Genomic DNA, 72,089 nt, shown 5'->3' with positions numbered 1-72,089 from the left:
GATTTTTCCAAGATTGCCAAGCCTTTGAGTAATCCTGCATGACCTAAAAAGCTTCGTACTCCTTTGACATTTATTGGAGGTGGTAGCTTTGAAATTACCTCCACCTTGGCTTGGTCTACTTCAAGTCCTCTTGAAGATACTTTGTGTCCGAGTACAATTCCTTCTGTTACCATAAAATGACACTTCTCCCAATTAAGTATCAAATTGGTCTCAATACACCTTTCAAGTGCCACGTCCAGATTGTTCAAGCATGTATCAAACGTCTTTCCGAACACTGAAAAGTCATCCATGAATACCTCAATACTCTTTTCAATAAGGTCCGAAAATATGGCTTGCATGCATCGTTGAAAGGTTGCTGGGGCATTGCATAGTCCAAATGGCATCCTCCTATATGCAAAGATTCCAAATGGACATGTAAATGCTGTCTTCTCATGATCCTCTGGGTTGACTACGATTTGATTGTATCCGGAATATCCATCCAGAAAGCAATAGTAATTCTGCCCCGATAATCTCTCAAGCATTTGATCCATGAATGGTAATGGAAAGTGGTCTTTTCTCGTTGCTTTGTTGAGTCTCCGGTAATCTATGCACATGCGCCACCCGGTCACAGTTCTAGTTGGTATGAGTTCATTCTTGTCATTCCGGATTACCGTCATGCCTCCCTTCTTTGGAACAACTTGTACTGGACTTACCCATGCACTATCAGAAATTGGGTAAATCATTCCTGCTTCTAGGAGTTTGATCACCTCTTTCCTTACTACCTCTTTCATTGTTGGATTTAGCCTTCTTTGTGGTTGGGCCACTGGTTTGAAGTCTTCTTCTAACATAATCTTGTGCATGCAATATGCAGGGCTGATACCTTTCAAATCTGCCAATACCCATCCGATTGCTGCTTTATTCTTTTGAAGGATTTGTATAAGTCTTGCCTCTTCTGTAACATTTAACTTTGAGCTAATAATGACCGGCTTACTTCCCTCTTCATCTAAAAATACATATTTCAAATGAGTTGGGAGCAATTTTAATTCTAGCTTTGATTCTTTGACTTCTTTTTTTAGCTCCAAATCCTCCACTTTGTCTTCTTTGTTGGATATGTTGCCACCTTTCTCTAATTCTTTTAGAAACAACTCAATTTCTTTTTCTTCTTCTTGAGTGAGTACATTAACTGAATCAACAAGAGACCTCTCTAAAGGGTTAGAGAGATGAATTTGGCTCGCCACTCCTTCGACACTTGCTTCAGTTACATCCATGCGAAAACAATCATTCTTGTCTTTGGGTTGTTTCATAGCATCAAAAAGGTTAAAACATACCTCTTCATCTTGGACTCTCAGCTTCATTATACCGTCGTCGATGTCAATCATCATCCGGGCTGTTTTCATGAATGGTCTTCCAAGAATGATAGGTGAATCTTTATCTTCTTCCATATCAATCACCACAAAATCTACCGGAAACAAAAATTTGTCAACTTTTACTAACATGTCTTGTGCAATTCCATATGGGAGAGTGGTAGACTTGTCTGCTAGTTGCAAAGTCATTCTTGTTGCTTTCATCTCAATATTTCCCAGCCGCTTTACTATTGATAAAGGAATTAAATTTATGCTTGATCCGAGATCAATCAATCCATTCCCAATATTTTGATTTCCTATTGTGACCGGTAAAGTAACTCTTCCAGGATCTCTCGCCTTTTGAGGGAGGCGTGATATGATAGCACTACATTGTGCATCAAGTATAACAACCTCTTCTTCTTCCGGTCTTTTCTTCTTTGTCAAGATATCTTTCATAAATTTCGCGTATTTTGACATTTGGGCAATAGCTTCAGAGAATGGAATATTAATTTGTAGCTGCTTAAAAATTTCCATAAACCTGGCATATTGTCTAGCGTTGTCTTTCTTTGAAGGAGCATGAGGATATGGCAGATGTTGACTTGGAATCGTGTTGTTCGCCATCTTATCTTTAGCACTCCTTCTTTTTAATTTCTCCTTCTTGACTTCTCTACTCATATCTTCCTCTTCAGCCCCCTTGTTAATAATTTCGTATTCTTCATCTTCTCCATCATGTTTTTCATCTTCCTTTTCTTTATCGTCTTCGACCTCATTAGTTTCCGTCTCATCCTTGCCACCTTTTTGTCCAGACCTTGTTACCACTGCTTTGCAATGTTCCCTTGGGTTCTCTTGAGTGTTGGCCGAAAAAGTTGCATTTGATTGATTAGTTGCAATCTGCTTAGCAAGTTGGCCCACTTGAGTCTCTAAACTCTTTATAGCTGCTTCTTGATTCTTTTGATTTATCACTGATGTTTGAATGAACTGATTCACTGTCTCCTCCAACTTGGATTGTCCTCCTTGCTGTTGTTGTGGTGGTTGAGTGTATGGTTGGAATGCTTGTTGTCGATACCCTTGATTCGGTGGTCTTTGTTGGTACCCTTGGTTGTTGTATCTTGGTGGATAACCTTGTTGGTATGGCTGATTCTGATATTGATTCTGCCTTTGTCCTTGGTTATTATTCATGTAATTCACTTCTTCTTCTTGCACTGGTGGACAGAATCCTGTTTGATGATCTCCCTTGCACAATTCGCACCTAGCAACTTGATATGAATAAGATACCCCGTTCAGCTCCTTGATCTGTTGTGGTAATTTAGACATTTGTTGTGTCAAAAGTTCCACTTGTGAAGTTAGCAATTTGTTCTGAGCAAGTAGAGCATCACTGTTGTTCAACTCTAACATTCCGGGTTTCTTATCTCTTACTGTTCGATCATGATTGCCTTGACGATCATTTAGAGCCATTCGCTCTATTATCTGAGTAGCTTCTTCAGGTGTTTTGGACATGAGAGAGCCACCAGCTGTGGCGTCCAAAAGTGTCTTGTTTGTGGCTGTGAGACCGTTACGGAACATATGGATTTGATCGACGTCTGTAAAGCCGTGTCCTTTGCACTTTCTCAACATAGCTTTATACCTTTCCCATGCTTCATTTAAAGATTCATTACTACCTTGAGAAAATACTGCTATTGCTGTTTTTGCTTCAAAGAATCGGTTTTGAGAGTAAAACCTTTCCAGAAATTTTTCTTCCAATGTGTTCCAATTAGTCATCACTGCTTCGGGTTGATCCAGATACCAATCTTTTGCCTTAGATAACAAAGAGTGTGGGAACAACCTCTTGAATAATGCTTCCTCATCAGCTTGAGCGACACCCGTAGTACCTGCTAACTCATAGAATCGAGTAAGATGCGTGTACGGGTCTTCATGGTCCAATCCGGCGAAAGGACTTGCACAAATCAATTGTATGATACCGGTCTTCAGTTCTGTCGGTCGCCCGTTGGCGGCAGTTCTAGCGAAGTGAGGATTGAGTCTTGGACTATTAGCACATGGACCATTAGCAGCCATGTTGACAATAGTAGGTTGTATAAAAACTTCCGGTTCTTCCTTCGTGAATAGTTCGTGAAAGAAGAATCCTTCTTGCGATTCGTCAATGGTTTCCAGTTGTTGTGACGATGTCGCGGTTGCGTTGTCTCTTGCTTTTGCTATGTTTGCTCTTCTTCGTGCTTTGCTATTTAGCCTCCTAGCAGTCCTTTCGATCTCGGGATCAAAAAGAAGTTGATCGCTAGAAACTTTGCTGCGCATACACAATCTTCTGCAAAAACTAGCAAACACGTGAAACAACCAAATAGAGAAAATAAAACTTAAAACTCAAAATAAGAACTATTGCAATGCGTGCAATATTGACACCAATCCCCGGCAACGGCGCCAATTTGTTGAAAGTATTTGTGGGTAAATATTTTCGGTAATATATCGTATCCACAGGGATTGGTTAATATCACTGCCGTTCTATAGTTAATTATTTTGAGTTAGAAAAAGTAATTGGATTTGTGTTATGATTCTAATATTGTAAAATATAAATAACAATAAGAATGCAAATAATGAGAATTTGTTAACGATTAAGGAAATATGTTGAGCTTTAGGGTTCATCAACCTATTCCTATACAACTTATGGATTAATTCACAATTGAACAATCATTTGAACTATTATCTTCACTTATCCTCAAATATGATTCCATGTCTGCAAACCAAATTAGATAACTTTTACCGGTATGAGATTCGATCTCTCCAAATATCAATAACGATAATAGTAATTAGGAACGATAATTATGAAAACCCAATCACAATTCCATCTCTGCAAATTGCAATTGAATCAATATAGTAACCTAGGGCAAAAGTAAAAATCCTCTCTTTCGATCAAGGATTCAACAATGATGTAAATTAAAAGCAAGGTTTCTTATTGATAATAAAATTCAAACAATTGTTCATAGGAAAGAATCAATGGTGTTGTATATTCATAGGTTAACTACTACCTTAAACTCAACAAGAGGGATTTAGCTCTCCATAGACATGAAGAACACACAAGGTTTCATGGATGGATTCATCTTCATCAAGGGAATATCTTCAATTGATGTTGAATTCTCCGTCGGATGTTGTTTGCTGTTCTGGATTAGGATTGCTCTCTGAATTTCGCTCACAAAAGATCTCTACCAAGTTGTTTTTTCTCTTGGAAGCTAGGGCTTCTTAAATAGAAGTTTTGGGCTTTTAACGCCGAGGCCGCGGCGCGGCATCGGATTGGCGCGGCGCGCTTCAAAACAGAAACTTTGGCGCGGCGCTGGCTAGAACTCCCGCGGCGCGCCCTTGTCAAACTTCATCTTTTTGCTTTGCCTTTGATACTTCTAGCTTCTTTTCCTCTTCATGTTCTCCTAAAGCTCCAGTTCAGCTCTAAACCTGCAACAATAACACCCACAAGTGATTCGATTTGCTTTATACACGAACTAAACTTATTCAGTTCAATTCTTCATAAAAACCTATGGATCTATCACAATTTGCATTAGTTTAAACCAAAATTTACTTATATTAACACATGAATTTACCATTAATTTACTCCTAACAGGGACTTATCTGATTATCATCTATTATCGGGTTAGGGGTTGATAATACTGAATAGATGTGGAATTCGGGTCGATTGAGTCATATGATAGGTTTAGGGGTTGAGTCAATTATATGATGTTTGATCTCTATGTTTGAATCCGTGATTCTGCGTTGTTATGGTCTCAATTAATGTGTAATTGGTGTATTATGAGACGTATTTTGTGTTGTTTGTGCATCCTATTTCTCTAGGTTCGTACTGGTATGAATTGGGTGTGTTTGGAATGCATAGAATGCTGTTTTCTGCAGGTTGGGGTTTCTGAAATTACCGGTTCGCGCCACGTGCACAGGATGGCACCGCGAACAGGTGGGCAGAATGTTAGGAAGTTGTGATTACGCTCAGGTCGCGCCGCGTACCTGTATTCGCGCCGCGAAGGCGTAAGTTTTTCTCGCTTCGCGCCGCGTGTGCATGTTTGCGGCGCGAACAGCTTGGCAGAGAGCCAATGAATTTCGGGGCGCTCAGTTCGCGCCGCGAACTGGTGATGGCGCCGCGTGCTGTTGGTGTTTTTTTGGGATATTTTTAAAAGTTCAAAGAGGCATAACTTTTTAACCGTTGGTCCATTTGATGCGCCATTTCGGGCTAAATGAACCTTATAGAATAATCTATACGATGATGAATGATTGGTTTTAGAATGATGAGAATACATGTGTGCTATTCCTTATTGACTGTGATGATTGGTGCAAAATACATGTATATTTTCTATGTGATGATGATAGAATAGTGATTGAATGATGTTAATATATATGAACATACTTGATGATGATGATGATATTGGTGATGATGATGATGCTATAAGTATGTTATATATGTTGCATTCATTCATATTCATTGATGATACTGTATCCATAAGGGGTGTTGGATCAGTGAAGGGCATGATTCCCATTGTGTGGAATCTGTGCTGTAACACCCGGAAATTCATTTAATTATTTAAATGAATTGTTAACAATTTATTTGTCGGAATTTGGTAGAAGTTGAGAATTGTTGGATTAATAAATTGATTTTAATTATTAAGAGGCATTATCAGATTTAACGGTTGATTATATAATATGATATTAAGGAGATTATATTATTATTATTTTTATGAATTAATTTTAGTTGGAGAATTATTGTTAGAAAATAATATTTTGGATATTAGAATATTATTTACTTTGGTTGGTGTTAGTAGAATAAGGAGGTGTTTTTAGTTGGTCCATTAGACTATTGGATTATTTGATTTAATAGTTTAATAGAATAATTGGTTTATTTTATTAATAGAATAATAGGTGAGGTTATATATAAATAGTAGTGGTAGTAGAAAAATTAGGTTCTTACGTAGAAGAGAAAAAGGAAGGAAGTTGGAGGCACAAGGGTTAGAGGAAGTTGCAAAAAGTACACCGTCGGAACCGGAATTTAGAAGTTCAACCGGAAACAGTTAGAGACCATAAATTCAGGTAAGGGTGGGGTTCTTGCTCTATAAATAGGGACGTGATGGATTGTATTTGGGTTTAGGGGATTAATATTGTCTCTGTGATTTTCTATGGATTTCCTGAGAAGTATGAATATTATGTTTTGCTGTTGCCGTTGCTGAAAATTTTAATTGAAAATCGGATGATATGCGATTGATGTGTGGTTTGCATTTCTTTGATGTTGTAGTGTATTGATATTCATGACAATGATGATTTTGTGCTGGAAATAAGTTATGTGTTGTTAGTGAATATCTGTTTCATGAAAATCTGGTACCGTAAGAAAAAAAAATAGAATTCGGAAGGAGAAAATTGTGAAGAGACGAACGGCCCATGGTGTAGGGCAGGCGCCCCTTGGTCCTTGAATTATCCCACTGTGGGACGATGTCACATGTGGTGAGGGGCATCACTGGTTTTATGGTTTTTTTTTAATATATATTTGTGAAAAGGGTAAGGTAGATATATAATTATGTATGATAGAGAATATATACATTGATAGAATGATATATATTAATGTATTTTAGCGTAACTTAAAGTTCTAGTTAATTAATTGTTATAATTAAATTATAATACATGTATTTATTGGAATTCCGGTAGCAGCATTGGTAATAAACTTGAATAGGTCTCAATAAACTAAATAATAAGCACCAGAGTATGTTTTAGTAACTATCAGTATGAATTAGTAGATGAGCATTTGAATTTTAAATTCAGTAGTAATAAGTTAACAATAGACCCAAATAAAATAGTAGAAATATATCTAGATGTGTAGAAATCTTGGCTGGTAGGATAATTTAGAATTTTGACAAAAAAAAAAAACTTGGCTTAGCAGGAGAGGTATTTTGATGACAGTGGCAGAAATAAATTAGTTAGCAGTAACAGGGAGACCGACTTTGGGTATAATGTTGATCGAGTAAAGATTTATAACGGACCCGGAAATTAATTAACCGAGTAGTATACCTTAGGTGAGTCCGTACTTGATTCGGAATCCGTAAATTTGCGAAATTTCCGACGATGTTTTGACTGTTTGCATATTTGAGATATTGCGAATTTTGTGATGTTGCAGGAAATTAAAGTGACGAGTAATTATCAATAATGATTGATATATTTTAGCGATGTAGGCGAATGCCTTATGCGACGTTGTTTTGTGATTGATTGTGATTTGTTGCATGTCATAGTGTCTCATGAATTGCATGTTGTAGCGACGGCCTGGATTGGCAAAACAGCGACGAAGGCTTATGCCTGTTTTTGATGCCTCGGTTATCTGGCAATTGGCGATGGGGGCTGAAGCCCTGGGTACCACATGCATGATGCATCAGTTGTGTCTCATTCATTTGCTTTATTGCGACGTTGTGCGTGATTATGTGATTTTGATTTTTGAATTGTTTGTGATTGAAATTGAGACGTGAGATATATATTATGACTTGAACCGTAAGATACTCTTTATCATGACTTTATTTATATTGTTTGATATCTCACCCTTTGCTTGTTTTCGTCGTTGCCTTTATATTGGTAACGTGCAGGTAATGCTAGTGAGTAAAGGATTAGCTGTCGCGAGTTGAGTCGGTTGTCGCTCTGATACGTAGCACTCGGGGGGATTAAACGATTGTTTTTATTATTATTTTAATTGCTGAATTTTATTTAGTTTTAATTTCAATTGTAACTTAAAGTTACCGTGCAAAGATGCTACGACTTGATTTAAATATTTATGAAGTTTGATGATTCCGCTGCGAAGTAATTTATTTGATGAGGTGTTTTTGAGGATTAAATTAATGTTATGATTTGTCCGCTTTCGTTTAAGTGCTATGTATCTATGCGGAGGCGTAATTGCCGTAAGTGATTTAAACGACGAATGTGACATCCTATTTCATCGTATGAAATTTTTTAAAATACTCTGATTTTCCGTATAAATTATCGGGTAGATTTGGGGTGTTACAGTGCTGGCAGGGCCGTATCTGGATGATGTTGGATCGGTCATGGGTTAGTCCCATTGGACGATGTTGGTACCACATGCATAGAGTCAGTTCATTCATATGCATAATTTATAACATGATTGGATGTATTCTAGTGTTGTAAATGTTGAATGATGTGTTGATTGTTGGTTAACTTGTTTTGAATATCTGATTATGAAACAATTGGGTGAATGATGCAACTGTGACGTGTTATTGCTTTATAACCTTATAACATTTGTTAATTATGATGAGACTCACCCTTACATGTTGTCATTTTCAGATTGAGGATAGCGGCTGTTTGACTCGGTGAGGATTAGCTCATGAGTCAGTGTTTTAGTTAGCGTCAGGTGTCATGCTCTGGTAGTTGTAACACTAGGAACGTTTGTTTTGGAGTTTTGATTGTAACTCTATATTTAAATTTTTTTGGCTGAAGTCTGATACATTAGCGACATAATGTTGACTTGATGAAGTATTTCCGCTGTGTAAAACATGGATTTGATTAATGAGTTATGACTTCAGGTGTTTTCAGTAAATGCGTGACTTATTCTGACGTGTGTTTTTCATTATTTATGAATTGTGATGCCTCTCTACATGTTACTCTGATTTAATAATTGTTTATTTGCCGCGGGTTATTAGAGGGGTGTTACATGATACACTTATATGGTAGTAATTTTGGTGTAAAATACATGTATGGAGGAATGAATTGTTTTGGTGTAATTAGTATGAAAAACTTTTTTTTAATCGTACTGTAATATATGTAATATATGTATGGAAGAATGAATTATTTTCCTTTTTTTTATTTCAGTACATTTTTATTTTATGGTGTAAACCGCAGCCCACCAAACCGATCCTAACCGCATTGGTTTGGTTTGGATGACTTTTTAAAAATTAACCGAACCAAACCGAACCGCGTGCATTTTTATCTCGCGGTTAGGATGACTTTTATGCTCAAAACCGAACCAAACCGCACCGCGAACACCCCTAATTTTAAGTGGATTATAATATATTATGAGGAAAAATAAGAAATAAGAAAAAGGTTAGGTTTTGGGTGCTATGACTGGGAGAAGAAGAAAAGAGGAGTACAAGGGTTTGACTGTGAAGAAGAGAAAAGAGGCACAAGAAGTTGGAAGCTGCGGCGAAGTGGAATTCGACCGAAAAATTATAGAGAGACTGTCAATCCATGGTAAGGGTGGGGTTCAATCTCTATAACTGAGTATATGATAGACCGTATGTGGGATGGGTTGTATGAATTGTGCCATGAATTGTTTGTTAGTTTTGTAATGTCTGATGTTGTGATAAACTGTTGATTGTGTAAATTGTTGGTTTTGTCAATGAATTAAATTGTCTGTTTTCTATGTTGAATTTATGTTGCTGGAATTATAGTGTTTTGGCTTATGAATCGATCGGAGAAGTATTACAAAAAAATTGATAGGTGTAGAGTTGCTGAAAAGGAGAATTGAAATTGGGACGGGGCCACCCACTAAGGGGCTGGCACCCTAGAGTGAGAAAGAAGGAAAAAGAAAATAAAGTTAGGCCACTGAGTGGTGGGGCGGGCGCCCCTTTGGTGCTAGGAAGGAGGGCGGGGGGGCTTGAGAGAAGGAACAATGGGACGGTCGTCCCTTAAGGCGTGGGGGCCACAGAGTTGTTTCCTATTTAGTATTCTATTTAGTATTCCATTATGCTTAGTGATTCAGTAGTAACTATAATCATGTATAATGAAAAGAAGAAAAAAAGAAGAGTTGTAGAGTATAATTTATAGAATTAATATGATTCTTAAAAATGAGTAGAATTAATATAATTTGCAGGAGATGTGCATTTAACAGTAGAGTAAGAGCAGAGTGGTAGCAATAATATACTTGATGACAGTTGGGTTTCAATGCAAGAAACAAATAGTAGCATTAGCAGGAACAGTATGGTAAATAATAAAACATAGTAGAACATTATAATCAGTGGCAGGGATATACTTTGATAGAAGGTTGGGTTTGGTAGCAGAACATGTTGTGTCAGTAGCCAAGAAAATTAGTAGTAGTTGTGTTAATTTTTCAGTAGCAGTACAGAAAATAAAAACAGTACCGATTAGACGAATTAGCCTAATTTAGCGGTATAATTAGTTGTTCGGAATTGGTTGAAAATTGTCGGAGTAGCTCGTATGTACTTGTAAGTATTTTTGGTTGATTAGTCGTGTTAGAAATATGTCGGATTTGTTGATTTGCAGGTGAAGTAGAATTATGTATATTTGCCCCAATTTATGGACATTATTAAGTTCCAGGTTTTAAGACCAATGTTGTGTTAAGTCGAGTTGTTGCTATTATCAGTTGATGCTGATTACTTATTGATGAATATGTCATTTTTGAATATGTTATTGTTGTTGATGAGTTGTTGTGGTTGTAAGTTGTTGTTGCTGCATTGATTAAGTCGTAGGCATATGTCCAGTGTTGAAGTGACGATGAGTACCTCTAATTATTGGTACAGTGGTGATATAGGCTTATGCCTTTTGTGACGAGGATTGTTGTTGTATGTGATTGTTGCATTCATTGGGTCACATACATTTGCATTTTTGTGACGGTCTGGATTGGCAAATTAGCAACTAAGGCTTATGCCTTGATGCTTCTATTAACTGACAATTTTCTAAGTTGGAAGTTATGCTCCAATGGTACCACATGCATGTGCACAGTTGAGTCGCATCTTGAGTTGTGTGTTAAAATAATTTGTTGTTATTAAGCTGTGTTGATTTAAGTTGTTATGCTGATGTGATGATTAAATGAAGTTGTCTTGTGGATGTTATTATGTTGTTTGTCGGTTTTTGCATATTTGTTGTTATAAAGTGGTGATATTTGTATGATCTAATCTAATATATTGTTTATCTTACACCTGTTTATATTGATTTGATATCTCACCATTTCTTTTGTTTCGTTGTTACCTTTATACTGGTAACGTGCAGGTGATTCGCAGTGATGAAGATTTAGTAGCTCCATTGAGTCCAAGTCGGTGTTATCGCTCTGATACGTAGCACTCGGTGGGAATGAACTATAGTTATTTATTTTTTTGGTTTTAATTTTTATTATTACTTTAGATGTTTAACTAAAAGTTGAAGTTATGGAAGTACTTGATGTTGTCTTATAATAAGTTGAATTGGAGTATAACGTTATGAATTATATTGAGTTAAATTAGTTAATTCCGCCGCGTAGTAATTATAAATGACTTGTTTTCAAGAAGATTAATATAAATTGTTTGAGGTTCATCCAGGCATGTTGTGCTATGTATCTATGTGCTAAATGTTATTAATTGCCCTTGTTCTAAGTTGAAAATGTAGCATCCCATGTTGTGTTGAATTTTTATAACTCTGATTATCGTTATAATTACCGATTATTCGTTGGGTAGAATTGGGGTGTTACATTAGTGGTATCAGAGCAGGTCAGTCCGTCCGGCCAAGTTGTTGAGTTAGTCGAGTTGTGCGATAATTGAATACTGTCAGCGTGTTATCCCTTAGTGCGCGACATGTGTGTGGAACACTGTCGGTACTTGTTTGCTTTCTAACCGTTTGTTGCAGGAGTTAGTTTGAGCGAAGTGGGGGAGAAGCTTTGCTTCTCATATATGTTTCAATTGCAAGTTTGCGAAAGGAATTGTCGTCTTGGTGTTTTGGAAACTGAATTTCGGCGAAAGAATGTGCCTCGCGAGTTATGAGAGGTTAGGAGTGAGAGATATATTAAGCGTTGTTTGGAATATGTCTAAGTTGAAGAAGAATAAGTTTTGGAGTGGAATTTCCGTAAGCAAAACGCAGGCAATTGCTGAATCATTGTGAAACTTTAAAAATTCATAACTGGAGTTTTGGACATCTGATTCAAGTCCCGTTTGAAGCGTAGGAAAGCTAACAAGATGAAATTTATTTTAAAATTCGTCCCAACAGCTGTGATAGACTTATTTGTAATAGGATGATGTTGGAAAGAGGTGGAATTTGTGGTTACGCTTGTCCTTGGAACCAGACTTGTGTGTTGGTGTCGCGCGGGACGTTTGTGTCAGAGTTGAGTGAATTGAAGGAGCAATTAAAAGGTTGTTGAGGAGCGATTTTAAGATCAAGTGTACCATTTGAGAAGCCTTAGTGTTTAAAATGTATTATTCCATGTTGTGTTGAATTTTTATAACTCTGATTTTTGTTATAGTTACCGATTATTCGTTGGGTAAAATTGGGGTGTTATAAGAGACCTAACAAGAGTTTTAAGGGTGATTAAAATTTGAGAAACATCCTGCTTTTAGATTTCGCTTGTTAATTAATTGCTTAACCATGCCTCGTAACTTATCAAATTAATCCAATGGCAAACATTGTGTTTCTTCATCTAGACATTGTGACATTTGTAAAGTGATTTGAGTTGTTACGCAAATAATTGTCAATTGAGTATAATTTCACATTTTTGCTCTATAAACTTCCGCATGCAAACTCTAAAAAAGCCTCTGGTTATTCTCATTTGAGAAATTGGATGATTTTAATTTTAAAAGTCTATTCACCCCTTTAGACTTTTTTCTAACACCATTTTCTCACCCAACACGTTGGATAAAATCAAAGAAGGTCAGAAGTTAGACTTAGGATTGATTGATCAGCTGGTGTTAATCAATCAAATAAGGAGGTAGATTTCAGAATAGATGAGAATGAACTGATGAGATTTTGATGTAGAGTTTGTGTGCCAGAATTTCCAGAACTTAAGAAGAGAATTTTTGAAGAAGGTCGTAAGAGCAATTTGAGTATTCTTCCTGGAGCTACTTAAATGTATTAAGACCTTAAGAAAATATTTTGTTGGCCAGGTATGAAGAAGGAGATTGCAAAGTTTGTATATATTTATTTGAATTGTCAAAAGTCGAAGATTGAGCATCAAAAGTCTTATGTATTGATGCAATCGTTGGAGGTGCTTGGAGCAGTTATTTACTGCAGACGGATGGTCAAACAGAGAGGACAATCCTGCCCATGGAAAATTTGTTGCGAGCTTATGTTCTTGAGGAAGGAGGTGCTTGGGACAGTTATTTACCATTGATTGAGTTCATGTATAATAATAGTTTCCATTATAGTATTGGAGTGGCTTTGTATGAAGCTTTATATGGCAGAAGGTGTCAGACACCTTTGTGTTGGTATGAATCCGGTGAGAGTGTTGTACTTGGATTAGAGATTGTTCAAGAGACTAATGAAAAGGTCAAGATGATTCAAGAGAATATAGAGCTTTGATGAGCATACAAATGAGTTATCATGATAAGCGAAGAAAGGTTCTTGAGTTCCAAGAGGGAGAGCATGTGTTTATGAGAGTTACTCTGGTAAATGGTGTGGGTTGTGCGTTGAAGTCTAAGAGAGAACTTGACCGTTGAGACATCTCCCTGGAGAGTAAAGGATCAAGAGGTGAAACACTTGAAAGTTAAGGAGATTGCGTTGGTTAAGGTGTTATGGGAAGGACCTGGTGGTGGAAGCTTGACGGGGAGCTAGAGAGCCAGATGAGAGAGTCGTATCTGATTCTATTTCCATCAGGTAATTTTCTAGGGTGAAGGGAGGGGAGGGGAGGGTAGGGCATATTTATAAAAATATGTGTTTGGTTCATTTTTTATAAGGGGAGGGGAGGGGAGCAAAATCCCTCCTAGACTCACTTTTTGCTCCCCTCCAAATTGGAGGGATTTGGAGGGGAGGGAAGATTTAGTAATCATAATTTTATTATTTTCCCTATTTTAACCTCAATCATTTTTTTAATTCCAAAATTGTCCTTATTGAATTATTAAAGACTAGATTTTTCTCTGTATTATTTCACGTTTATTTTTTTTCTATTGCGCGGTTGCTATTTGTGCTTTGTTCTTCTTAGGTGAATTTTTTTCCTTTTTATTTTGTTGAAATTCCCTTTTTGATATTATATTATTTTTTTATAATAATAATAACATACTTATACTTATATCGGTTCTTATATATGATAGTAATAAGGCTTTTTTTTATTATACTATTAATAATAATAATAACAATATACAATATATGCAAATATAATATATTTAAGTTATAAATAAAATTTGTAACATTATTTGTTTAATTTTTTTATATTCTAACCTGATTTTATTTATTTTTAATTATTGAAATTGTTTTATTGGGTTAGATGAATCATAAGATCAGATAATTGTTTGATTTGTGTTGAAGATATATAGTTCAACTAATGTGTGTTGTTGTTTACAGTTATATTATGGTTTATGATTGAACAAATTTTTATTTGGTGAAATTTACTCAATATTATGGTTATTTAGAATTATTTTTACTAAGCACAAATAATAATATTTATAAGGATAAAAAGGTAAATTGATTTTAAAATCTCTCCCCTCCCCTTGTGAACCAAACATACTTGTTGTTAAAAATCCCTCCCCTCTCCTCCCCTCCCCTTCTTTGAACCAAACATATATTTAGTTAAATTCTCTCCCCTCCCTTCCCCTCCATTCCCCTCCCCTCGATTAAATTCCCTCCCCTCCCCTCCGTTGAACCAAACGGACCCTAAATGGGGGAGAGTTGTAACACCCTGTTTTGCTTATTTATTATTCTAGTCGGGTTAAAATGCGTTATTTTAATTTAATTTGATGTTGGTATGCTTTGCTTGCGCTATTTGATTTTGTTGGGAATTATTGTGATTTATTATAATTCTAGTGAATTAAATAATTAGAAAAATAAAGAAATTAGAGAGTTAGGGTAGAAATAGAAACCATGAAGAATAAAGAGTAATGAAGTGAAAATAGAAGTAAGTTGGGCCAGAGTGTAATAATAAACAAATTAAATTATGTTTTTGATTAAAAAGGGATTAGTGAACCTTAGAGCTGTGAGTACGTGAAAAAACAAGAGAAGTGAAAAGAGGAAGCCCTAAGATTGAGAAGAAACCACCATTTTTGGAGCTTGCTTTTGCTGGAAAACTCAGGTAATGGGATGGATGTATAATATACGAAGGGTAGAAAGGGATTCTCAGCCTCCTCTAGGTTTTCCCCATATTTAACCATTGTGATGCTTGAAGTGTTTTGAGAAAATTATACATTAAATGAAATCCACATGTTGTGATATTTGTGATTTCATGCACTGATTTTAATGCTAAAATTCGTATGTTTTTGTATGCATCCATTGATAGAGCTGTTATTCATGTTTAAAATTTCGGGGTCATGAACTTAATCATGATTTTTTTTATTATTGGATGAATTAAGTGTGAAACCAATGGTGTTTTCGATGTAATAAATCTCATTATGGTCAAAATCGGAGCTTTGGGGGATATCCAATTGTGAAAAATCTTATTATGGTTTTTGTAGGTTCGTGCGTTTTTGTCGGGCGAGACCGGAGGCTATCTTTGCGAGTTGTGCAGAGAGAAGAGGGTTTGTGGTTATGAGAGACGAGGAAATATTTCTCCTATTGAGAGCTCGCCCAATGAGCTACCGTGTCACTTGTGAGGCTAACAGTGCAAAGTTGATTTGTTTCGACTTGATTTCTTCGACAGAGTCATGTTGTTGTGATTGTTTGGTTCTGTTGAGTATTAATTATTAACGTTGGGCACTATTTGATGTCAATTGATGTATTATCAATTATTGTATGCTGATTTTAATAATTAATGTTGTTTTTCATGGAGAAGTCTCCATGGTTGAGTGAGTTGTTGAAGTGGGTTGTGTACGGTTCGAAATGGAACCAGTGGTGATTATTATACCTGAATATTATGGTTGCATTTTCATTGCATCATATGTGTTGTTGTTGTGACGTGACAAGTTGATGATTCAGAAGAGGTGATCGATGATGAGTTTCGGGTTCGAAGAGGGGCCTGGTTCGAAGAGGAACCGTCGTTGAGTGAACGATATCAATAACAAACCTCTGATGTCTAGAATAATTATCACATGCAAAGAGTCGAGTCGTGAGTCACATTGTATATTTAAAGGCTATGTAAGTTGATTGTTGAGTTGTAGTATAAATTAAATGTTTGATTGAGTATTTTTGTGCGAATGAATTATCTATTTAATAATTGTTGTTGTTATGCTACCCTTTTTTATCTTTTGCACTGCTAACATGTTTGAGTGTAATCTCACCCCTTTGTTGTTTTTTGTGTGTGTTGATGTATGTCGTGTACAGATACTCAATAACAGGAGTAGTAGCAGTTGTGAGTTGGAAGGAGGCATATAGACCTTACTTCATTTGTTTATCTTTTTACACATTTAGTTTCGTTACTTTGATTTGTAACACTGGGATACGGGTCGATCGTTATTATTTTGTTGAGTTGATTTTTTTTAATGATGTAGTATTTCAGACACATTATTATGTTGAACTGTTTTGAATTATATTTTACTAGATGATTTTGTTGCTTATTTCTTAATAAATTGGAATGAGTTGTTGTGTCAAGCATGTGTAACACTTTATATGTGTGATAATTATTCATTTATCTCTTTAAAATTAAGAGTAAGGAATTTAGGGTGATACACCGTTCTTGGCCAAAGGTTGGTTCCCTTTCCCCCGCCAAGGTAAAAACCTAATTTGAGGTCGACACATGGCCAACCCATCGCGGCCTTTGGAGTGACTATCTTCCAAAGGGGGTGGATAGTTATTGTCATTTTTAGTAGTTTTGTCGCTTTCTTTGTGTGTATGCTTCGCACTATGGGGTTTTGATTTTTGTGGTCGCACGTGTGTTGTGTTTGCGACAAGACCACTGAGTCTTTGTGTTGGGGCATCGATCCCTTCGTTTGTACCTCGAATTCGTCCTAACATTTCATAGTCACAAAGAAAATAAATATTTCATAACTTGCAGTATAGAAATATAATTGAGAATTCATCCTCCATTTGAGAAATCCAATTATATGGAAATAAAATCAAGCGTGAATTTAAAAATATAACTAGATGGATTGGCCGCCTCTTATTCTTCATGTTTTTTTCTCATTGGATTTCTCACTTATGGGCGGTTAAACGTTCATGCTTCTGAGCTGGACGATTAGGCACACCACAATGATTTCATTGCCTTGCTCTCTCTTTGGTCTTGCTAGAGTGCTTGATATATCATTTTTTCCTCTTCTAGATCAACATTAATTATGATCAGCTCCCCTTGAGGATTATGGTATTTGAGCTTGAGATGGACCTGTGAGGCTACAACGTCCAAAGTGGTTATGAAGGAGTTTTCGAGAATGCAATTGTAAACACTTCTTAAGGGGACTACAAGAAACTGCGAGTTGAGGGACTAGTCGTATTTCTCTTCCCCTGCAGATTTTCTTAACTCGACATATTCCCATGTGTCATACCCTAATTTTGTCCAGTATGTTTCTAAGTTCATCTGAAACATGTCCATTTGCCAAAAAAAATTATTTTTTAGCGATGTGAATTTTTATCATCAAATAAAGTTATCATAATCATACACACATGCATTATAGTTCATTTCATTCAAAAATCAAAAGTCAACCAAAAAGTCAACATTTCATGTGTTGTGAAATTTGACTAAAAATTCATGCATTGCATTGTTGAAAAATCATTTAAATGATCACACTATTTCATTAGGAATATTAATTAATCATATCATACATCATAATAAAAAGTCAAAGAAAAGTCAACATTTTACATGTTGAAAGAAATTAACTAAAATTGCATTATTTCATTATACATTTTAGAAAATAAATTCATGATCATTTGATTTACCATCATTATATCCCATCTAATATTTCTAAAATAAGATATGATTTTATATATGTGTGTTTTATCAATATATAATTTTATACTTATTTTTCATAACTTGGGTGTCTTACATTAAATAAATTTATTTGTAATAAAAGTAACGCACATTAGACATCAGGTTTCCTAAAAGTTGGATATTAATGATTAACATTAGAATTAAAAAAGTTATTTTAATTACAAAATTGTCATTCTATATAAGTTTAATATCTTTTTTTAATAAAATAGATGTTATATCAATAATTCTAATGTTGTTTGTGTACTAGTGTGTTGAATATTTCGTATGATGAAGTGATTATTGTTAAAGGTTCCAAAATATGTGGTCTATATATTTTAGAAGTTTTAAATATTTGTATTCATTCATCATTAACTAGTGGAGGCTGTCATGACAAGAACGAGCTATGAGACTTAAGGTCAAGGCGTTATGAACTCCTTGAGGTTGTTTCAAAAGTATACAATGATTTTTGCAGAGAATAAGGGATAAAAATGCATGTGACCGCTGAGTTGTTATAGAGTTTTTGGGGAATGGTTGATGTCAAAGGAGCTTACTTTGTTGGTAGAGAATTTCTTCATAGGAAGAATAGTAAAAATCAAGGGATAAACCTGTTAGAAACTATAACAGAGAAAATTCAGTTTGAGGTGGAGTTTCCTACTGTGGATACTAGTAGTAGAGCGGGAACGGTTGCAAAGATATCTAATTATCATCTTAATCAAGATGAGGTAAGGAGGGGGATTGTAGCATCTCAAAAGAACGATTATGTTAGCCTTGGGTGTTATGCTTTGAATGTGGCTGAAAGGTTGCAAACATAGAAATAGGGACCTTTAGGGATGCGTTCAAAGGCATGTGGAATCAATGATGGTTGAAGAATCATACTTGTGAGCTTGTTATATTACCTAGCCATAAAAGGGTAGTTGGAAACAAATGGATGCAAGTGGTGAGATCAATATTCAACGGTGTTTTGCATTTGATCAAGATTATTGATTAGAGTTTCAATATGGTAAAGAGCTGCAAGTTGGTTGCTGGTTAAATTAACATCACAATGGTTTAAAGTCAAGGTGGAGATCGTTGAAGTATGCCTTAAAACCTTTGTTGATGAAGAGAAATAAAACATATTTCGAGATTGCCAAAATCCAAGACTTCAAAAAGAATCAAGAATGTCCGATTTGGGTATTTCGCGGATTTCAAATTTGACTGGTTCGGTTTGTGGATCCGTTATCAAATGTTAGAATATTTGATATATATTAATTTAGTAATAGTCTAATTTAATATAAAATATATTATAAGATATTTATAATATTTTATTCTAATAATTAATAGGTTTTGTTTAGGGTTTTGTATGTTGGATTTTAGTAATTATGAATATGTATCTCTTCAATGTTTTACTAAAGTGACAATCTTATAGTTTATAGCAAAAGAGTAGAGCAAATGATTTAGGGTTTTCTCAAGGGAAAACATAGAAAGACAAGGGTTTCGGGAAACCTTTGGAGTTATTTAAGGGAATTGTAAAATACTTTTAAAACCTCGGGTTTGAGTGATTCATATATTGACATCGGGTTTGAGTGATTCATATATTGACATCGGGTTTGAGTGATTCATATACTGAAATTATAAGACTAAGTGATAAATTTGAGGTATCAACTAAGGGTGGAAGTAGGCTGGGCCGAGCTTGGCTTGGTCAAGCCTAAGCCTGACCTGTCAAAAAAACTCAAGCCTATGTCTGGCCTATGGCCTGTCGTAGGCTTATTTTTTAGGCCTGAGTCTGGCCTTTTCGAAAGCCTGGTTAGCCTGTTAGTCTATATAAAAGTCTATTTGTTTTAGATATATGTATATAAGCAATTAAAATAAAGTTTAAATAGATTAACTAACTAAAAGACCAATAGACTAAAAATTTGTTTGCATTGACTTATTTTAACTTACCTCTTAGCTTAAGTTCTAGAGACTATTTGTTTAAGAGAAATTATGAAAACAATGTTCATCGGACATTTTCATCTTATTTTCAAAAGTTCTTCAAGATAACCAAATTTTATTTATGTATTTTAATTCAAAGTATAAAACATAACATAATGATAATAAAAAAAGTATTTATATTTATTTAAATAGGCCGGCCTGATAGGCTTAAAAGGCTTCTTTTAGGGCCTGAGGCCTAGCCTTTTAACTAAATAGGCTTATAAAAAAGCCTAGGCTTTTTCTATTTAAAAATAATGTGTGATTTGGCCTGAGCCTATATAGGCTAGCCTGTAGGCCCCTGTTATGGGTCTGGCCTATTTCCACCCCTAGTATCAACTTAGTTGAAATGTAAACTGTTATCTTTTTTAACTTTTGCTCATTTTTTTGTCATAAGAAAATAGTGATCAAATGAACTACTCATTTTGACTGTGTATCTAGTCATAGTTCCTATGGACGAATATAAGCCTTTTGAGTTTTGACTATTGAGAAAAAGTTACTATATAGTATTAGGATTCTTTATATGAAAGATACACCAACACTTAAGTGATAAAATAATAACGTAATTATTGCTAAAAAAATAATAACGTAATTATTGCTAAATAAAAAATAGATAATACAATATTGCTATTTAAGACTATAGTTCATAAGCTATAATTTTTTTTTACAGTACATAAATAATTGTAGTCTTTAAAATACTCTATGAAAACAAAATAGAGACTAAATTTTTAGGAGATTAAAATTAACAGTTTGTAATTTTGTAGAGATTAAAAATATATTTAAATCAAAATTATTTTATTTATACTTTAGAAATTGACAACCACTCAAAATGGAATAAAGATTTTAAATATTCAAATTGTTTTTTCGAAAATGAAATGTTAGTTTTATTTCTATAGATCTGTAGTATAATTAAATATTGCTTGGAAAAAAAAACACAACTATAAAACACAATTATCTCAAATACGACTCTGAAATTAATACGATAAAACACATAATAATTTTATAAAAATAATTAATATAATTACAAGTGTCAATGCACAAACAAAGACACGTATTTTTTAGAAATATCGGTACTAAAGGTTTAAAATAACATTACAAATGATTATTGAGAAGTTGATCCAACTCCAAGGTTATTCTTAATTGATGGAGAATGTATTTTATTCCTATAAATGTATCCACAACTGAGAAAGAAATTATAGTGCAAGTAAGGTACTATGCAATTACTTGTGTTACATTCTGCTGAGAGTATCAATTTAATTTTTTAGTTGATATACAGGTCAAAAGGCATACGTAAAGAATTCCAAAGCATTTAGATAGTGTTTTCCCTCTTTAAGCCTTAACTAAGCCAAAGATTAAGGAAACTAATTAACCACTTCAAAACAAAGAACACTTACAAGAAGAGAAAAAAAGGATTTTGAAGAGAGGCCAATCAAGTGTTTTCTCCAGTCCTGATTAATTAGTGGTATGTTTTCTTTTTATTATAATTTTCAAATAGTTGTATTTGATTTATATTTTATGGATAATATTTTAAAAGAATTAATTAATTAATTATATATATATATATATATATATATATATATATATATATATATATATATATATATATATATATATATATATAAAATAAGATTTTATTTAATTACAATTTAATCGTATTAAATTTTAAATGTGAGGAGTTAACCCTACTCAAATATCCTTATGAGTACTATATTGTTCAAATTCTCTGTTCATTAAATTAATTGCTTAATATATAACATATAAAAAATGAAAAATTTAAAAAACTTAAATGGAAAAGTTTGGTTGGGTTTATTCAAACAGATTGTTGACCCTCTATTTTTGTGTCTCAACTTTGAGCTGCATATGTACACAAAACTGTCCAAAGCACAAACCTTTTAATTTTTTTTTTTTACCACCGGTATAATCCGGTCGGACGATTTCAATTGCAATTGCGGGAGAATTTTTAAATATCACCAAACATGTCAATAGAATTTGCAGTTTAAATTTTGTGTTTAACTTAATTTGCTATAAATTTATTTAAATATAAATCATTTTATATTGGAATCATATTTAATTATAGATAATTTTACAAAATTAATTCACTCTAAATTAATTTGTTTATCACATAATCAATTAATTATTATTTTATTAATAATTTGTTGTCCTGTATTTTTGGAGGAAGATTTTTTCTTTCGTAGACAAATATCTTAGCAATTGTTGTATCTATGTATTTTGATTAATTAGCATAATTATATGTAAACATCTAAACGAAATATAATTATATTTTTTGGTCAAGCTAGTTATCAGTCTGCATAAAAAGAAGACCTATACAAATACAACTATAATTTTGGTGACATAGAGGACTAGTCTTGCTATTTATTTATATTTATAAAGTCAAAGTATAATGTCTAATAAATATTCAAACTATTTCATTGATTTTATTTTTTGGTCAATGGTTCATAGCAGAAAATTAAGATTTTGCTTGCGTTGATATTTTAAACTTATTTTCAAAACCTCAAAATATCTGACATACAAATATATAAATTTTTCCTTAAAAGATTATTTAGAAGAGATTAAAAAAATTATTTGACAGAGATGGTTAGAGTAGTTTTGAGATCGATTGTTGAAAAAATTATTTTACACTGTCAACCAATCACCACCATGCATCCAATTAAAACATTCTTTTATTTAAAAAAAACTTTAATGACATGACACATTCATAACTCCCTATTGGATGACAGTGTAAAATAGTTTTACACTGTCAGTGCACTACCTTTTAACTCTATATATTAAAACAAAAAACAATAAAATGAAAATATTATATATTTTTTTATTTATATAAAAATACATGATATGATAAAAATATCATAATAAAAGTCTATCATATCTCTATTATGTTTTATGTAGCTTTATACTCTATATGATGATATCAAACACATTCTAAAAATTAATAAATAAAAGACTTGAAAATCTAAAATTTGCAACGACTTACTTTACTTACTTTAGTTTGGAAAATGGGAATGAGAGATTTGGAATATGATCAACTTTTGGAGTTTAATTTAGGTAAAGTTACGCAAAGGATTCAAACATGTAGCCGACAAAAAAAAAAGGAAAAGCTTTAATGGGTTGTGGAAAATTCACCAAAATAGTGCGTTACTTTTTAATTTTTTTCTCATCAAATATTTTTTATGATTGTTCTTTTTTAATATAAATTTTATATATTATCGACCAATTACAATTCACTTTTTGATACCAATAATGTTAAAAGTATAATTCTTTGTGTCGAAGTAGGTTGTTGTCGAAATGTATGTAGTAGTCGAAGGAGTTCGCCTCGACAAAATTAGAATTAGCATTTTTTGTATGTTTTAGTAGAGTAAGTTAGTTGGTTAGTTAAAGTTTGTTTGGTGAACAAGCAAACTCAACTATAAATAGGGAGACACCTTATCATTGTAAAGTGTGAAGAAAAGTTGTTGAATTAAATCTTCTTCATCTTCCCATTTTCTCTCAACCCCTAATTTTTCTTTTCTTCATCAATTCATCTTTCCTTCTTAAAATTTCTATGAAGCGTGAACCATATTGCAACCTAGGTGTGGTTGACTCACTCGAATGAAGAATGAAAAACAAGAGGCGCAATCAATCAGATGGATTAATTCTAGTTCATCGAAATTGATTCGAATTAGCTTCAAGATTGAGGTTTAATTCCAACATTTGATATCTAGAACACTGGTTGTGTGATTCTTGGGAAGCGTAGCGCGATTAATCATCCGAACAGACATTTTCCAGCAAGTCTTTCAATTTTAAAAGATAAGAATTATGCGGATTGGTGTAAACAGATGAAGATTGTTTTCTGCTATCAAGATCTTTGGAATCTTGTGAAGGAAAGAGTAACGTCAATTGGAGAAGATGCTATGGATGAAAAGGTTGCACACAAAAAAATTGAAGAAAAAAGATTATAAAGCCCTGTTTATAATTCATCAATGTGTTGATTTAGATAACTTTGAAAAGCTAAGTGATGTAAAATCAGCGAAAGAAACATGGAATATTCTAGAGAAATCATTTGGAGGTGCAGAGAAGTTGAAAGAGGTGAGGTTACAAACCCATAAAAGAATGTATGAATTGCTTTAAATGGAAGAAAGTGAAAACATAAATGATTTCTTCACTAGGATTATGAAACTGGTGAATTAGATCAAGATATATGGAGAAACGTTGACATCAAGATCAGTTGTCACAAAGATCTTGATGTCATTAGCTCCGAAGTTTGATCATGTGGTAGTAGCCACACAAGAATTGAAAGATTTGCCAGCTTTGACAAAGGAAAAGCTTCAAGGGATAATTAAATGTCATGAACAAAGAATAGCTGAAAGATTTGCAAGTAAGTTGAAGAGCGGTGTATCTCTGCATGAGAAATTAGTAAAAGAAAAGAAAAGCAAAGGAAGGTGATTTGACAACAAATGTAGAGGGGGCTACAATAATTTGAATGGTAGAGAAAATCATCAAGAGAGAAACTCGTCCAATCAGAGGAGATCTTCAAACCAAAGCAACCACAGAGGTGGTATTACAGGTAGAGGAATATGTGGTTGAAGAAAACCCGGCAAGAGTCACATTTAATGTTACAATTATCAGAAGTATGGTCAATATTCAAGTGATAGTCTTGAAAAACAAAATAATCAAGAAAGTGATGCAAGGCTTACAAAACATGAAGAAAAGGAGATGTTGTTGATGGTCACAACGAGAGATGAAGAAAAACTCAAGGAACAATGGTACTTGGACTCATGATGCTCATCACACATGAGTGGTAGGAAATATCGGGTTTGTCAGCATGAGTCCCACAATGAAGAACAAGGTGTAATTCACAAATGACTATACTCTAGAATCTGAAGGTGTTGGTGATGTTCTGATTATGAGAAAAGATGGCAAAAAGTCAATAATTTCAAATGTACTATACATAACAGGCGAGAAAAACAATTTGCTCAGCATAAGGCAACTAATTGAGAAGAATTAAAAAGTGTCGATCAAAGATAGAATGATGAGAATTCCCGACTCAGGTGGTAAATTAATTTTGAAGGCTCTAATGTATCAGAACAAAACCTTCAAGATTGAACTTAATGGGATGGAGCACAAGTTTCTGAAAACTACGACTAATATAGATGAATGACTATGTTTGAGAGACAAAGTGGTCGAAATTTCAAGACTCCAAGGAAGGATGTTTGTGGAGAATATGTATCGAAATATTTTAATGCATCATGTGAAAAAGAAGGGATTGTACATGAGGTGGTGCTACCCTACACTCCACAACAAAATAGAACTTCAGAAAGGAAGAATAGAATCATCATGAACATGGTGAGAAATATGTTGAAAGGCGGGCATTTACCTAAATAATTATCGGGTGAAGCTTTATCGACTGCAACTTACATCGTGAACAGATGTCCAACAAAGAAGCTAGAAGGAATCACACCAAAAGAATGTTGGTTTGGTGTCAAGCCTAGCTTAAGTCATCTAAAGGAATTTGGATTTATAGCACATAGACATGTACCTGATCAGTTGAGAAGAAAATTTGATGACAAGTCGAGTCAAATGATCCTAATAGGATATCATTTGGCTGGTGGATACAAACTGTTCGACCCAGTAAACAAGCAAGTTATGATCAGCTGAGATGTGATCATAAACTAGTTTAAGGAATGATACCGGACTAAAAGTATTAATAAGGGTTCAATAAGAATCTTATGTGAAGAACTAGCTAGTGAAGTCAAAAGAGAAGTTCGACAAGAAGAAGTCAGATGTCAAGCAGGAACAAGCAGAGCTCAAAGAACAAGGTTGCAGGAATGTGTGATTAGATCAGATGATGTGATAGATGACAAAAGTGAACTTGTTCACTATGCTTTCTATGCAGATGTCAAGCTAGTCAATGTAACTAAGGAATTGAAGGACTCAAAGTGGATGCAAGTGATGAATAAGGAGCTAAAGTCCATCGAAGTCAACAACATATGGTCACTAGTCGAATTGTAACAAGGAAAGAAATCAATCAATGTGAAGTGGGTATACAAGGTGAAGCTGAATCCCAAAGGAGAAGTAACTTGACACAAGGCAAGACTTACGGCGAAAGGAGTTCTTTAGAAAGAAAGAATCGACTTCGACGAAGTTTTTCCACCAGTTACTAGGATTAGAACAATCAGGTTGGTTATTGGTTAATTAAATATGAACAAGTGGTATATGTGTCAGATGGATGTGAAATGTGCATTTCTAAATGGCCCCTTAGATGAAGAAGTTTATGTTGCACAACCAGATGGATTTGTGAAACAATACCAATAAAGCAAGGTATACAGGCTGCATAAAGCCTTGTATGGACTTAAACCAGCTCCAAGAGCTTGAAATAAGAAGGTAGATAGTTTTCTAAGAGAGAATAAATTTGTGAAGTGCACAACTAAGCATGAAGTATATGTTAGAAGAAGTAGAAGTGAACTGCTTATATTGTGTTTCTATGTCGATGACTTGTTAATAACATGTATCTGCAAGAAGGAGATCTAAGATTTCAAAGGTGATCTTAGCAAGGAGTTCAATATATTAGATTTAGGAAACATTTCATACTTCCTTGATATTAAATTCTACAAGAGTAGTATAGGCCTAATGATGCATCAAATAAGATATGCAAGTAAATTCAAAAGATTTGAGATGGAATATTATAATGCAACTTCGACACCTGCTAAACCAAGACTGCAACTATTAAAAGACTCTAATGAAGATGATGTTGACCCATTAAGATACCTTTGTAACACTAGACCTGATCTAGCATATAGTGTAGGTATAGTAAGTAGATTCATGTAGAGGCCAAAGGTATCTCATCTCATTTCTACGAAGAGGAAACTAAGTTATCTCAAAGAAACTCTATGGCATTTTGTTTCGTGAAGTTGATGAAGGAAAAGAATACAAGCTAGTAGGTTACACCGACTCGAGTTGGTGTAGTGACGTTGAGGATAGAAAATTCACAGCTGGTTATGCCTCTTATTCTTCACTCTTCACTCGAGCGAATAAATCACACCTTGGTTGCAAATTTACAACACATTCATTTCATTTACAAATTTCCAGAAGACTTAATGGATCATTAAAATACCTTTGTCACACTAGGCCTGATCTAGCATACAATGTAGGTATAATGAGTAGATTCATGTAGAGGTCAAAGGTATCTCATCTCACAGTTACGAAGAGAAAACTAAGGTATCTCAAAGGAACTCTATGGCCTTTTGTTTATGAAGTTGATGAAGGTAAATAATGTAAGTTAGTGGGTTACACCGACTCGAGTTGGTGTAGTGACGTTGAGGATAGAAAATCCACATCTGGTTATGCCTATTATTCTTCACTTTTCACTCGAGCGAATCAATCATACCTTGGTTGCAAATTTACAACACATTCATTTCATTTACAAATTTACTATTTTATTAAACTTCACATTTTCTAACAACGAAAATTTATCTCATGATAAGCAACTTAAATACAATAGAATAAGAACTTAAGTATACATTCCTAAGTAATAGAATACAAATGATAAAACTAAGAATGACACTTCAACCATTTATTGTTCGCCAACAACAAATGACTTCGGATGACGTGTCTCCCAACATTGAAATACTTCTCTGCAAATTTCTCTCAACATTTCGATCATTTCAATTTTATTTCAGATCTATTTATAAAAGGTTCACAATAACTGCAATTGCTCTTCCTTTTTGGCTTCTTAGGCCTTTTACGATTATCCATTATCATTGGCCCAAGAAATCAATCATATTCCATTTTACTAGTATATGTACTAGGATATATAAAGCACATAAGAGACAACATGACCTTGCGTTGTGCAACAACATCTTTTGTAGACCTTGGCACATTTTTTTCATCTTTATCCATTAGAGTGACAACTCAGTCCTAATAGTTTGATCTAGAATTGTGTGCCAGCACTTAAGTCACAACTTCTACCATTATCTTTTGGCTTAGAGCCTATTAGGAATTGGTCTTGCTTAATTGTCTTGACAATGCTCGTCATATTTGCTAATCAAAAGTAAAACTAAAGATGAAGCACTTAATGTGCTCACTATCAAACATGAAAATTTACTTAAAAGCAAGTATAATTAACTCTAAACACCTCTGATAAGTGTGAATAAAATGAAGGGATTGTTAACTCTAAACATGCAAATTTATGGTGTTAGTCTTGAAAGTATTGTTTTAGTTCATTATTTCTTTTTTATGCATGGAAAGGATTGGATATGAAGCTAAAAATTATGAACATTTAACTTTGGTGAAGAGTTTATGGTCTTGTGTGTTTTCAACATAAATTTGGAATACGATGACCTATTTTTGAACTTGGGTATGGATTTTAATTTTGGGAGGTTGAGTTATGAGAGGGTGGTGGTTTGTGCTTCTATGAAAGATTTTTGTTGGAGGAAGATAATGACTAATCTTTTACTTAATTTTTTTTGGGTCAAAATATGATTAAAAAAAAAACATCATGAATATAAAAATGGAGATGATGTAGGGAAGAGAGGTGAAGAAATTAGGGAAGAGTATATGATTACAAAGATACAAAATGAGCTATAGTACAAAATTGAACAACAATTTAAGTAAACTCTAACTCAAAATGCAAATATTCAAAATAACCAAACCAAGAAAAACATTTTTTAACATGTGAAACACATTATTATATAGAATTCAACCAAAAATTTGTTCAACTTTCAAAATCAAAATCAAAACCAAACCATAACTATATTTTCTATAGATATTTTTCTTATCTATCTTCATACCAATGACTTGTGTTTGACAAGCTGCAAGGGGTCAATGTGCCAACCAGACTATAACACCACTTCACCCCCCAAAGAAAAAGACTATAAAACCATCATAGTATTTGTATCTATTATGAAGTCATGGAATGTGAACAGCCTGGATCTAGTCAACATTTTTATTCTCCAAAAACATCATACATACATAGTATTTAGCATATGATTTTTTTTTATTATATTATATAGCTGATTAAATTGACTTTTTATATTCACATAGGACGAATCTCCTTAGCCACCTTGAATACTTTATATTTATACTATACCCCACCTCACAATACCATATAATAAAATAAAGACTATATTAATAATGATGCAAGTTGTTAAGCATGTCCAAAAGAGTTTCCAACACATAGTGATTTTGGTTCTTTTCTTTGACCATTATATCATTCAAACATGTTTCTACATCTAAACTAATTTAAGTCTTTTTCAACATTTATGTCAATTTGCATCCATTTTTCTTGTTTGATTTGTGTATAAGATAAGATATTTCTGTTATATCATTATTATTACTATAGCTAGATAGATCAAGGTATACTTATGAATTATAATAATATTAGTATTACAGAGAAATTAAATCAGGAAGAAATTAACATGGGAACTGCTGCTCAAAGTTCTTCAGAAATCTATACAAGTGATAGTGAAAAGGGTTTTGCAATGGGTCATCCCTCTTCTAGTTCACCTGAGTTAGATGCAGGAGCAAAGTTTGTTCTTGTATCTCAAGGTTAGTAGTATTCAATTATAATTATTATTAAACTATAGTATATTGTTGTTACTATGTTGTTTGTTGATTTAGTATATGGTTGTGTTTGTTGTGTTTGTAGGATCATGGTTACACTGTGGTTATCATTTGACAACATCTATTGTTGGACCTGTGATTCTTACACTTCCATTTACATTCACTCTTCTGGGTTGGTTTGGAGGAGTGATTTGGTTGATTCTAGCAGGAGTTATTACATTCTATTCGTATAATCTTTTATCTCTTGTCTTGGAACATCATGCTCAGCTCGGTCGTCGCCAGCTTAGGTTTCGAGATATGACTAGAGATATTTTAGGTTAATTTCTATCTTCACTTTGCTTTAGTACTTTTCTTTTCTTCTTATCATTGATTAGATCACCGCCGAGGTGTAGCGCAAGTGGTTGGTAAGCTACCTTGTTTGTTGACACTGACACAGACACGGCTGACACGGCTGGTTTCAGAGGTGTTGAAAGATTCATAATTTGATTGAAAATGTTGTTGCAGGACCTAGATGGGCAAAATACTATATAGGCCCTCTTCAATTTATCATATGCTTTGGGACAGTAATTGGTGGTCCTCTTGTTGGAGGAAAGAGTCTCAAGGTAATAACATCAAAAAAGCCATTTCATTTTTCCCTTTTATAGCTTATGATTTTTTCAAGCTTTCAACCCTTAGCATTTTTCTTCTTCTTGCAGTTCATTTACCAACTCTACCATCCAGAAGGAGGAATGAAGCTTTACCAATTCATTATTATATGTGGAGTTGTAACAATGGTTTTAGCTCAACTTCCATCTTTTCATTCCTTGAGACATATTAATCTCATTTCTCTGATTCTCTGTGTGACTTACGCAACGTTTCTAACAGTCGGTTCGATATACATCGGTAAGGCAAAGAAAACACAATGACATTGGCAATGTATGACAGAAACCTGTCATTTGATTCATTCAATTGATTGTGTTGCCTGTGTGATCCAATGCAGGTCACTCGAAAGACGCGCCGCCGAGACATTATTCTATAAAAGGCTCTCATACAGATAAACTCTTTGGTGTCTTCAATGGTATTTCAATCATTGCTACATGTTATGCTAGTGGAATCATTCCAGAAATTCAGGTTAGTTTACCATCTTGTTATTTTTCCGAGAACAAATGTCATAGACGGAATCAAATATATTGGTTTCGCCTATGTAAGAGGAAAAATTGATTCCAAAGCCGTAGAATTTGGAACTTTTGCTTTGGTAATCAATTTCGCCTCTTTCAAAAGCGAAACCAAACATGAACCTCCTGAATCAATTTTTGTCACCGTAAAACCAAACACGACTATTTAATTGTGACAGAATAAGAATCAAATGTACATGTCTAGTGACTAACTAGATACAATTGTTGTGCAATTTTGTAGGCAACTTTGGCACCTCCTGTGAAAGGAAAAATGTTCAAAGGACTATGTGTTTGTTATTCTGTTATATTAGCTACATATTTCAGTGTTGCTATTTCTGGTTATTGGGCATTTGGAAATGCATCTGGTGCAACAGTTCTTGCTAACTACATTGGAGAGACAAAACTATTATTACCAAAATGGTTTTTCTTGATGACTAATATACTCATCCTTCTTCAAGTGTTTGGATTGACTGCGGTAAGAACACCTAAAAAGCACAGTTCATTCGTTTGTCTTCTATTTCTGTATAATCCTGATGAATAATAACTATAACTCGGTTATGTTACAGGTATATTTGCAACCGACAAACGAACTATTTGAAACGATTTTCGGAGATCCGAAAAAAGGACAGTTTTCGATGCGCAACGTTGTGCCGAGAGTATTGTCTAGGTCAATATCAGTAGCAGCAGCCACTCTCTTTGCAGCTATGTTGCCATTCTTTCCGGATATAATGGCATTGTTTGGAGCATTTGCATTCATTCCTCTTGATTTCATTTTGCCTATGGTTTTTTTCAATATAACTTTCAAGCCTTCCAAACAAAGCTTAATATTTTGGGTGAATACATTGATTGGAGGAGGGTCTTCAATTTTAGTTGTGATAGGTGGAATAGCATCAATTAGACAAATAGTCCTTGATGCCAAAACATATAGTTTATTTTCTGATTCTTAATTATGTATAAAAATTATAATTGTAATATAGTGAGAAACAATACACAATTCATTTTTAAGTTACTTTATATGTTTTCTGATATTTAATATTATATCTGTGCATGTTTGAAATAACAGTGAGTTTGACAAAATTCTTGTTATTTTATTAAAGGTTAATCAGATGATCTGAATCTCGAATTTATTCTTATGAAAATTGAATAAAATTTGAAAAAGAAAATGAAATTAAAAAGAAAAAAAAATTGAAGGTGACATTGAAGTTATCTTGAATTTTGGCCATTTATGAAGTTTTCCTACACTCAACTATTACGTGAACATTATGAAAAAGGAATGTCAATTTCAATAATTATTAGTTAAACTATAGATGCACATAATTTAGTTTGTTTACTATCACTAAATCATCCTAATTATTTAATTTTAATTATAACTACTAAATTCACACTCATAAATACCATAAATATAAATAAATTCACTGAATTTAAATTTACAATTAAAATAAATAAGAATTATTTTGATTTTTTGAGTATGAAAGTAATTAAGAAAAATAGAAGATATTTAGAGAGAATGGCATTGGCACGGTTGTTGTGGTGCAGTTAACAATAATTCTATAAATAAATCATTTACAGAATCAAAGCAAAGCAATTCAAACAGATTCCATCGCTTCCGTTTCCGTTGGTATCTCCGCCGTCAGAATGAGTAACAAATCCACCGGAACAATGGTGGTTACCACCACCGCTACTACTCAACAGCCACAAGAAGTAGTTGAAACGCCGAAGAAGCCCTTCATTCCTTTCTTCCCCAATTTCAATTTCAACTTCAAACTCCCTCCTTTTTTCTTCCCACCAAAACAGCACCATCAGCGTCAGCATCAGGGTGAGGAAGAAGGAAAGGCTCCGAATGTTGTGACGTTTCCGAAAACCGAACAATCTGCTGTTGTTATTCCTGCGCCTCTTCAGGCTCAACCTGATTCTCAGAGCCTTTCTGCCAAGACTTCTGATCCCTTTAAGCTTTACCAGGTATAGTATTCTTTTCATTTTCAGTTCTTCATTAGGTTAGGTTAACAATTTTTTTCTGTAATTTTCAATCATATGTATGTATATATCAGATTAGGGTTTTGGTTTACACAAAAAAAAAATAGACACGTGGTTTGTTAGGGTTTGACTGTGATATGATTGAGTGAAGATTTGTTTTGAAATTGGATGGTTCAAAATTGTGAATAATATTCTTGTTAGAAGTTTACTTTCATTCCTGTGTTTATTGGATTGGATAGTGAAAGAATCACTCTGATTTTTGGTGTTATTAAGTGAATTGTTTGAAATTGTGATAAGTTTTGTAGCACCGACGCCTCGGAAACAAATTATTATCAGTGTCAGCGTGAGTGATAAGTGATGACTTTGATGAGTTTTTAAAAAATTTCTCCATTTTGTTTACAGATTTATGCAGTAGGAGCATTCCTTGTTTCGAGTTGGATTTGGGCAAGGTGGAATGAGAGGAAGGCTCGAGGGAGGTCTCCGAATGACGAAGACGATGGTGCTGGATCACAGGAAAATGAATAGATATTTGTAGTACTTGTATACAATAATGATGCTACTTGAATATTTTCACACTGTTTCAAAGAAAAATTTGTTTCATTTTCTTCAGAGTTGAGCTACTCATCACAGGTCAATAGTTAGAAATTAACCACCAAAATTATCTTTCTCTACAATTCTAGAACGTCGGGACCTTACAATTCTTGAATCACCATAATGAAAAAGTTACAATAAACTCTTTTAAATCGGAGTTGAATCACTATTTTTACTCCCTCTGTTGGTGTTGTTCCCGGATAAACCAATACACTTGCATATCATCTTAGTGAATTTTTCCCTGGAATTGTCATTCTTATAAACTAACTTTTCGGAACTTTTATTCATAAAACGGATCATAAACAGTTAAAGTTATCCTGGTTGCAGTACTCGTATATATGGGATGAGATTGTGGACAATTTATAATATTTCCAGTTTTTAACATGGAGTTCCAGATTAGTATATGTTTGTATTATGAGTCAATTTCCATCCTAAAAAATAGAAGCTACAATTGTAGCTTCTTACCCAACCCAACTCAAAAACAAAAAAGATTATTAATGAAAAGCTTTCACCCTTTTTAGATATCTATAAAAACCACCACTTATGAGTTAACAATGATAAATTTTAAAAGTTATGATATTCTTGATTTTTTGGGATGAGTAGTTGAAACTTGTGAGATTGTCTCTTATGCGAATTAATCTTTAAGATTAGCCTCTTTTTTTTTTAAGTATATCTTGTTAATGAAACCTTTTTTAAGTAAAAAGTAACATTTTAAACCTTTTTTAAGTAAAAAATAACAATTTACAATTCATCTCAAAAAAAGGGATAGGTTGAGTAACACATTAATGATTAGAATACATACCCTTGGCATATGTTGAACTTTATCAGATTGTGAACATAATGAATTGGAACTTTATCAGATTGTGAACATAATGAATTGGGACAGTAATGTAATAACAGGACAACGACTGATTGTCTTCATTAAGATGTAGCAAAAATGTTAACAATAGAAAAACCAGATCCTCTCTACAAAATTGATCTTATTAAGAATGATTCCAATGCAATTGGCTACTATTGTTGTCCCTAAATTTACAATTATACACATGAAAATAATAATGAGGACCACTATGAGACTCTAATAGCCTGTACAATTCCGGAGAGCCCAAAAAATGTTACGGCAAAGAAGAAAACTAAAATTGGTTCATGTAGTTGTTTACTATCAAAGTCTATTTAGGAAGAAAAGTTTCACTTTACTTGGGCTTGAAATAACTGTCATCAATCGAAAGCCGGTCAAATGCATCAAAATTTGCCTTCAAACCAACAAACTGGCTACCTAGTTGAGCACAAGCACCATTTGGCCACATGCAGCCTCCATCTCTACTGCGAAAAGGGCATAGAGTTTCACAAATTCGACTAATAACATTGTTTCCTTCATCATCTTCTGTTACCGAAAGAGATATATCCTTTTTGTCGTTAATCACAGCACTACTTGATACTTGCCTAGAGGAAAAATGCAACTTTTGAACTGCATTCTCTGGGTTGTTTTCAATGTCAAGAATGCAATCACCACTATTAGAAATGTGAATCTTGCACCCAATTGACTGAATTGCTCGCTTTATGTCTGTGTTTTCTTTTATTATCCTTTTCGACTTGGTCATAGCTGAGATGTTTAACAGTTTCTCACGACGCAATTCAGCATTCAACGATTCTATAGTATTTGTATTTTCTCTAAGTTTCCTTTCTGCCACTTCTTTAGCCTGTTACCATTCCACACAGTACTAATAGCATTAAAAGGAAAATCCTAACTGATCAACAATTCAACTCATTTGGGACAATATACAAACATTACAGATTTGTTCGGATAATTGATAAGCTTAAAAATCGTGTGTGAAGATGAGTAATGGCCATCCACAGATGGAGAAATGCAATGGCTTTTGAATAGAACATAGTAAAAATTAGAAAATTAAGAAATATAGCTCTTAGAATTTGGGTTGATTCTAACTCATCCCTACAAAAATGCCTTATAAGGTGAGGATTGCCTCTACTTATAAACACACGTCATATTCCTGAGCAATATGGGACTAAATTCACCCCTTCAAACCCAACAAAATGAAGGTGTTGGAGGCTACAATGAAGGCAAGCCAAATGCTGCAATTTAGGCGACTAGGGGCGGACCGAAATGAAGGCGGAAATTCCAATACACCCCTCACGTTCGGGCCTCAACGAGGCCGAAGCGTGGACGATACAAGAAGTCACACAAGTGATCTAGGATAGGCTCTGATACCATCTTAAATTTGGGTTGGAATTAATTCACCCCCCTACAAAACCGACTTGTAAAGGTGAGGATTTTTCCCACTTATAAACACAACACAGACCCTATCTCTAAGTAATGTGGGACTAAATCCACCCCTTCAAACCCAACACAATGAAAGTGTTGGAGGCTACAATAAAGGCAAACCAAATGCCGCAATTTAGGAGACTAGGAGCAGACCGCAGTGAATGCGGAATTTCCAACAATAACCTAAGAAAGGATCAAAGATGTGTTGAAGCAATGTTGATTAATGATGAGTTAAAAATATTAAATTCGATTAGAATGTTTTTTACTTTTGTAATAGTAGATGGATAAAAGAATGTCAAATACTATCATATATGTAGCTGTCAGTGTCATGTGTTTTTACATTAGTAGTGTCGACGTGTCTGTGTTGGATTCCGTGCTATATATTTACCTTCTGCATCTCATGATTTTTCAGCTTTATCTTCCTACATTGTGCTTCAATCTCTCCACTCTGTGCTTCTTCTGGGCAGGCCCAACGAAGGTGGAATTGGGGCCATAAAGTTGGGGCTAACGCTGCTGCAGGGGGGAGAAGAGGCCCATTGTACTTCAGTGGTTCATAAAAGGGATTACAGTGCACATGGGAAGCTCCTTCTGATCTCCGCCTATCAGCCAGGTATGCCCATACACATCCACAACTTTCAAAAATATTGCACTGCAGCCTCTCCTTCTCACTGAAAAACAGATGCAATCATAACAGAATTCAATAACCAGCAACAAGGAAACTGCACTTCCTTTGGTGCGCATAATAGAAATACCTATTAAAGAAGAAGTTTCCAAAGCGAGAAGAGAGCATGCAGTCTAAGAAGTCCACCAGGAAAGCCTGAATAATGAAATAGTATAAGTTACCTGCCGGAAGGACAGAGTTTAACAAGAAAACAAAGAAATATTCCAGAACATATACCGCAGAAAACTCAAAAGCAAAAGGATACATCCGCATCACTTGTGACACACAATCAGCCCACTGAAAAAATATAAGAGGAAGTGAGTTCATGATAAACATTGACACTGAACGTAAGTATTATGCAAAAAAAACAAAATATATATAATATTCAAACCTAAATCAATCACCAACTCTAAGAGCACAGATAAAATTAGTTGGAATAATATAGCCATCCAGATTCCATGGTCTAAACCTCAACATGCATCACAATACGGGTATTGAATACGATACATATCTAATAATGCGATACATAAATCATTAAAATATATAAGGATACGACACATTTAAGATTTGTATATAAAAAATTAGAATTAGACATTAGTTAAATCATAGTCTAACATAAATAAACTTTGAAGACAACTTTTAGAATATTACTAAGTATTAAATCTAAACGTCTAAGATAGTATAATAGTATCAATGTTAAATCAAAACCGTGAAATTGAATTTGCAACAGTTGAAAGTAGGAAAATATTATGGGCAAAGGAAACCAATCTTGACAAAATGGTAACCATGAGAGAGGATATTAAATGGGTGCATCACAAATTACATAGGAGAGAAGAGGTAATTAAAGTTGAGAGAAGAGTAATTAAGGAGGGGAAGTTTGATTCATGTATTAGAAAAAATGAACAGGCATGAGATAAACAGGACGTATATCTGTGGCATATTAGAGACGTGCCGACAATGTATCGCGGTGTGTCACCTCCATATCGCAACATATCAGAATTTTTTGTTTTATTCATTAAAAAAATCCAGATAGTATCATGGCGTATTGAGTGCGATTTGGCAGAGATTTTCGGGTATCCATGTTTTCATAACTTCAGATAGTAAAGGATAAGCTAAATAGATGAAAAAATTATTAATTTATGCAAGCTCTGTCTAACATGCACAGGTGAGACAAATGTTGCATGATGCACAGGTGCATTGCACATCCTTTATTTACCCTTGGATTGAGCAACCTCACCATACCTAATAGTAGACTATCTACAAAGTATCTTTCCCATCCCCTCCAAAATTAGTGTCTTTCACCTCAATTCCACTGTCGCCTCCCTCCCCCTTCCTTTACATCCGCCATTTATCAGGGAGCCACCTGGCACCTACTTCCTCCTTCATCTAGCCGGAACAGTACCACGCTAAACACCCTTACCATCCTGTACCTCCCCATTACCTAGAAATAATATACTCTTCATCTTTGTATAAAAGAAAAATTCCAGTGTTTCTGGTGTCTCCTTTTAGTGAATCAAGAGGAAATTTAATCATTAAAGATGTGAACATTGTGGATGAACCAGAATGCAAGTAAGAAATTAAATCATAGTCTACTTGTCTGGTTGAGATCCATTAATGAGTGGGAAAGCTTCTGAATGAAAGAGAAATAGCCAAGCTGGCAAGGAATCACCTATGGTGGATCGGAGAAAACCAGATCTAAGACTCCATAGAAATATTCAGACTGAACTTAGTTAGTATCCTGGGGAAAGCAGAGATAGAGGTGGCTGAATGTGGCAGGGACGATAGAGACCGTAGTTCTCTAGCATTTGGCTTTTTGGAGTAACAACAACAACAACCAAGTATTATCCCACTAAGTGGAGTCAGCTACATAAATCAAATTACTGTCATATTGTTCTATTCATGACCAATATGGCATAGTAAATGAGAAGAAAATCCAATACAGAAGGTTTATCTTAAATATGCTGGAATTCTATATTAGAAACTGGTACCAAAGTACAAATTAATAGTAAATCGGACTTTTATGTATGGCACAATATGCTATGCATAATTACATACACTATATAGAATAGATAATATAATTTACACAATAAAGAAATAAATAGTATACTATTAAAAGACAACTCCTATTCAAGAAATTCGAGTCTCTCCCTCCAAGAGTTTGAGAGCCGGGTCTCTCTCTCCCAAATCCATTCAAAAACTATTTTATAACCACTGTCTAATTTTCTTTCTCTATTTATTCCTAAGTATAAACATAATTGACATCAAAAACGTAATTGACCATAATAAGAAGTCTATCATTCCATCATCCAAAGGTGATAAAATATTGTGTAAATGGTTTGTGCATGGTAGGATTTGACTATTTATACAAACTTAATGCAAAATTAAATGAAAACATGGATTTGGGTACAAAGTCTCTAATTCAATCCATGGTAATGAATGCTGATGTCCCCAAAAAATTTTGAAGCAACCATTAAGTAAAAACAAATGGATTTAATTTGTATGCACAGTCATGTAAAAATAATGTGTTTCACAAGTCACGTTACATCATGTGGCAACACATCGTTGGATGCATGTGTAAAATAACCTTACACTGACGATGCATGCAAATTAAACTAAAAACAAATAATATAAATCACCCATGAAATTAAAGTGTCACAATAGAGAAATATGAATTTAACAAACAGCAAACTATAATATCTTAAAAATTAAAACTTCATTATCATCATTGGTTCATCAGTGTAAAAAATCTCAATATTGCTTCACCTAGCCCTGTTATTTACTATTTTATTTTCACAAGGAAACTAACTCACAGTCACGGCCCATTAAACTAAATAAAGACTGAAATTCTCTTGGGCTTGCTAAGTTTTTGGTCTAAGCTGGGCCAACAATCAATCTCTTATTATTTGTGATGTCAACACTTACTGACAATACCACATCATTAAATTTGTACTGATACAAACCTTCAAAGGATTAGCTCAAATTATTCCAAAAAAATGAAATAAAATTAAAAAAATTAAGTACGCATTGAAGCATCAATTTGAAGGAGAGATTTCTAAGAAGGAAACATCTAGAGAGAGAAGCTATAACCAAGTTTATTTTTATTACTCAATGATGCCTAGAGGTTATGTACGGAACAAACCTGCAAAAAAATGGGAGAGTAGTTGTTTGAGTTATGTGCATGAGATGAAGTTGGAGGTTGAGACGTGAATGTCCCTGATGACTGGTGCATGGGTGATGATGGGATGCTAGTTGAAGACTGTTGCCTAGATAACTCGAAAGACACGTTGCCACATTCAGAGATAGATGGTGTCCCCACACGATCAGAAAACGGATGACCAAATGCTAGCCAGTCTTTTTCAACAAGTGCCTATACAGAAAGAAGCGCAATTAAAAGATAAATTCATCGACTCAATTTTAACAGCAATGTCAAAGAGCAAAGAGGGGGAAATTTGTGCATCTTCATATGGTGACATTGGATAGAAGACATTCAAATAGTTTAGTATGGCATTTCCTTACCTGGAACCCTTTAAATGTCCGATAGTACGGATCAAGCAACAAATTAGCAAGTGAAACTAACTGGCTTGTCCTATCCCATCCGTCACTACCAAAGAAAAAAAAGTACGCTCATCATACAAGTCAAAAAATTTGAAACAACAAAATAATCAAGCTTTTTCATACTAACTGGGTCGGCTCATGGATCAAACTACGCCATAATGTTCTATCAAAGAGATGAAAGATTGTAATTTTTATTTTACAAATTTAGACTAGTGACAAATACACTATCATAGTACCTGCAATGTACAAGAACAGAAGCCTTTTCCATAGCAATACGAGCAGCAATCCAAGCTGCACCAGCTAAGACATTCTGAATGTGCAACAACCATCCACTGTCCCCAAGGGTTGACACTGAAGCAGACATACTGCTTAAATTGCCGCCACCCCATATTGACCCACCATGTCTCTAAACAGAACTCATAAAAACAATCTTAATACAACTCATAAAATTGGAAGCGCACATTCCATTAATTAATTCCACACAAAAGTTACTCTAGCCAGTCATAAACAAGTTCGGTAGAACATGTGTTAGTGTCATTAATTGGAAATCTTCGCAAGTTAAACAGTCATTACATAACAATTTTGGACTTCGATACAATATAATTATGACAAAGACCATCAAGCAGTATGTTATGAACAACATTTACTATTTGTATCAAAGTCCTGTATCAGTTGACCATGCTACAGGGTGAATTAAGAGAGAATAATAGTTTTAAATTTTTTAACACTACAGTCCACATTCAGTTTTTGTAAATCAACCAAAAATTGTCAAAAAAGTATAACATCCAATCCAACACTCTAATTTTTGACACAACTGCAAAGCAAGCTATTTTGCTAATCCACTCAGCTCAGTAAGTTGAGAACACAAATAGCAAAAACACTTTAGCTTTCAGATACTGACCAAAAAAGATGACATTCCATCTGATGATGTTCTACCATGAGTGTCCATGTATTCTCGGAGCCGAACAAAGCTCTCTCTCATTGCATGAATGTTGTCTATCCCAAAAAATATAACCTGACAATATATAAATTAAGAATGTTAATGCTTTAAAATGAAGCCAAATTTTAAAAATTAAAAAACAAGTGGACAATTCAAAAGCCTATTACTGACCTCAGATTGAAAATAGTTTGATGATGATTCTGAACCACCTCCCATGGCTCCATTAGCTATTGCATTTTTCTTTGGTCTTGCATCAGCGATATATAGTTTTCTAGAAGAGAAATACAATTTTAGAATGTTTTTAAAAAATGCATGGAGGATCACACCCTAAACACAAGAAGCATAAACCACCTAAGAATGGCTCCTGTTAATTAAACCATTTAAATTATACTATAACTACTTGAGGAAAAATGAAATTTTAGCTTTCATCTAACAACTAAGAGTTTAGGAGAGGTTGTTAGAGATATGGCCATTGCAGTAGGGAGCAAGTTACAGATATGAAAACCAATCTTTAACCTTCACCCAAACAACTTATGGTTTTGGGAGAGGCCATCCTTGATTTGCTTCTGACATATACTTAATATGGATGCAGAATTCATGTTTTTACCAAAGATAATAAGTAAATTGCAAAAATAATTCATGTTTAATGTCAATGCATAATTCATGTTGAATTTTACCAATATGTTAACAATTCAAGAATATAATATACAAATCTGACCTCCTTGAGCCATCAAGGTTGCTGCATAGTGCAGCCACGAGTTTTTCATCCAGGTTGCTGCATGAAAACACATAAAACTTGTTATTGCTATGCTAATTTCATTTCTCAGAAAAGACATTTAAAAAAATATTCAAACAATCAAGAACCGGGAATAAAAACAGAATTAGCAAAAAGAAAATGTATTAGCCACAACTATAACTTCAATGAAGAGCATGCTAATAGCCGGCTACTTCCTTCTAAACTGTTTATATAGCATAAAGAACGTTGTTAAAACTTCAATCCTTGGGAATTAACTTAATATATCCTGTTGTAAATAAGTTATTTTTTACTGTTTGTAGTAATTTATTTTCGGGCTTTTATAGTTCATTAGTTAGGCCCATTAGATCAGAATAGTCTTATATAAGGAGATTAGTGCTTGTAATTTTAACATACTTGAAATTTACTATTCAGTTTCAAACGTGGTATCAGAGCTATCGTTCAAGAGGGTTTCGCTTCCGCATAAAAACCCCTGGCCGCCTCAACTGCGGTTTCTTTTCTCAAAACCCTAGTCGCCTTAATTGCAGTTTCTTTTTTCAAAACCCTAGTCGCCTTAATTGCAGCTTCTTTTTTCAAAACCCTAGCCGCCTTAATTGCGGGTTATAGGTTCAGAAACATTGTTCACCACAAATATTGTTCATCGACGGAAACACTGTTCACTGCAGAGGCTTTGTTTTTTTTTAAAAAACAAACTCAACTAAAGGTAGTAGGCCTCTTTACGACTAGTTTGCTGGTTCTTTTTTATAATATTGAGTCTGACACATTCGCAATACATCCATCAATATGTCAGAAGGAGAATTGGTTCAACTCAACAAAGACGAAATAGAGAGGCTGAAATCCCTCCTAGGTAAGTTATAGAATCCAACATGTACTTCTATGTTGGTACATTCAGGTACGTTTCGGTTTTCACTTCCTCTTGGTAAGTCTCAATTTTTTTTGGATTCAATACACCTTAGATAAACCCTTTAACCAATATTAGATACTGGATTCTGGAACCACTGACCACATGACACCTTTATCCACAAACTTTTCTACTAATTCACCATGTCCTTGCAACAAAAAAGTATCCACTGCAAATGGTATCCTTATAACCATATGACACCTTTACCCACAAACTTTTCTACTAATTCACCATGTCCTTGCAACAAAAAAGTATCCACTGCAAATGGTATCCTTATAACTGTAGTTGGGCAAGGAGATATCCAAATAAGCCCATCTATAATCCTTCGAAATGTTCTTCGTAATCCTAAATTGTCCACTAGCCTAATTTCCATACAAACACTCACAACTGACCCATCATGTAATGTTTTTTTTATAACTGTTAAGAAATGTGGTTGGACCTAACTCAACCCTACAAAACCGGCTTGTAGAGTGAGGATTGCCCCCACTTATAAGGACATGTTTAGGCCATATATTGTCCGATGTGGGACTCTTAACACACCCCCTCACGCCCAGGACTAGGCAACTGGAGTGTGGAAATAAATGGCGGGTGGCCCGATAGCAGAAACCATAGAAGGTGGTCCACCGGATCTTAAACGAGGCTCTAATACCATGTTAAGAAAACATGTTCAGGCCATATATTGTCCGATGTGGGACTCTTAGCAATAACAATGCTTGTGTTTTTCAGGACAAGAATTCGGGAAGGACAATTGGAAATGCTAGAGAATGGAATGACCTTTATTACTTGGATAACCAAAATACTCTTCCAAATCTATTCAGCAAGGACAAACCATTTTATTCATAATCAATTAAAATCAACAGAGAAAAGGTCCTTCTGTATCATTGCCGCCTTGGTCATTCATCATTTAGAGTCATAAAACAATTATTTTCTTCATTATTTAAAAGTTTAAATGTGGAGTCTTTGTTGTGAGGTGTGTCAACTTGCTAAACACAAGTGTGTCTCTTTTTCAGTCATCAATAAAATAAGTATTTTTCCGTTTTACTTAATTTATACTGATGTCCGGGGTTTGTCGAATGTTCCAAATATATCATGTGCTCGTTGGTTTGCAACATTTATTGATGATTGTTGTTAAGAATGTGTGGTTGAAGCTAACTCAATCCTACAAAACCAGCTTTTAAGGTGGGGATTGTCCCCCACTTATAAGGACATGTTCAGGCCATATATTGTCTGATGTGAGGCTCTTAACACACCCCCTCATGCACAGGACTGGACATCTGGAGCGTGGAAATAAATGGCTAGCGGCCTGATAGCATGAGACCCACCGGATCTTGAACGAGACTCTGGTACCATGTTGAGATGAGAGAGACTAAGAGGCATTTGAATTAAACCGTGTATTTTGAAAAGCACTACGGAGACTGTATTATATATATATATATATATATATATATATATATATATATATATATATATATATATATATATATATATATATATATATATATATAGAGAGAGAGAGAGAGAGAGAGAGAGAGAGAGAGAGATTACAGTTATTTACGTGATATAGTCGAACTAGTCTATACAGTTAATCCGAGCCATTGTCTGACAAGAAATGGAAACTGGCAATGGACTTGAAGATGGAGGCACTGAATAAGAACAATACTTGGGAATTGGTTTCTCTGCCAAATGAAAAGAAACTTGTAGGGTAGAGATGGGTATACAGTGTAAAATACAAGGTTGATGGATCTATTGAGGTACAAGGCAAGATTGGTTGCCAAAGAATTCATCCAAACTTATGGAGTAGATTACCCAGAGACATTTGCTCCATTTGCTCCAATTTTTAGCAGCTAATTACAATTGGAATTTACATCAATTTGATGTGAAAAATACCTTCCTTCATGGAGAACTTGATGAAGAGATCTATATGGATGTACGCCCTAGATACTGTGAACTTATTACCACTAACATCGTGTGCAAATTAAAAAAGACTTTATATGGACTCAAGCAATTACCACGAGAATGGTTTGGAAGATTCAGCAAAGTTAAGATAGGTTTGGCCTTTAAACAAAGTCAAGGAGATCATACTCTATTTATCACATTCTGAGACAAGGGAAGTAACAGTTTTATTAGTGTATGTGGATGACATTATAGTAACAGGTGATGATGAGAAGGAGCAGCAATTGTTAGGCGAACACTTAGCCAAGGAGTTTGAGATTAAGAACTTGGGAAAATTGAAGTACTTTCTGGAAATTGAAGTTGCCCACTCTAAGAAAGAAATCTTCATATTTCAACAATAATATATTACAGATCTTCTACAAGAGACAAGTAAGACAGCATGCAATCCTGCAAGTACACCAATTGATCCAAGTGTAAAGTTTGGGAATGCAAAAGAAAATATTTGGTTGATAAGGTAATGTATCAAAGATTAGTCGGAAAACTTATATACCTATCGCATACTAGACCAGATGTTGCTTTTGATGTAAGCTTAGTCAGTCAATTCATGCACCAACCAAAGGAATTTTGTTTGAACGAAATGGAAGAGTGAATCTTGAAGTATATAGTGATGTTGACTATGTAAGGTCAGTTGTGGTCTTGTGGATAGAAGATCAACTAAAGGATATTGTACTTTTCTGGGTGAGAATCTTGTGACTTGTAAGAGTAAAAAAAAAGTGTTGTATCTAGATCTAGTGCTGAAGCAGAATTCAGAACAAAGGCACAAGGGATATGTGAACTACTTTGGCTGAAAATGATATTAGAAGACTTGAAGATAAAGAGTAATGAACCAATGTGACTTTATTGTGATAATATATCTGCTATTAGCATAGCCCATAATCCAGTGCAACATGATAGAACCAAACAAATTGAGTTGACAGACACTTCATCAAAGAAAAGTTAGACGGTGGTCTTATTTACACTCCATACGTTTCTTTTCAAGACAACATTGCAAATCTTCTAACTAAGGGGCTGAACGGCAATACCTTTGAAAATATTGTTTCCAAACTGAGAATGATAGATATTCATTCACCAGCTTGAGGGGGAGTGTTGTAAATAAGTTATTTTTACTACTGTTAATAGTCATTTATATTCAGGCTTTTAGTCCATTAGTTAGGCTCATTAAATTAGAATAGTCTTATATAAGGAGATTAGTGCTAGTACTTTTAACATACTTGAAATATATTATTCAGTTTCAAACATATCCTATATTATTCTCGTTACATCCAACCAAAAACAAACAATTTGCATTACCTCCTCATATTCCTCATAAGACCAACTAAAGGCTGGGAAGAACGTGCAAGAGCTGCGCCAGTAACTACAGTCAACAGTTCCATTTTGTTAGAAGTACATCGCCACATTACAATAGTAATATGCTAAAGAATGAAAAGGAAAGAAAATGAAAATAGGAAGCATGGGAACTGTGCCAAAAATTTAAAGAAATGTGACCAAGATTTTGCACATACCAGGATGACACCAAGAAATTACAGGCAGTCGGCATCTTGCGCGGAATTTGCAAGCCTGGAGCACTTCATCATCACTTACATCAGGACAATGCAAAGTTATCAAAGGAATGGTTCAGTGGATTCAACATTGTCAATACAACAATAACTAGGAAAAAGCAGGAAGTTCGGTTCTCAATAAATTACCTAATGCTCTTTGGAACAACCAAAGCAAATGGATAATTCTGGCACATTGTATAACTGGAATTCACACCACTTATTCTCCATAACTCATTTGACAAGGTGAAGGACCCGCTTTCAATCATGTCCAATGAAGCATGATGAGAAACTTTGCCAATAAGTCGAAAATATTCATCTAATAAGCGCACCAACGGAGAAGTGTTCTGAAAACTGGAAGGCCCGGGCATAAAAGCATAAAGATCCCATAATACGGTTGGCTTCGTACACTTCAGTAGTGCATCATATATTGCACGTCTCTGTAAGATAAAGATAACCAACATTAGATCCTAAACATGCCAAAAGAAAATAAAGGCTTCTATACAAATGTTAACAACAAAATTTTCATTAGCTCACAGCACTTGAAAATGCGGGTTGCAGGGCTTCTTCAGATGCCCTGTATTGTAATTTGCATATTACAATCATAGTTATAATAATAGGCCAACATTCATTCCCGTAAATGAATGTCACAAATTCGATAAACTTGAGCAATGTTTGGATTGGTGGTATGTGATGGAATGGAATAGAGTAGTAAATAATTGGATTTCATTGTTTGGATTTGCAAATAATGGACGGCGTGGAATGGAATATAATGGAATTCATTCCGTTCCATTCCATCAAATCCTCCACTTTTTGTTTCATCAATGGAATGGAGTCTTTGTTTCATCCCACTCTGTTCCACTCCATTTAATTATGTTACATTCCGCTCTGGTCCATCAATCCAAACATAGCCTTTAAGCAACAATTGAGACTTATGATTATACAGAGGGCATGACTGCTGTCAAAGTAGAACTACCTGTTTCGTACGAGGCCTAAAACCAAAGACTATAATTCTCATATCTTTCCCTGCATACAAGAGCAAAGATAAATCCAGTCTTTAACAAAAGAAGAAAGACCATGTGCTTGAGCTTACTGAAAATATTAAGAATATGTTAATAAAAGGAGCTTACTGAAAGCATACCAATCACCTGCAGCAGTCTTTGTGTTGGTGTCTTGTCTAACTGCCGAGTATTTGACTGAACCTTAACTGCCTGCATTTAAGTGAGAACAACACCACATTACAAACATAGTTCAAAATTTCACAATATTAATAGAAATAAGATATACTACAAATATTCAATCTTGTGTCTGAGTTGACACAATGAGTATTGAGCTAGTAGCACAAGTTTAACTTGTTGGAGAGTCAACAATTTATTAAAAGAAAATTAGAAGAAAAAAAATTATTGAAGAAGTGGTTAAAATATCAAACACCTATTTTCCTTAAATGAATCAATCTAGGCCCTAAATGATTAATCACAAGAATTGCTAAATATTTGAAGACTATATAAATGTTCTATAATTATTGAGTAAAATCTGACAGAAAAATAGTAAAATAAAATGTATGTTGAAAAGAAAAGCAAAAACAGTAGATATCCATTTATAGCATAACAAAATAGTCACGCAATCTTGCACTACATATCCAAAGTAAACAAAAATAAACACAATAAATTCGTTAAAAAGTTGCAAGAACTTACTGTCTTGTTAAACTTCTCAATGGTTGCTAGTGGTATTGTTCCCAGGGCAATAACTTTTCTAGTTCCCTCACTCTAGAAAATGCAATTAAGTAAATCAGTGAATGTAGTCAATACAGAAGATAAATTGGCAGGTAACTAAATGTCCCAGACAAACAACTGAATAAGACACAAAAATACAAACAAATCAGCAGCAGAGCTCATGTGGTGCCTGGCTTTATAGTTTCTAGTTTCGGCTTATAAAATTCTCTCACTCCCCATCAGAAAGTGTCTTCAAACAACACATCTTTAAAAAAGAATGAAGTTAGCCATGTAGGAAAGGAGAATAGGATTTTAAGGGGTCAGTGTGAGGGTTATCTAGGATGAGCCCCTGATACAGAACAGGTGAGCTGAAGCATTTTGGGCTGTAGGTAATTTGTAGAGTGATAGAATAGTGTTTAAGGTTAGATTGAAGTAATTGATGTTCTATGAACAGGACTTAAAGAATAAGTGTTTGAAGCTTGGTGGGTTTTAGGGAAAACAGAAAGAATAATCAACAAACACTTTGATGAGATAAATGATGACTGCAAATGTTAGGTTTGGGTAAATTGGAAACTGAAGAACTTGGTCACTTTTCTGATAAAAATATAATTAGTCCAAAAATTGGAAATTGAAGAACTTCGTCACTTTTCTGACAAAAATATAATTAATCCAAAACCCTATGAAACCATTTATACTGTATTTCTTATGCATATTCAGTCACTTTCCAAGACTGGGCATTTACAAATCACTAATTTGGGACTGCTTCAAGATCACAATATCTATTAAATATCTAGAAATCAGAAGCAGTCTAGAAAATATTATAAAGGAGCTTACCAAAAATATTACACGAAAGTTTGTTACAATCAACACGCCTGCATCATCTGTATTGACAAGAACGACACCATGTCCCTGAGAGTAGACACCATATACCAATTTAATTCCATATAATAGATTAAAACTGGAAAAATGTAAAAACTAGCAAAAGATACACACACACATTAAGACTAGAGCGAGAAGTAAAAATTAGCGAAAGATAGATACACACAGAATAAGTTATATTTGTCAGATGTTATTATAACGGTTAATATGCAGATTGCATCCAACCCATTCATATTTGAGGAGAAATTTGTCTCTTTATTGCCTAATTGGTTTGTGGATAGCAGTGGTGTCGAGAAAAGTATGATAGCAACAGTGCCTAATTCAGCTAGCACCAAAGATAGCAATAGTGCCAAGCAAAGTAATGAACATATAAGATACTAGATAAATCAATATCCTTATCAACAGTGCCCAGCATGTGGCATCCCCATTTGATTTCTCATTTGAACCCCCCACCTGGTTGATAGTCTAGTCTGCGGGATAACCTCGGCTGAAGCAGCAAGTATCATCATCATTTGATATCATAAATGAACCCTCATCCACCCATTAATACCAATCTCCCACCTGCCACCTTCTTGTCCTCTAACAGACTCAATCCTAAACAGTTGGCCACAGAGAGTGAGGGCAGGAAAATAGTATAGTGCTCTTGCTTCTATTATTCAATACCGTGCTGATATTTTCCCTATAATTGAAGTTGAAGCCATGCTACTTCAAGATGAATTCCAACGTGAAAAGATGAAGAAAATTGTATTAACAGAACCACTTTCTGAGAATATTGCTCATGCCACGCCTTTTGTGCCTAACTATACATCTCACCTACCATTGATGTCACTTTTGCACCTAATTTTGATCCTATGTCCCAATTCAATGGCAACCGTGTCAATCCTGCTGATCGTGGCTTCAATCGTGGCAGGGGAGGTCGAATTGGAGCTCATTTCAAGGTTCAATGTCAAATCTCTTTCAAAACAGGTCATGATGCTAGCATTTGTTATCACAACACTCCTCCATGATGCCGTCATCTTGGAATGCTCCACAACAATGGCATGGATCTCCCCCACATTGATGGAATCGGTGAACTAACAGTCCCAATTAATGAACCTCTAACTCTAATCAATGGAAAACACCTGCTCCACATGGACCTCCTCCTGGATTTCCCTCACAACTTCTACATCCTACGCCCTTTCCTCAAGAAAGACAACCACGTGCCTTTATTACTGGTACTGATGCTGAGAGTCACAGCTAGAGTCAAGCTGGTCAAAACTGGTACCCTGACTCAGGAGCAACACACCATGTGACAAATTATTCTTAACACTTCCTTAATTCAATTACATTTTCAGGAAATTTTTAAGTCTTGCTTGGAAATGGCTAAGGCTTTCCTTTTACTTCTATGGATTCCACATACTTCCACTCGCCTTACAAACTACGCACAAATCTTACATTTAAGAATTTATTACTCGTTCACGGCATCACAAACAATCGCATATATGTTGGTCAATTTGCAAAGGATAATAATGTTATGTTTGAGTTTCATGCTGACAAATGCTTGGTTAAATCAAAGGCCAACTCTAAAATCTTCTCCAAGGCTACCTAGGAAAGATGGTCTCTATTCCTTTGGGACTCTTCAAGAAACTATTGTGTCTCCTCCTCCTTGTGTCAATTCAATCACATGTGACAGTCCCAACAACTTTCAATTACATACAAAATTTACTTGGGACTCCTACCTAGTTGTCTTTCCAATTCACATTATAAATCAGCTTTTGACCTATTGTTTGCAGATGAATGGGAGCCTGCTCATATTCTTTCTCACTATTGTTGAAGTACAATTCAGTACTAAGGTTGATGCAGTGCAAACTGATGGTGGAGGAGAGTTCCAGGCTCTAACCTCTCTATTCAACACAAAAGGCATAGCTCGCAGGCTAGTATGCTTACACACACATCATCAAAATGGCTCAGTAAAGTGCAAACGCGTGTCTACTGTGGAAACAAAAATCACACTATTGACACGGCCAAGCTTGTCTCTCGAGTTTTGGGATCATGCATGTCTCGATGCATATTTAGTCAATAGGATGCCTACTGCAAATCTAGACATGAAGCCTCCATACTTCATTATTTCTCAGTAAGTCCCCGACTACAAGGTTGTCAAAATTTAAAATACTACCTAAGATGGGAAAGGGGAGAAAAATATGGAATAAATGTGATCGTGACACGGGTTTGTTTTTTATCAAATAATAACTAACATGGATCATATAAGATTCTACCTAAAATGAAAAGTTGTACTTAAACAATTGTATACACACATATTAATTAGTATATGAAAATATCCTTAAAACATAACTAACAGTTCAACAAACTTTAATTGAAAATGCATATGAAAACCGGCAAGAATGTCGCCAGTGACACGTGCGACCAAGAATGTTGGTCGTAAATAATCATAAAATGTAAAATTACACTATTGATAACCTTAGGTGTTGCTACTAATTTAAGCGTATTTGGAACCGGCAAGCCCAGTTGGGCGTTATGTGGCTGTCATTTATCTTCCATGCAATATGAGTTACATCTGTTCTCTATGAGCCACCACCGGCCAAGTTTCATTTAATGCATCCTCAAAGTTCACGTGAACCCATATCTAAAAGAATCTTTAACATCATATAAACTAGTTTCCAATAACATAGAAAACCGGAACAGACATTCACCAGATACTGCCAACTCAAGACAGATGTCAGATATCTGATCATCTTTATAAATCAATGTTTGTACTACTATCTCGGTAATAACTACCCTCGTGCAATGATTTCATAGCCAATTAGCAAAACATTTACATGTTACACGTGACAAACTAAGCACGGTGAGTTCGCACGATGTATAGCATTCACACGTAAATAACAACACGGCATATCGACTAACCCTAATCAAGCTTTCATGCAATGAATCTAGTTAACTTGTTATGCAAATAGCATATCAAGTTAAATACTGGCACCAAAACTAACATATATGTACTGAAAATTGAAACCATGTTAACCATTTTTTGCACTATTCTTACAACTACACATTCTCTCAGATTCAGCAACACACAAAAATTAATGAATCAATTCATGAAGAAAAAATGAAGACAGATGATAAATTTTCAAGATTATACAAAAAAAAAGAAAATGGTGTTGCATACTTCTGCCATAACTTGTTCATCCTCAAGCAAGAAATCCAGATTGGCATGAGAGACAAAGCGCGCAATTGGCTGCAAAAAGATTACAAGAACGAAATTAACGAAAAAAGAAAGCAATAAATAACGAATTAACAAGAATAAATAGGTTGAATTCAGAAAAGGAACCTCAATTTTGGTCCATTCGATGGCATCCCAGCTACCAGTGGAGGAGTCTGATGTGTCCCTTAGAGAGGTTGATGGTGTGGCACGGTGTCTTGGCAAGTCCATGCCGGCGAAAGCGGAGGAGCTCCAACTCCGGCGAGGGTTGTGGGAGAGAGAGAAAGGGTTGTGTTAGGTTGAATTGGAGATTACCGAACGTTCTTTGTGTGTTGTGTGCAACTGACCAAAAGGGTAAATGATTTTGTAATTATGAAATAATCAATTGGGCCACCTCATTTATCATATTAATTACTCCAATGTCCAAAAATCCACGCAAATTAAGAAAAATAAAATTTAGAAGTGTCAATGAAAGTGAAATCATTTTTTTTTTTAATATCAGAAAGAGTAGTAATTAAGGATGATGCAAGTAATTAAAAATATGGTGAGTCCCTTATGAAAGATTCTCAACCCTTTGACGAATTTCTATGTTGTTGGTTTATGCTCTTTGGGGATATTTTCATGGAAAGTATGTATTTCTATTGTCCGTGGGGCAACAAGGATCTTTTTAAAGAAGTTTGGCATTTGTATTACCATTAATAGTTGTAAGAATCTTCTAATAGAATTCTATAATTTATATTCCCTTTTAAGGGCGTCAAAGATCTTTACGTGGAAGTCCAACATTTAGATTGTCTTTTAAGGGCGACAAGGATCTTCATGTGGGAGTTTAACATTTATGTCGACTAAGGAACAAAATAAGTTGTTGTCAATAACAATAAGGTTTTTCAAAGAGATTGATATACTGTTAGGCCAACTAATTTTCTCATTTAGACACATAACTAAAAAACAATTAACTATAGTAATATCTCATATTAACTAAGTTCCATTTTTTAGGGATGAGTCGTCCATCCAGCTCGTTGAGCTTGTATGCATCATGGGGTAGCTTCTGACATATGTAGTGTGGTCCTTTCGAACTGGGTTGTAATTTCCCATGTTGGGCAAGTACGACAACATGTCTAAGTATTATGTCTCATACCTAAATTTTCCCTAGAACCACCTTTGAGTTGTACCTTTCGGGATGCCTTTTGCTTGGCGGATAAGCCTATGATGTGGGTGACATCTCCTGTCTCGTCAATTAGGTCGGTTGCAGTTCTTAGCCCTGCCTCATTCTCTTTCGTGTTGAACTGAAAGCGTCGTTAGGTGGGCGTGTCGATTTCAACATGTATCGTGTTGTTCACTCTGTATACCATTGTGAATGAAGTCTCTTTGGTGGTTGAATGAGAAATGGTATGATATGACCAAAACACTTCGTGTAGCTTTTCGGCCAAAAGGTGATTGACGACATCTAACTTCTTCTTTATTTCCTTTAGTATAACCTTATTTGCATATTCAATATTTTTGTTTGCTTGTGGATGGACAACAGAAATAAACTTTGTTTGCACTCATAGGCTGTGATAGAAATTGACCACGGTAAAGCTGACGAATTGAGTTTGGTTGTTTGAAATGATAAAACCCAGTAAACTGAAACTGCACATGAGTCTCTGCTAATAAAAACGGTGGACCATTTATGTTGTGATCTTGAAGACAGCGTCAGCTTCTATCCATTTATGAAATAGTCTTCTCTAACAATCATAAACTTTAAATGGCCACGATTCAGTGAGAAATGGCCAAAAATGTCCATGCTTCATTGGTAGAATGGCCAAGAATGTTGGGCGAGAATATAGAGTATTAATTCAACAGTTTAAAGAGGATAAATAGACATCCCAATAAAAACCTTTGTTGAAAATAGTTTGACAAACATTTATCAGAGTTTTAAAAGAAAAATGATTTTGCGCGGCGGAAACATATTTTTGCGTATAGAGAGGTTACGCTTATAAATTGAAATTGGAACGTAATAACTTAAACGGTTCACAATGCAATCAAGATTGAAACATAAAATCAACCAAATATACAAAGCAATTATGTATTAAATATATGTCAAAATTACACAAGATGTGATTTCTACGAAATTAAAAAATGAGATAGGGGAGAGAGAGAGAGAGAGAGAGAGAGAGAGAGGTGTACATTATAATTTATAGTGGTTGAGCTATCGTCCTCTATAAGCTTAATTCACTCTCCAAAGGTTCTCCATGGAAAAATTATATGTATGTTAATGTATTAAACAATTTATTTAAGGGACACATCATTTATTTAATTAAAACAAGTAAATTATATATGGGATAATGTATTGAACAATTTAAATACTACTAACACAATTAAATTAAATCTTATTTAATTTAATCGTCGATTCCACTATCAGTACGTGATGCGCATGAACCTATAGGTTCTCGTAACGTTGACAATAATATTAAATCTTATATTTTATATTATACACAATAAGTGGTATCTAGCAACACATCACTGTTACCCAAGGAACAAAAATGACATGTGTTATGACATAACATTTCTATGATAATGATCACGTGTATAATTACTCTTTTACCCTTATATCTATATTGAACACAAGTCATAGAACGTGTCACCCTTGTATATTCTAATATTATATTCATTCATTCCCGAGTGTACTTGATAACAACAAATAAGCTCAATATCTATATCGACTTATTTGAGTATGACCATACATTTTACAGTCATACTCTATCGAGTAGCCCACATATATTACTCCCATATATGTAGTAGGGGTATATCTCATTTAGGTTACTCATGTCCCTTAAAATGATTTGTATAGTACCTAACAACCATTTTTATGGTAATCCTGTTACAGACAAAGTTTATTTGACAATAAAGTACTCGAATCCATATTTAGGATCCATATTGATTTCGGGTCGAAGGGTGGTATACGCCATTATATATATATATATATATATATATATATATATATATATATATATATATATATATATATATTAACAAATAATATATCAAGGTCATGATAAAAAAACAAATAAAGCCGATAGAGATTGACTATAAGGGATTAGTCCAACACTTTGGTCGACCCAAAACAATTTTATTTCATCATTTATCTTTGTGAATGATTTTATGTCATAATTTATTTCTTTCCCCAAGTAATTGTTTTCACATTGGGCTCATGATGGTCGGGTTAGTAATTGGTACACATTTTGATGTCTATAGGGATAACGTCAGGCCAAGGGTACGTTCCCCTAGGTGAAAACCTAGTTTAAGGCCGACGTAATTGGGACTACACCTCCCGCACTCTAGAGTGGCTAGCTACCAATACAAGTGTGTGTCAGTTCTGCCTTCAAAGGTGTTATTATTTTGACTTTGCCCTGTCTTTCCTTTAGGAATAAAACTCAATCAATTAATAGAATTTTGTTTCATTAATTTGCCTAATTGGCCTAATAGAAAGTTGAGAGCCTCAATAATTATTTAAACAAAATAACTTAGGTAAGATAAAACTTTAACTTGGTGGCATTCTAGTTCCTTAGAAGAGTTCTATGGGAGGAGTTTTGAGGGTGTAAGATCCCTTTTCTATGACGGACTGGACTCGATACGGTCTCTTCCAATTAGTAGCAAGCTTAACTTCACCAGCATTCTTTCCTCCGACGTCAACTCGACAAAGCAAGAGATTGTTTGATTGGAAGTATCGGGGCCTTACCTTATTGTTATAATTAGGTGACATAATCTGCTTTACGACAATGCTCGTGAGGGCAGAAAATATTTTTTCTATAAGGTACAATTCTTATCTGATGGATTACATGTTGTCTCCCTAATGCAAAGGATGAGTCGTACTCTAGTTGATTTCCCCGAATTAGACGACTTAACGACCTTTAGTTACGTTGGTAAGTCTCAATGGAGTTTCAGTGATCATAGAGTAAGGTGTAATGTAACATTTGTAGAATAGGTGTTGGAGTTTTTTTGACCCAGTTTCCCTTGGATCCTTCTAGACTTCACTCCAGTCCCCTTAAGAGGACTCAGTTAGAGGCTTATTCCTATTCATTTGTTTATGGGTTGTTAAAAGTCTCACATAGGATAATATATGGCACGAACATGTGCTTATAAGTGGGAGAAATCTTCACCCTACTAGCCGGTTTTGTAGGGTTGAGTTAGGTCCAACCAAATTTCTTAACACGGTATTAGAGCCTCCCATCATTTTTTTTCACGCTCCAGTTGTCTAGTCCTAGACATGAGGGTGTGTGTTAAAAGTCCCACATTGGACAATATATGGGTTGAACATATGCTTATATGTGGGGGCAATCTTCACCCTACTAGCCAGTTTTGTAGGGTTGAGTTAGGTCCAACCATATATCTTAACATGGGTGTTCTACTAAAGTAAAGTAATGTTTGATTTCAAGTATTCGAAAAGCTCCTTTAGATTTTTGTATTTCAATTGGGTCCTGTTGTCGGTGATAACATATTGGGAAATTTCATACTTTGCAAGGATTTTTTTTAAATAACTTTTGGATATCAGCGACAATGATCTTTGACAGAGCTTCTGCCCCCACCCACTTGGTAAAATAATCTACTGTGGCGATCATGAGTTTTCATTGACTCTGAGATAATGGAAAAGGCCGAGAATATCCATGCCCCATTAGGAGAATGACCATAGTTTCGTCAGTAAACTGAGATCGGCTAGGGGGAGAAATGGACATCTCCCTGCTTCTGACACCACTTGCACTTTTTCAAATATATTTTTGTATCTTAGACCATTGATGGCCAATAATAACCGGCTTTGAGGACTTTCTTAGTTATGACCCTAGCTCTGAGACGTTAATTGGAAATACCCACATGCATTTCAGTAAGCACATACACAACTTCTTATCTTTCAATGCATTTCAATACGGGATGGAAAAACCCCTCATGTATAGAGTGCCCCATAATACTAAATATGAGTTTGCTTTACTTTTCATGAGGCTGGCTTCAGTAGAGTCAAGTAGAAGTATTTTGAAATCGATGTACACTGTGATTAGTGATATCCAAGAAGAACGGGTGGTTCATCCGTGGCCGCCACCATTATCTCTGGAATCTATATGCTAGGTATACCCAAAGTTCCATGTATGAAGGAATGGTGAACGCATGAGGTCCTCATGCTTGCAAACTTATATAAGATGTTTGTTGTTGCATTTTATTCCCTAATGACATGCATGATCTTATGGAAATTGAATTTTGACAATCTTTATCTCATTAGGGTTACATACTTTTTTTAAATTCCTGCTTCACAAATTCCAAAGTAAACATCTGATTTTGTCACTAAGTTACTAAATTAGGAAATCCTTCACGGGGTGAGTCCGAAGATGCATCTCTAGACTAAATTTTGAGAAAAAATAGGGTGAGACTCACTTAGGACGTGTTTTGGTGTATAAAAGGGAGCGTCATAAAATTCACTTCCGAATTCTGAGGGCCATTTTCGAAATTCTTTAGGGTATTTTTCCACCACTTAGGATAGGATAAGCAATTTCTTTAAAAAAAATATCAGGTCCTATGTAGTAACGTTACACGTCATCAAAGACGGTCCTGTTGTCACCCAAAACTATATATATGAATAATTTGGGAAATACTCATCTCACTCCATAAGTTGGTCCCACACCTCTGAAACCCCGAAATACCATTGTTATGTCTAGAAATGCATATACAAACGCATTTAACATCACATCAACAAAGGTGTTGCAAGCGAGACATCTTTATTTTGCCCAAAATATGCTAGAAGATGCATCTCCAAAAGTTGAAGAATACCTTAGTTGAAGACGTCAGATGTTTCGTACAATTTATTACTTAGCATCTTCCATAGATTAGTGATATGGAAAAGTTGTAATATATTTACACTTTATTTCTACGTGCTCTTTTAGATTTGATTGTTCAAATAATCAGCTCAAAAAACTTCACTGTAAAAATGTTTGGAGTTGTCGGACTTGAAGGTAATGTTGTGATGGCCTTGTCTTGTATAAACTATGGGTGGCAATATTTTACCGAAAGTGCATCTCTGAATTTCAAAATTACATTTTTCGGATAAATATTTTTTGGTAAAATAGGCATGACTTCCTTACAAAATGTTAAAATGTGTACGTAAAATGTGTGTCTGAATATACATATTTAAAATTTACGAGCATTATAGAATTTTCGTTATGGTAGAAAAACATTCTATGTCTCTATGAGATAGCATATGAGATTGGATGAGCATCGCCCAATAATTTTGGGCCCGTTTGTTTTAGCTTTTTTTAAAATGATTTTTATAATGTTACATAATTTTGTGTAATAAAATTTTACAAAGAAACTTTTTATAAAAGCTTCAAGTAAAAATTTGGTTTGAATAGTTATTTTTAAAATGTGATTTTAGGTATTTTATATATTTATGAAGAAAAAAAATTTGAATATCAAATTTTTAAAAAATCACTTAATTTTGAAGCTATTTCAAATAAATTTTCATGAAAATCATTTTTGAAATTGCATTTTTTTTAAAATCGCAATTTTGACTAAGTTTTAATCTTCAATAATGTATGTTTATGTTATAAAATGTCAAAATTAATATTTCTTTTTAGAAAAAACGAAAGTCTATTTAGTTCTAAACTTCTAAACTACACATATAATACCTAACAAAATATTGATTTATATTTTTTATTTTCAACTTTAATTAATAATCATTTTTAAAAATTTGCTTAATTTTAAGAAATGATTGATTGATCACTAGATCATTGTTGCTTAGCTTAAACTAATGTCACTTAGAGGCAAAGAATAATACTCTTGAGTCTGGATGAATCTTGTTCCTTTGAGAGCTACTAATACTTTCTTCCCACGCTTACCACTGCCATCATTTTTAGCCAAATACAGATTTTAGACTTTTTTTAGTATAGAGTAGTTAATATATATAGTTGATTTGTTTAATAAAATTAACAGTTGAATTAGCTATTAAATTAATACATTCATATATATTTTCAATAATTTAATTTTTTTAAATAAAGATAAACTAGAGTAAAAATAATATGATATAAATTATATATTCAAATACTATTTTAAAGGCCAATTTGTTTTACCTTTAAAAAAAAAAGATTTTTAATAATTTTGTATAAAAAATTGATTTAAATAATTAATTTTAAATTTTCATTTTAGATATTTCATTAAAACTCTTTTTTTGAATATCAAAATTATAAAAAAACACTTAATTTTAAAATTATTTCAAATAGTTTTTTATAAAAATCAGTTACTAAATAAAACTTTTTTAAAAAATTATGATTTCAACTATGTTTTGATCTTTGTTTATGTTATAGGATATCAAAATTAATCTTTTAGTTTAGAAAAAATGAATATAATTTTTTTTTTGTAATATTTCAAAAAACAATTTTATAAAATTTATTTTTAAAAATAAAAAAAAAAATCCTTTTTGAATTTTTTAAAGCTAAATCAACTGGGCCTTAAAAAGCATGCCTCAATAATACTTTAAGCTCAAAAAAGTTAAAACAATTTTACCAAAACATGAAAAGAAAAATCATGACAACTAGTTTGGAAAAAAGTTCCCATAATTATCAAAAGAAGATAATGCTTCCTGAGTCCTGACCACACAACTTTACTACGCCACTATATTCAATATATTTGAAAAGTCAAATCCAATTGTGTTCACTACCTAATAATACATTCTCATATATTTTCTATTCTAAGAGACAAATATGCTTCTAAACAAAGTATTAAAAATAAACAAACTTCCTAGACGAAATGATAATAACTATTATAAACACACACACACACACGAGTATATGGGGTTTTAAACTTTGAATCCTGTTAATAGTGTTGTCCAACCTAACAATATTGACTTTTATCGGAGCTAGTTTTTTACAAAATTAATGTACAACACTTGGAAAAAAAAATGGCTTACTGTCATTTCCAATTTATTATCACGTCCAACCACTGTTATTTCCAGATTATCATGTCCAACCACTCAAATATCATACAAAAATAACCATTATGGTAATAAAACTATACAATTAATTAACATATATGTTCACTTTTCAAAGATGAGACCAGTGATCATGTTAAATCAGATGGGATCTCCTCAAAGAAAAAATAATTCTAAATGCTTAAAATATAATCACATTCCTAATCATTAATGCATTCTAACACAAATTATATCATAGATTATGTGATGAGTATTTCCCTCATACTCATCTAATTCTTGATTGCCTCTTCTGTTGAAAGATCTCATGAGATTGATGAAAAATTCTTTATGCATTCATTATAGAATATCCATTATTGACTACACTATTGCCAATCTCTAACATACCTGTATTGAGCTCCTTAACATACCTCCACACATAATTCAAACCGACGAGAAGCTCGGTGATTATCTCTTCTGTTTTTTCTTGACTCGCAAAGTAAAGGGTTTGTACGAGCAACACGTTTGTCCGTGAAACAAAGCTGAGCTGCTCGTAGCTTCTTTCAGATTGCCATCTTAACATGTTGTGAGCAAGTGGTGCTAACCATTCCAATGCTTTCGTCATTGCTTCGGTCCATTCTTCTGCTATACTTGCGTCATAGACAGCTGCAGCCATGCCCTTAGAGTACGGTTTTAGTTTAGTCCTGAGAGAAGCTTTTACGCGTCTAGGTAACATGTTGTATAAATCGTCCTTAGCATCGAGACCAATCAAGTGTGGAGAGGCCGCTAGCTTCTCGATCACAACAATAACATGTGCGTAGTGAAGTGCTAAAGATGCGGCACCGAGGGATTCAGATGGAGGCTTTAGCTTGCAAAGAGAACTGAATGTCGGTTGAGAACAATGAGCCGCATTTCCATGAGTTTGAAGCTCTGAATCAGCCTCTTTGTGATTCTTAGTTTCAACGGGAACATCATTTGGATTTAAGCGGCCGTTGATGACAGATGAACTATCTGCAGCTATACAGCCTTTGAAAGGTTCTACTTGAGTTGCTCGACTGTGTCTCGTGTTATTTTCTTTCCCACTTGCGGTGCTTGAGTGACCGTTATTAAATTTCCAAAACTTGTTGTTTTTACTTGTTCCATTCTCCGGGACTGGTTTTTTTTGAACTCCTTCCAAGAGGACCCGAGAAAAAATTGAGGCCTTTATACTTTCCTGAAATTGGGCCTGACTTTGTGGACGACTCGCCAACTGGCTGAAAAATGCTAGTTTTATTTGCTCTAAACATTCTGATTTGATTTTGCAGTAGAAGGACCAAGGGGTCCAGAAGAAAATCTGGCAACATTATTTGGCAACGGTTGTACCGAAGGTTGCAACAATTCCGAGACTGAAATGACTTCCATGAATGCGGTCAGCATTTCGATCTGTGGTTTTGCCGACATTTGTTACCTCGTGAATTCAAATACATTATTGATCCTACTGAATATCGTAAATAGAGATCTCGCTAAAAAGTATACAGTGTAATCATATGTCCTGTTCCACAGAGAATTAGACTGTAAGTTCTTCACCTCCAGCCTCTTCCATGCAACCTGCTTCTGATACTCGATTAACAACCAAAAAAAAACAACAAAACAAAAAACCAAAACAAAAAAAAAAAAAAAAAACAAAAACCAAAAAACAAAAAAAAAAACCAAAAAACAAAAAAAAAAACCAAAAACAAAAAACAAAAAAAAAAACCAAAAAAAAAACCAAAAAAGAAAAAAAAAACAAAAAAAAACAAAAACAAAACCAAAAAAAAAAAAACACATAAAAAAAACCGCGGGTAATAAACCTATCAAAGGCCTTCTCAAAATCCCTGAGTCTTGTATCACTGCATTTCTTCGCAAGCCTAGCCACTGATTCAGCCACATACGCCATACTCTCAAGCATCTCTTGACTGATTAAACGAACGATAAAATTATCATCATCCGAAACGAGCTTCTTGATACCAACTGAATTTGATATCTCATCTCTCAACTTGGCAACCTGTTTATCACTCAACGACTGCCACACATTAACAAGCTTGGACATCAACTTCGCAGCTTCAAATGCTAACACTCCAATCACTGCTTTCTCGGAATTTGGATCGTCCTTACGTTGAGTCTTCCATAGACTTCGAAACCATGATTCAGCAGTTACCATTGCTTAACTAAGAATGGTAAAATATGCTCTTTAACACAAGTTCTTGGTAATGGCCCTGTAATACTCAACAAATAATACATAAAATATGTTAAAAGATAAGACTGCAAAAACTATGAGAATAATTCCCTCAAAATTCTTCAATTATAAAATGGAAAAATAAAAATATGAGAAAATGAGTGACTTTTCAATTATAAAAAAAAAAATATAAGTCATTTTGAGTCAGCTCAGTTGATAGCTGTGCAGTGACATCAAATGCAGAGGGGCGTGTTAATCCCATCTCATCCACTTGTTAACCTTTTATTCAACTTTGAAGGCTGAATTCTAAAAAAATAAAATTAAATAGGCCACTTTAATAAAATAAAAACTAGACCTAGTTTTCATTTTATATGATTTTTTACATGTGAACATATAAATCTAAAAAAAATAATTAATTTCTTGAATCAACTCTTCAATTTCTTATATGACAATTGTTAAAGAATATATACTATTAAAAAAAAGGAATAACATGACATGGACAAAAATCCGAAGATTCAATTGTTTCTTTTGTAGATGAGAGGTTCCAATTACAAAATAAAAAATTACTAAAAAAACAATAATTCATGTAAATCAGAAATAAATAAATAAATAAAACCCAGATTCCAAAAACCTTTAATTCCATGTAAAAAGCATAACTTTGCAATCTAATTTTCAAATTCACAAGCATTCAATTTGAATCAAACAATTCAATACGGGTAAAAAATTGAATCATCTAAAACACGATTCGTGACGAATTGAAGTGGATTTATGAAGCATGAAGGATAATGGAAACGAAAAGAGGAGATTGAGGAACTCACCGCAGTAGTTTGGCGACGAATTGTTCAGCTGAGAAGTGGTCAGTGGAAAATGGGAACTGTGTAGAGAGAGAGAGAGAGAGAGAGAGAGAGAATGAAAGGGAAGTGTATGGAAAATATGAAGTAAATGGGAAATTAGCGGAAATTGCTCAGAAATAGAGATAAAGAGAAAGCGAGCGTGTGAAAATAAATAAATATTACTTGGTTATTTTTTTATTCCTTTGTTCATACATTATATTATTTTATGTCGATAAAAAAACAATATAGTATTATTTTATGAAATTAAATTAACTACTATGGTTTTATTTTTTTCTAACTGTGGTTTTATACTTTTTTGGGCAAGAAAAATGTGGTTTTACTTTTAGGGTATTCTTTTTTACACTTAAAGTATTTTTTTTTCAAATTCTATAAATTTTTGAAAAATATTCTTATTTTGAAGTTAATTTCCAAATGCATATGATTTCATTAAAAAAAAATGCTAAAGAGATTTATCTAAAAATTAAATTTTATATATTATTATCGGTGGGAAAAATCATAAGTATATCCAAAGAAAATAATAAACTTGTGATATTTTTATGAAATTTGTTGCAAAATAACAATCCGCAACCAATTCTTTATTATTCGGCTCCCTTTAAGTTGGACTGTGGATTATGCAGAGTTTCAACTTGGACAAAGTGTATGAGAGTGCTAAAGAGTGGAATGGCTTGGTAAATATATTTGCTAGTTGGTAAACATATTGGTTGAAATTGAAAGCAAATGAATAAATGTGCACTTAATCTTATCTATCGTAACATGGTCGTATAATTCGATATGTTTGCTTCTTTCATGGAAGATTGGGTTATGAGTAATATAGATGACCAATTTGTTGTCACAATAAACAGAAGCGGATAAAGAAAACTAAATGTTAAGATCTTAAAAAAGATGTTGCAACCATTACAGTTCACAAGCTAATGATGACAAGGCCTTATATTTTGCTTCAGTACAAGATCAACTATGTTTTGTTTCTTGGATTTCTAGAAAAAGGTAGAAGATCCAAGCAAGACAAATAATTTTTAGTGGTTGGGCATCTATCCCAATCAAAATTAGCAAAGTCAAAGAGTTTGAGATCACTTGAAAAAGAAAGTAGAATACCTTTTGCAAGAAAGGTCTGCATGTACCTTAAGATTATGGTGGCAACTCGGTAATGGAAAAGGGAGGGAATAGGAGGCAAATTTACTCAGATGCTCCACAACATAAGAGATATTAGCCTTTGTGTTGGTTAAGTAGATTAGTCTACCAATAAATATTATGTATGAAGAAAGATCTTCCAATGGAATGCCATTTGATATAAGCAATTTTAAGGAAATATCTATTGGAATAGTAGAGGGTTTTACAACAAGGAAACATGTCTTTCCAATAGTTCAAGAGTATAGTGTCTTTGGTTTAAGAAAATACTTGTGGTAGATCTTGCAATTTCAAAAATAAAGCTGTTGATCCATAAGATGTTAATAGGTGTGATTTCATAAATAAAGCTTTATGATAACACAATTTCATATACATAAATCAACATTAGTGGTAAAATGGTTGGGTTATGATTGATAACATCCTAGAGAGATCAAAATATATGATATTTTAAAATACCATTGTCTATTAGCATGTTTTAATCAATATAATGACTTGTGAATCCTGTAAAACCGAGAGGAATATGAAGTAGAAAATTCATAAGAGTGTGTTTGGATGAGGCAATTAGGAATTTTTAAAGAATTTAAAATTCGAAGCAATTCAAATAATTCAATTGAAAATCATTCAATTTTAAATTCTTTTGTTTGAATGGAGTATTAAAATGATTCATTGTTAAATTTTTTGGTCATTTTCTTTAATTTTAAAACTTTTGGGCCAAATTTAAAATATGAATAATAGGGACTAATTTGTAATTTTTGAATATTTTAAGGGACCATTTTATAAATATGGAAAATTATTATGGACTTATTTGCAATTTAATGAAAACTTTTGGTATAAATTTATAATTTTAGTAAAATATAAGGACCATTTTGCAAATTTAGAAAAATTAATAATAAAAAATTAATAATCAAGTTATGGAGCAATTTCAGATTCTTTACTTTTTTGTGTCATTTGAAATTCTTTAAATTTAACTTGAATAAAATACTTCATAAATTTACATCATTTTAACAATTCTCCATATTTTTCATCCAAACAATGGATTTTAGTCAAATCATTTTCAATTCTTTCAAAAAATTACTTTCCCTCATGAAAATGCTTCATCCAAACACACCCTAAAGGTATATTCATGTAAACCTCTTCATTTCAAACACCATGTTGAAATTCATTATTCACACTAATTGCTCTAAGTTCCAGCTTTTGATAATTGTATGGAGACAATAACTATGATTGTAGTAATCTTCGTCACATGGTGAAAAGGTATAAAAATAGCCAATCTTGTCCATTTTAGTGTGCCACTTAGCCACCAACCTAGCTTTATATATCTCACTGCTACCATTAACATTATACTTGATTTTATACACCTATTTGCAACCAATTGAACTTTTTCCTAGTTGGTATGTCTAGAACATTCCGTGTTTGGTTTGCCGCAAGAACCTTTAATTTAATAGCCATATAATTTCTCCAACGAACAAGTTTATTGGCTTGGTTAAATGTTTTAGGTTCAATATTTGATAAAACAGAGAAACAATAATTTTTATAGGAGGGTGAACAATTTTTATATATATGAGGAAGGAGGACAAGGAATAAGTGACCTTATTGAAAGATCTTTTAGATGCAATAAAGTTGGATAAGCAATGGTAGTCTAATAGGCACACTATTACAAAGCATTTTTTACCTCGATTCAAACACTTATACTTCAGTTGGTGTAGGTGAGGTAGCAAAGAGCGTAATGGAAAGTTCCCACTTTTCCCATCGGTTCATTTTTCCATCAATGTGAAATAGATAACTTTTCCCATCATCAGTATTCCACCAAGGTAACATTACAAAACCATTATTCGTGATGGATTGCAAGAGCAGGCATTGATTAAGGTTCGTTCATATTCTCTTGTAATATTAATTGCTAAAATTATTTTCTTCAATACATGCTTGTAAAAAAGGTTTAATGTTGTTAAGAAAACATGAATTATTGTTGTTGAGTTTTAATATTTCTAACAATAACAACAACAACAACAACAACAACAACAACAACAACGTAACAACAAACATTGTTAAGTTACATCCATGATCTTCTAACTATAACATTAGACAATTTTAACAAACATCCATTAAAGAAAATAATTTTAGAAATTATAAGAGAAAATACATTAAGGAATAAATCTTGGAATATTTCTTTGCTCTATAATCCATCGAATGAAATGACTTTTACCTCATCCAATGTTTTCATTAAAAGTGTGTTTTCTAGACTCTGCACTCTGCACTCTGCTTTCAAGATAAAGTTGTGGCATTTACACTCTAATAGATTGGTTGGTGTGAGTTTCATGTGAATCGTTGATGTTTTATGTGGATTGATGAGTTGTCAATGTCTTGATTGTTGATACTTTACAAATAGACGAAAAATTTTCGTTGGTTTAATAATCAAACACACATTTTTCCCTCGATCACCAGCATAATCAATGGAATAGGTATAAATAATTTTTTTTAAAAGCGCTAAAGTGACGTTGCTGGAATTCGAAAAGGGGTTGATCAAAACATCCCCCTTCGGTTTTCCAGATGAATTGAGAGAATAGGTCATAAATAACAAAAAGTGCTTCAATGTAGTTGTTGGGATTCAAATAAGGGTTAATCATAGCCTTTCATCTCAATTACCAACATAACTTAGAGAATATGTAGTATCTTTTATTAAAATAAAATGTGGTGCACCTATGATTTACATCTTAGTTATAGGTTGGTTGAGGTGAAAGTTTTGTCATAAAATATATTATATATAGCAATGGTAGCTTGAGGGTCAAGGAACCAGGTTTAATACCCAGTGGGTAAAGTGTTTTGTGAAGTGGATGGGTTATCTAGTATGTGGTTATTATCTTACAGGTGTAGGAAAGAATTAGGTGTCTCGTGGTTGGAATATTAGGAACATGAGTTACAGGTATAAGCAAGATTAGTAGGTGTAGTAGGTTCAATTGTAATAGAGAGAGGAATAAGATTCTCATAAAAAGGAGAGTTGATAGAAAATTAGGAATATGACAACTGTGAGTGGTAGAAGATGACAAATCAACAATGTTGTAAGGAGTGAGAAGGTAGTTTTGTGGTTCAGTGGTGAGTCACAAAAAATAAGAGTAAGGTTACCTGAATTAAGATGTGAAGTAGGGGTAGATTTTTATGAGATGTCAAGTTTGAAGGGAATGTTAGACTCATACAAGTTTACATTTCTAGAAACAAATATGCAATGGTTTTGTAAATCATAAAGAATGTATCCTTTAATGTCTTCTTTATAACAAAGGAAAATTGATTTTCTATCTCTAGAATGAAATTTTATTCTACGAGCTTGTAAAGAGGTGGTAAAGTACACACACCGATAGACTATGAGATGCATATATTAAGGGAGACAATTGAAAAGGAAGACATATAAACTTTTGAAGTTAAGTAGATGGCTAGGAAGTCTGATGATGATATGGATGATGTAGTGTTATTTTTGTGGAAGTCCTGAACTAGGGTGTTCTCTCCCAGGTAATGACCTGGAGACCCGTCTAGAGGTACCCATGACATGTGAATCCAGAAAGAGGGAGTCTCCACTAACTCTTAAAAGATATTTGGTCAATAACTTCCCTTGATAAGAAGGGAACGATTGATGCCACCAAGGGAACTTAAACACTAGGTCCAAAGGGCATTTATAAATATTCTTTCATTCAAGGGGAAAATGGGAGACCATTCATGACACCCTAAAAGAGCATAACTTTTACTAAGGTTACAACACATGACTGGTTGTAACCATACACTTTCTCCCAAGCATCATCGTTCATTTGCAGAGTCTCTCACCCTACGTGAGCAGGACTTCTAAACTTCCTCAAAACACCACCGTATAGCAATTATCACTGGATTGGGAAAATCCTAACAACCATATCGTGTTATGAACCTACTAAGGCTCTGAGTCACCTTGCCCTTGCAAGGGAAACACGCACACCTGTACTTTTTTACTAGTACAGTGGCGCCCACTGTGAGACTCTGGTAAAACTAACTTGGGCCACATCCTATTTATCACCATCACTATTCCCGTAATTACCCTTCACTCATATACTTAACCACCTTCAGCTATGGTTAATAGGAGAGCTCCATCTGCTATGTTGAAAGGTACTAGCGGTAACGTTGATGACGATGCCTTGGCGAAGATGCATGCCGCCATAGACGAATTACGTCGTCTTAACCAGATGTTGGAAGACGATGTCTACCCCATTAGACAGCGCCAACAGGATTCCACCCCGGAGGAGATGGAATTGTTGGGCCTCCAACCACTCTCAGACGAGATATGAGGACGCTTGTCTTAGAGGGTTTCAAAACTCCCTCCCTGGCCAAGTTTGATGTGTGCAGCGATCCCTATGAGTATGTTGCCTCCATCAATACACATACGACCATCAAAGGAGTACCTGACTCCCTGAAATGTAAGCATCTATATGTCTCTTTCAGGGACGCTTCCCTCAGATGGTATATGGGTTTACCCTATGCTTCCATCAATAATTACCAGAAACTGGTACATCAGTTCGCCGCCAAACTGTTGAAGCGGTAAAGCGGCAAGCAAAAAGTAATAGGTATTATTTATTACCGGGTGATATAGGTTATATCGTATTGTAGTCCACAGAGATTGGTTGAGAAGAACTGTCGTTCGACTATCTCGCGTTCTAAGTTTCATGATTGGTTGCGGAAAGGTAAATGCGGGAAAAGTAAATAAAAGCAGATAAACAATCTCAATAGTCTAAGAGAAATAGTTATGGAATTGCATTTCGTTCTACCCGTCGAATACTTAAATCCGAAGATCTATCGCTCGACACTCACAATACGCATCAACATCACTGGGCATCAATTGAGACGCCACATCGGTGCCCATGTCTGCAACACTGACGAAAGCTCAACCACACTATTCACATCAGCGATTTCTCCACCGACACAAACAACACAGAGGCATTAGACTCGATACCCACTACGATTGTTAGTCCTAAATCCATGTCTGCAACCCAGAAACTAACAGTTATCATTCCTAATCAAGATCTATGGTGTCCATGTCTGCAACAACACAAATCCAGAGCATTTAAGCAAAAAGATCAAGAACAACAACAATGATGATTTGTAAAGCGAATATATAAACGATCCCAAGATCCACAAATATACATACAATAAGAGTAGAAACATACATACAACACCCACCATTGGAATGAAACAAAGGGAAGAGAGAAGATGAACCGGAAAGATCTCACCGATACAATGAAATCGAGACAGATCCATGATCAATCCACATGACGTCGCACCCAATAGTGTTTCCTAAGCCTCTAAACTATCAAAATTGGACCAGAGCCACTCCATGGGGGAAATGGATGATAAAAAACCCTAAAAATGTGATTTTACAACATATATACCAAAACTGAAGTCGCAGACCGTGCTAAGCGCGCCCAGCGCGCTAAGCGGGCTGTTTTTTATTGTTCAGAAACCTCCAGACCGCGCTTAGCGCCAAAAACCCGCGCTAAGCGCCCAACTTTCTGCCAAACGGGTCAAAAATGCTCCCAGACCGCGCTTAGCGCGGTCAAGCCCGCTTAGCCCGCTCAACAGAAAATGGAAATCTTATTTTGGTCATATCTTGAGAACCGTAACTCCGATTTGCGCCCGGTTCGAAATGTTGGAAAGCTTATTCCATGCTCTATCTAACAATGAACAAATTGCAACCAAATTGATGAATTTGATCATCCTTATTTTGAGCCTTGCCCGCCGATGAATTGGTAAAATCGCGTGTTCGCCGCCGTGTCTTTGACACTTTATTCCTCAAAGCTTCGAACACACATAAATACCTACAAAAAGACAACAAAACTATCAAACGATATACATTTACACGAAAACGTAACAAAACACAAACGATACAAATATACACAAAAACGGGGAATTATTCAAACGGTATTAACAAAAAGTATCGATAAGTGCCACTATTTATAAACACAAAATAACTACATTTTGGCACTTAACAACTCTCCCCAACTTGAATTTGTTTGTCCTCAAACAAGGCCAAACACTCAAAGAATCAAAACTAAAAATCCAAAGAATCAAGAATCAACACAATTTAGAAAACAAAACAATTGCACAGTTCAAACCAAAAACGTACAAACAAAGTAAAAACTTACCACAATCCTACAACGACGCATGAAAATGAAACCAATTGTAAGTACAATAATCATACAAAACATTCTAAACAAAAACAAGCTCAATAATGAATCACGCCTAGCAAAAACTCATCGGTAGATGGAAAACACCGAAAGGCGAGGACTTTGACACACACCCGACAATCTTGCAAACAATAGACAAAATTATGCATTCATCCAAAAATAGTATCAAAAATGCAACGGCACGAATCACAAGGGCTTTAAAGGTTGTAATGTGGCTCGGTTAACAAACAAGCGATAAGTCCTAAAGCTAATCGAAACAAAAACTTGCCTAAACCTAAGGGAGTAGTTACTTCCACAAAGTTCCAAACAAAGGAATTTCAATCAAACTTTCTTTTTCATCACATGTTTCACACCAAACCCAATACTTATTAGCACAATCTTATTCCCAACTCTTTTTGTTATTTTCTATTTCAAATTTTTTTCTCTTTTCTCTTTTTTCTTTCTTTTTCTTTTCTTTCTTTTTCACATTTTTTTTCTTTTCTTTCCTCAACCTAACATCAATCACAACATAAACAAGCAAACATCCTCTCCCCAACTTGAATTCAACCACAATATAAAGTGAATACTCCCTACTTTCTAAGGCAAGGTAAAAATACAACTAAACATCATAGTTAAAGGTTCAAGAAAAACGATAATCAAAATCCATCAAAAATGTGAACTATGTCTCAAGTTCAAAAACAAAATGGACAATGACGAAAAGGTGCAAAGGGGTTACGAATGGTCACACACTCACAAGGTGAATTGATACTTGGCTAAGGTAGTTGTGCTCAAAATCAAACAAGTGCCTTGATCACTTTCGTGCATTCACAAAATCAATACAAACGACAGATTAAACATAATAATATCCAGTTAAAACAAGAAATGTCGGTCACTCGCATATGTATACAATGGAAAGCCACCTCACATTTATGGTAAAAAGGGGAAACTAATGTGATTCAAGTCATGAACAAGTTATGCAAAAAGAATGAATAATATGAAAAATGTACAAATGAAAAGTCTCCTAAACATGTTAAGCTATAGAAAGCGATAAACGAGTACCTTGCTATGTACAAATTCGAACAATCATTACCGCACAATTGGCATGTTGAATCAATCAAAATTGGAGAATTACCAAATGCGACTTCAAGTAATCGAGCCAAAATTTGAGTCTAAACAACAATAAAAGAATTAAAATTATAACTATAAAATACATACTATAAAGCCTTGGTGTAAGTGGGAAAAATGTGAGGCAAATGAATCATTAAAAAGAATTCATTAGCCAAAAGCTACAGACCGTGCTAAGCGCGGTCTAGCGCGCTACACCAGAAAGACAAAAACCAGTGCAGCAAAACAAAAATTCTAGTGTGCCTCCACTTAACAACTATACATCTCATTTACAGAAAAACAGAAAAATAAAACCGTTGGGGTGCCTCCCAACAAGCGCTCGTTTTACGTCGTTAGCTCGACGCCTTTTATTGTTTCGCGAATGGTAAGAAACTTCCTCGCGGTATGCCAATGCTTTCGCCTCAAACGCCACCTAAAGAAAACGTCCTGCCCAAATACTTAACAAGCGAATCAAAAGCAAAAGTATATACAAGTATGTGTAAAAACACAAATTTACATAAAACGCAAAATTTACAAAATCCTTAATTGGCTAAATGTTGGAGCGGTAAAGCGGCAAGCAAAAAGTAATAGGTATTATTTATTACCGGGTGATATAGGTTATATCGTATCGTAGTCCACAGAGATTGGTGATACCGAACTGCCGTTCGACGGTTTCTTATGGTATTGAGTTTGGGTTAAAATGGGTTGAAAGCAAACAAGTAAAAATTAACATATGAACATAAAAAGAATTCATTCTTGATAGAGAATAGCTTATTTGGTTTGAATCTAAACTACTCCTCACAAACTTAGATTTATCACTCCGCCGTACTCAATCTACAATACTCGTCAGAATCACCACATATCCCTCACATCAATGTCCATGTCTGCAACACCGACGGAAATTCACTATATTGCTCTTTCGACGATGTCTCCACCGATCGAACAACACAGAGACATTAAACTCAGATATTATGTGGATGTTAACCCTAATCCTATGTCTAGAATCAAAAGCTAACAGATATCCCCCTAATCAAGATCTATGGTGTCCATGTCTGCAACAACACAAATCCAGAGCATTTAAGCAAAAAGATCAAGGAAACACCGATTAAGATTTGTAA

General features: G+C 34.3%; 4 protein-coding genes across 6 annotated transcripts; 2 read left to right on the top strand and 2 right to left on the bottom strand.

The window, feature by feature from the left end:
• The first annotated feature begins 29,114 nt into the window (after window positions 1-29,114).
• On the top strand, window positions 29,115-33,260 carry LOC131643799 (GABA transporter 1-like). Its single transcript, XM_058914120.1, has 8 exons — window positions 29,115-29,508; window positions 29,609-29,839; window positions 30,028-30,125; window positions 30,219-30,405; window positions 30,503-30,633; window positions 30,919-31,152; window positions 31,244-32,636; window positions 33,054-33,260. Exons 1-7 carry the CDS (start codon window positions 29,325-29,327, stop codon window positions 31,622-31,624), a joined length of 1,446 nt encoding a protein of 481 aa, XP_058770103.1. The 5' UTR covers window positions 29,115-29,324; the 3' UTR covers window positions 31,625-32,636; window positions 33,054-33,260.
• Window positions 32,337-33,176, top strand: LOC131651106 (uncharacterized). The gene is made up of 2 exons (XM_058920777.1): window positions 32,337-32,636; window positions 33,054-33,176. Exons 1-2 carry the CDS (start codon window positions 32,337-32,339, stop codon window positions 33,174-33,176), a joined length of 423 nt encoding a protein of 140 aa, XP_058776760.1.
• Window positions 33,261-34,133: 873 nt separating the features above from the next.
• LOC131643798 (phosphatidylinositol-3-phosphatase myotubularin-1-like) lies at window positions 34,134-51,981 on the bottom strand. Of its 3 annotated transcripts, XM_058914117.1 has the most exons (19): window positions 51,733-51,981; window positions 51,571-51,639; window positions 48,366-48,440; window positions 47,514-47,585; window positions 46,961-47,030; window positions 46,796-46,845; window positions 45,970-46,259; window positions 45,787-45,860; window positions 45,575-45,638; window positions 41,395-41,451; window positions 40,848-40,947; window positions 40,638-40,751; window positions 39,973-40,142; window positions 39,698-39,782; window positions 39,321-39,548; window positions 36,419-36,478; window positions 36,273-36,337; window positions 35,909-36,188; window positions 34,134-34,939 (listed from the first exon to the last, which is right to left on the bottom strand). In XM_058914117.1, exons 1-19 carry the CDS (start codon window positions 51,832-51,834, stop codon window positions 34,433-34,435), a joined length of 2,532 nt encoding a protein of 843 aa, XP_058770100.1. In that variant the 5' UTR covers window positions 51,835-51,981; the 3' UTR covers window positions 34,134-34,432. The 3 variants fall into 3 exon arrangements, with proteins under 3 accessions (XP_058770100.1, XP_058770101.1, XP_058770102.1); XM_058914118.1 differs by lacking the exons at window positions 48,366-48,440; window positions 51,571-51,639; window positions 51,733-51,981 and having other exon boundaries at window positions 46,968-47,030; window positions 47,514-47,581; XM_058914119.1 differs by lacking the exons at window positions 48,366-48,440; window positions 51,571-51,639; window positions 51,733-51,981 and having other exon boundaries at window positions 46,950-47,030; window positions 47,514-47,569.
• Window positions 51,982-59,520: 7,539 nt separating this feature from the next.
• Window positions 59,521-60,860, bottom strand: LOC131651099 (uncharacterized; the record flags this gene model as incomplete). The annotated part of the gene is made up of 1 exon (XM_058920773.1): window positions 59,521-60,860. A coding segment is annotated over one exon (990 nt), but the record flags the coding sequence as incomplete, so codon positions are not given.
• Between the last annotated feature and the right edge of the window lie 11,229 nt (window positions 60,861-72,089).

Source organism: Vicia villosa, linkage group LG1, assembly GCF_029867415.1.
Source record: "Vicia villosa cultivar HV-30 ecotype Madison, WI linkage group LG1, Vvil1.0, whole genome shotgun sequence".
Lineage (NCBI taxonomy): Eukaryota > Viridiplantae > Streptophyta > Magnoliopsida > Fabales > Fabaceae > Vicia > Vicia villosa.
This window is presented reverse-complemented; position numbering and strand designations above follow the sequence as displayed.

Excerpts from the sequence above, each read along its gene's own strand:
- LOC131643799 (XM_058914120.1), top strand. The coding sequence starts at position 29,325 with ATGAATTATAATAATATTAGTATTACAGAGAAATTAAATCAGGAAGAA. Across the intron at positions 30,126-30,218 it reads TTGGAGGAAAGAGTCTCAAG|TTCATTTACCAACTCTACCA; the intron begins GTAATAACATCA and ends TTCTTCTTGCAG. Across the intron at positions 31,153-31,243 it reads AAGTGTTTGGATTGACTGCG|GTATATTTGCAACCGACAAA; the intron begins GTAAGAACACCT and ends GTTATGTTACAG.
- LOC131651106 (XM_058920777.1), top strand. The coding sequence starts at position 32,337 with ATGGTGGTTACCACCACCGCTACTACTCAACAGCCACAAGAAGTAGTT. Across the intron at positions 32,637-33,053 it reads ATCCCTTTAAGCTTTACCAG|ATTTATGCAGTAGGAGCATT; the intron begins GTATAGTATTCT and ends TTTTGTTTACAG.
- LOC131643798 (XM_058914117.1), bottom strand. The coding sequence starts at position 51,834 with ATGGACTTGCCAAGACACCGTGCCACACCATCAACCTCTCTAAGGGAC. Across the intron at positions 47,031-47,513 it reads TTGAGAAGTTTAACAAGACA|GCAGTTAAGGTTCAGTCAAA; the intron begins GTAAGTTCTTGC and ends ACTTAAATGCAG. Across the intron at positions 40,948-41,394 it reads AACCTTGATGGCTCAAGGAG|AAAACTATATATCGCTGATG; the intron begins GTCAGATTTGTA and ends TTTCTCTTCTAG.